The following is a 72,089-nucleotide window of genomic DNA, read 5'->3' on the forward strand; positions in this document are numbered from 1 at the left end:
AAGAGTAAAAATCTACCATTCCCCACCTACACATAAAACCATAAACATTCTTTTTGACTTTTTCTTTTTTCCCCTAACGCCCACACCTTTAGGTGCACCCACCCCAACACCCCACATGAACAGTTCCCCCACCCCACTCCCAGCACTAAAGAAGGAATCACCCTCCCAAAAAAGCTGCCGTTTGATATGGCAGCTAATATCTCACCACACCACGAAGACAGCCCCAGACAGCACCCCACCAATCTCAAAAAGAATTCTATATAGTACATAGCCAAGGGCTAGAGCATAAGCCTTCCTAAGTCAGGAAAGGATTACAAGAAAAAGAAGAGAAGAGGAAAAATAAGGAAGAAAAACCAAGACAGCATAATTACCCCAACGCTATCTTTTCTCCATTAAACATCATATATCTCTACCTTCTTTGCTTTTTATAGAGTGCTAAACACCTTCAGTCCTATCAGTCATACCAGGTGCTCTGGCCATCTGCCACTTATTCAATGCTTGTTTCCCCTCTACATCCGTCCCACAAAATTGTGAGTGCCCATCTTTGACAACTTTCAGCCGAGCCAGTTCCTGCGAAAAAACTTCTGCCCCTTCTGCTTTAATAGGACCGATAAGTTGCCTCATTTTCCACCATTTCTCCATTGTAGTACGACTTAAATCAAATCTAACAAATAAGGAAAAGAGAACCAGGCCAAGCCTTCAAGGATATCACCTGCCTTAACAAAAAATTCTCCCAAAAAATCAGAATGGGTTGGGGATACCAGAGGGAGTTAAGAGCAACCTATGTGTCCTCTGAATTTGACAATCCCAATCTGACAGGTCTGGGAAGGCAGTTTGAAGAAGATGGACCACATAAGCGCAAGATTCTGATACCTCCTTGCCTTCTTAGATAGTTCTGACGTTGCCAGTTTTCCAAGTCTTCGATTTTAGCTTGACAGGCCAAAAGCTGCAAATCATGAGGCTGAACTGACTTAGCCATAGTTGTGATATTATCTTCTGTCTCTGCTACCCTCATTTGTAACTCGACCACGTACATTGTTATTCCTGCCACCGTGCAAGTCAACTCCTTCAGTGACTGTTGAATACTGAGGTAATCAGATCTGATCTGGGCATGATAGTCTTGTGCTTCTTGTCTTTGCTCTTGCAATGCCTGCAATATTACAGCAAGTGCCGGATCCCTGACAGAAGTTTGGTCTTCCGCCCTGTCTGTTGTATTCAGCATGTTTGCCCTTGTCGTGCCCCTAACTCCAGTGCTGATTCACCATTTGGCAAAGACGCAGTCCTTGGACAGTTCTGAACAGAATGATCCATCATAGTTGATACCTCATACATACCAGCTATTAAGTGTATGTCCTGATCACTAGAGCTCACCATACACTGCCCATTCTTCAGACCAGAGCCTGAGCCGGAGCCGGAGCCAGACAGACGAGAGATCAACGACTTAACCTCTCCCTTTGCTTGAACCCACTTACATAGAGGGCTACTTTCCGGGCAAGTTCTCCGGTGTACAGCAGAGCTGTTGTAACAAGTGCTTTGCTGCAAGTCTGTCCCTTTCTTGCGAGGTTTAACTGCCTTGGGTTGTTCATTCTTATTACCAATAAAGGGGTTAGGAGTACATTGCTGCCACGTCTGTTCCCCCCTAATGATAGTAGTACCTGGTGTGAGTGGATTCCCTGTTTTTGGTTTAGCGTCCTGAACCATATATATAGGAGGAGACCCCTGGGCCCTAGCCAGGTCATCGGATATGTCACCCTCCACCTCTGGGCTAAGAATATTAGGATCCTTGGAAATAAAAATGGGTCTTTAGTCGTCAACATCTGGTAAATTGTCACTCCCTGTAGATGCATCAGCCCTTTCCTATATTGGCTCATCCATAATAGCCGGGGTCTCCCCCAACACCTGGGTCTCCATCTGAGCCAAGGCAGACACATTCCTCAGGCCAGCAACATCAGCCACCAATTCTATTAGCACTGCAGACGAGAACAAAGTATCTCTTGTTTGCACTGAAAGCGTCTCTGGAGAAGAACTATAATTATGGGATCCCTCCTGCGCAACATTCTTGCCATTCTTACAGGCACTACCCACGATTATCTCAATTGTGATTGCATCGGCCATTTGAACAACGACCTCCCCTAGGGAGATAAGTTTAGCAGCTTTCCCTGCTTGTAGCAAGCGAAGTGCGGGTGTGCCAACCCGTGAAATACCACCTTTTTCCGCAGGTTTTTGTAATCGCCGCTGCCGCAGTCTCTTCACCCAGTGAAGTTCCTTGGATACCTACAGCCCTACTAGCCCAGGTTAGCTTCACTGTGGTCTTAGGTGGCATCATCCTTCTCACTGGTGCGTTTTCCAAGGCAAGGTTAGCACTGTCAGCAAGACTCGACCAATAGATCCCCAAGCCACAGGAACCACAGGACCCCACTGACCAGCACACCAGCCGCGAAGACAGCCACAGCCGTCGGAAGTTCCTCGTTGGTCCAAGCATCCGCATCGGCGTCTGAGTCGGAAATGAGTCTGACCCACCAGAGCCGCCGAGTACATCTACGACCGCACTGTCCATTTCAACAAGCCTCCATCCGAGTGCAGGTAATCATCCCACTTGGTTGTCGATTTTTCCTTTTTACGATATGTGTGACAAACACAGCAGTGGGCAGGTTGCCCGGGAGCCTCTCGTGGTGCGTCCGAGACAAGGCGGCACTAGTCCACCATCTTCCCCCATTAATTTCCCTTTCTATATACACTTTGTAATGAATTTGATCACAAATTCACAGAAGAAAGATTCAAGCCAATTTGAGACTGGGACACTGTTTTGTTAAACTTACAACCACCTTTAAAATATTTTTTATTGCTGTGTTTCCAGTAGCACAAAGAGCCTACTGGTGCAGCGAGTTAGTGGCAGTAACCAGCTGTCAGGCCTCTATAGATAAGCCTGTATGTAACCAAAGAAAGCATTTCCATAGTAAGTTCTCAATTGTAGTAAAACAATCAATCTGTGCAGGGGGGAAACATTCTGATCAATAGGGTAACTTACAGTGATGGTAACGTAAATGTCTAGACCTCTTTCAAAGATTTAATATTTTGATGGGAGATAGGCTTTTTTATATGGCAAAAGTTATGAATTTGACTTTGGCTATTGGGTGAACTACTGTAAATATGCACTGTGTGCACCCAAATAGCAATATTATTTGACAGTTTCCAGTGGCTGGGGACAGTAGAACAATTTCATTGCAAGAGGGTCACTCTTTCTCCTAAATATTAATATTTAGCCTTTCGTGATATTAATAGGTAGTTTAAACTCATTTTTATATTTTTAAAAATAACCTCTTTTTGCCCTCATTGATGATCTTTAAGAAAACTACTTAGCTGCACTGCCTGCCTGAAAATGTTTTCGGAGATATGTGAAATTAAAATATAAAAAAAAATATGGAGCTTTTTTGACCCATGAAGATCTCTTCCAGAGAGAATGCTGTGCAGTAAGAGCACGTGTGTGTCAAAAGACATGTTGGCTTTTTGAAAAGCAATTGTGTGAGTGTTCTCAACAACCACTTTTTAACATTAGCACCCAGGAATAAACAACAATCTCCATGTTCAGAGATAAATGACAGATGCTGAGAGTATACTTTATAGAGAAATCTCATCTGTTTACATTAACCACTTCACAGATATTATTACACCAAGGATGGGGGCAAAGGAGTCACACAATTCAAAGTGAAATGAAACAGAACTAAAGTAGAGTTAGCATGGATCCTTGACTCAGTCCTTTAGAAACTGTTACTGTTGCTGAGAATGCATGATTTTTGACCAGTTGGATTCTTACTCATGGTAAGGTGTAATTCAATCAGTTGTATTGTATTGTCACAATATTGACTCCAGAAATATTGTTATCAATGAACATCAGTGGTTCCTCCACTAAGGCAGAGGAGCGACGCCCCTCTTGGAAAAAGGAAAAATAAAATAATAAAAACGGAATGTTATTATTATTTTATTTTTCTGTACTGTCCCAGTTTGGTTTTTAGTACTGGGTGGGGCGGGGCTGGACTCCGTCGAGGGAGGATGGTTGATGCACCATAAGTGAGTATGACTGTTTGGCCAGCCATCTTGGCTGGCCAAATCATCATAGGCACTTTAGCATTTCTCCACCCTGCTGAGTTGTACAGCCGATTGTTGAACTGCCCCATTATCACAGTGCCGTCTGAGTGGTGAATCAGGCCACTCAGTTCGATCAAGACCCTGCTGTTATACTGGTGACAGCAGCGTTGTGATTGGCTAGGGGAGTCTGTCAGCCTGTGTGCTTCCTGATTCCATTTGTCATGGACAGAAGAAGGATGGAGGAGAGGCGACAGCCGACAGGTGAGTACATTTTTTTCTACCCCTCACAACACCCTTACGCTTCAGTAGCAGTCTCTACTGTACATGAATATCGGAGCACAACTATCGCCAAACAAAATATTGTGGTGTACGAATATATTGGTGTGGAATAAAATAACTATTCTGAACTCCACATTAATTTACCTTGAAGTGATATTTATGTGTCTTTACTGAAAAAAACAAAGGTTAAAGTAATGTTATGGTATTGTGTAATAACAAGTTTTGTGTTCATTCTTAAAAACAAGCTTAGATATTCACTATAAAAACAAAGGCTAAAGTGACATTATTGTTATATGAATTTGTCAGTGACAACATTAAAGTTGTGAACTAAAACAAAACACAGTAATTCACCACTTGAAGTTAGCACCTGTAAATATAACTTGTGTCCCCGCCATGCACTGCTTATGACCTCACATCTATTGATGGCTGGACACTTATAAGCATGCCTCTAAGCTTTTGAAAGATGCAAAAGAAATTGAATATTTCTTATGTGAAGAACTTTGGATGAATGTCATTGTCCACTGAGTTCGACCAAAGTCTGTGTGTGCATCGGTCTAATATCGCTCTGGGTTGGCTACAACAGTCCGGTTTCAGGGAAAGAGCTGCTGTTGGAGCTAGTTTCAGAGTCCAGGTGATTATGAAACCTTTAGCCTCTATTATCACTTCTTGTGCTCGTCTGTGTATTGCCCGTTCTTGGAGTCATACCATTCCTCCCAGCATTAATGAATTTTGGTCTCTGTTGAGGGAGATCTTCGAAATGGAATTTGCATTAGATAAAGCTAGAGGCCCCTGATCCCTGCTAAAACTTTGCAGGGTTTGGTCCTGTCTTCAATGGGATTAAGGATTGAATGTATCCCCTTTTCTTCCTTTTCCTCTTTTTTTTTACAGTGCTCCTCTGTGCTCTGCAAATGCCTACTGATTTATCATTATTCGAAAATGCTGTTATTATTATTTTTGCTTCTTCTTTTTGAGGCAATTAAAAAAAAATTGAAGATCTTTGGATGACTGTCATTGTCATTCTCCACTGCGTGCGACCAAAGTCTGTGCATGGTAGTAATTTTCAGCTTGCGTAGGGGTGGATACAGACCTTGGCTGTACGCTAATGGACTTATTACGAGTCTGGTGATCCACGGACCACCAGACTCGTGGGGGTGCGGTGGTGGCAGTCTTCTCCCTCATTCCACAATGCATCCTTGGTCCACTGACGCCAGCGCTTCAAAAATGATGCTTCAGCTGCTTGCACTATGACCTGTCAGCACCACACCAAGCAGTGCACTGCAGCCCTGGTCTCACCGACGCCACTAGATGCTGTCACAGACCCACTGCCTGGACCGCAACTTAAGGGTACAGTATGCCGCACCTTTCCACTTCGCACCTCGGCCCCAAAGCCTGCCGATACCAGCTCTCTTGACTTCAACCGCACAGAGCTCAATCTGCACCATGTATGACCTCAAGGGCCCAACAACTCCTGCACCGACCTCCAGAACATACGCCTGCCAACGCCGCCACTGACGCCTCTTTGGAGCTGATCGTAAGGTCCATGACACCCTGCATTTCCAAGGTACTGTTGGCGCATCTTCTTGACACCGTAGCTGGCCCACGACCTTGCAGTGAATCTGAGTTGTTGGATATTGGCTATTTTTCTAAAACTGGTTAGGACAAGGCCTGCTAAAGCTATTGATTTTTGTGGGTTGCTTATGGGTTGCTTTTTTAATATTTTAATGTGGGGTTGTTACTGGTCACAAAAAGGATATTTTGACAGGCTTACCTGCTGGTTTATAAAGCTGCACCAGTCAGGCTACACCAGTAGGCCTGAAACCACAGCTGACATTTAACTTTCGATGTTACTGGTCTATTTTTCAGCACCCTATATTATTGGCTTTTTGGAAATTTAAGAAAACCAATTAGGGGTGCGCCAATGGTACCATGGTTTAAGGGTCAGAGCACATACACTGGGGCCTGGAAAGCAGTGCCCCCGTCAGGGACATTGCCTCAGGAGAGTTGTATGTGGAGAAACACCCACCCAAATATTGTCTTATTTGAGACAAGCCTGGAAGTGACAGTAGGATGCTGCTGCCTGTCATAACATGTGAGATTAAGTCACTGTTTACCAATTGCAAATAGGAAGGTGTGTGTGTGATCGGTAGGGAGAACCCAGTGCTGAAGACACTCATCTGATTTAAAATTGGACCTGATGCAATGTGTCATTGCTTTTCTTTATGCTGTCTGGAATGATGAACTGACCCATGCAGAGTGTCTTAGTGTCATACCCCAGTCAGGCCTTGAGTGTGTTGTATAGGGACTTAGTCACAGTGCTTCAGTGGGTATAGGTGGGCTTTAAATTCTATTCACTAGCCTGCAGCATTTTATTTTTCTTCATACGAATTTGCCTACATAAATGAGAGGCATCAGATATTGGATATGAATCACAGTGACTTTATCTATTTATTTCGGATTCTCATAATTTCACAATGCTGGTCAGGGCTTCAAAGGCCCAAGCAATACAACACCCACTTTCTTAAGGTTCTATGTAGACCGTCAACTATCTGTCTTTTGTAATGTGATAGTAGGCCATGGCGGTCATGTCTGTGCTGGAGCATAAATATGTACAGGTATATTTTACTCACTATTCATTAGTAAATGAATGATTAGTTTGCATATAGTTTCATGCTACATAATTACTAAGCACTGTAAAAAAATAATGGTCTTATAAACTAAGTATGTTGCTTAACACGCTTACTTCAGTCACAGTTGTGTGTGTTATCTTAGAACTGAAATGCACATATCAACTCATTTTATTTTCAGTGGCATAACATGTTGTAGCGCAGTCTGTTATGAGCTTTGTCCTGTTATGGCCAGCAGTGGCAGTCACAGCATCATATGAAAGACACTAGTCCATATTTACTAATACTTTGTGTCAGGGTAGCATCACCAAAGTGATGCAAACTTGGTTCAAAGTGGTGGGGTGGGATTTACTTTCCAATGCAAGTCCTTAGTTGCCTTGGAACGTGGCCTACAGCAACACAAAGTAATGTTATGTACTACTTTGTGCCACTTTGCACGGAGGGGGGGCATGTCATGGGTGGTACTTGGGCTTTCCAATGCAACCACCCATAGGTTTTGATGCAAAAATGTGTAGATTTGGATTTGTGCTAAAACATTGTACCTTGTCAGGGCAGGCATAAATGTGAGCAACGTTAAAAATATCCACATTCTTTCCACTTTATACGTGGACTGCTCTGTAGAACACACATACAAAGTGGGAAAATATTAAAGTTTAGTTTTTATAGTTAAAGGGCCCCCTTCAAGTGCAAAGCTTTGCTTGACAGATTGCACACACCCTTTCACTATGGTACACATGTGTGTGTGCGTTGGCAAATGGCATCCTGTAGTGCACCAGTGCTGGGAGTGAGTAAAACAGCAACATATCTTAGCAGATATTGAGCTGTTTTCCTCACACCCTTTGACACAATGGAGTGTAACAACTTTGGCTGTTGCACTACATTGTGCCAACATTTGGTAAATCTGCCCCATCATGATTGTCGGATTCTGGACGTTCTATTATTCTATTATTCAAGTATAACCCCATAGTGGACAAAAGCTAAACCCCCAATCATTTTGCAGTGTAAGGAATGCCAATGGAGTTAGGTCGTGATGCTGCCCAAAGTGGTTTACTGTGAGTTGTTGCCCAGAAAATAGATGCGCTAACCATACAGAGTAACAGGCTCCTTTTTATGTCTCAGCATGTCCACAAGCAGAGCAAGTCAAAGCACAGGAGCATCGAGGTCTTTTACACACACTTATCCACATTTGTATACATACGTGCAATCACAGGCACACACATGTTTGTGTACAAACACACAGACGTACACATGCATCTTTTCACTGAGGAAAACTTGCACTGCTGAGGGTGTGCTTATATATATTTTGTGAGGTAGGAAAACTTTAATTGAAGCTGACGTTCTATTGCATCAACCGAATTAAAAACTCATGCAGTGGCATATTTATCCATTGGTATCCAGAGAGTCCATCAGAGCATAGGTTCTAAGCATGTGAACCTCATTGTAAGCATCCAGTAGGTGTCCCTGTCGTTTTTTAATATCTGCAAGATGGACTGCCCTCTCCCAGACAGCAATGTCGGACATTTCTGCGTGCTTTTAGGTTGTGAATGAGGCAGGAGACAGTGCCTAAACAGTTTATGTAAGATTCACTCTTTTGCTGTAACATATCCATTGTGCCTTTATTTACATTAAACCAGTTGAAAATCATCAGCTCCAAAATACGTTTGACCTGTTTTCCTTTCCTTGGATGACCTCAAAATTCTGCCCAGGTCCAATTCTGGTTACTGTTTCAATACTTATAAATTAGCTGTGAGGGTTATTATGCCACAACACAGCACTGCATGTAATTCTCGATCTCAGATTAGTATTCTAAGTAAGATAGCTCAGTGTTATAATGCTTTTCGTTACAAAGAGCCTCGTATCCCGTGGATCAAAAGTTACAATTACAGTCAAATAGCCTAGTGAGTTAAACACCGACTGCAAACAGTAACTTCTATTAACTTCGGTATGAGGCTGCATACTTCGGGGTTTTACTCTATTTTTCATTCTTCAAAGACATAGACAATTGGTTCAGTTGGGTACTCATAAACACTTTCAAGTCCTAGAACTATCATTGTATACACTGCTATATAAACAACTACTATTCGTGTAAATACAAACAGTTGTCTTTCTACTAGTAAGACCAGGTCTGGTTCAATGCCTGGCCTGCCCACCTTTTAGCGTGTGTCACTCTGTCGAGCTGTATCTGTGCAGATAAAGCTTCTCCATATTTAACTACTGTTGCTTACACCTACCGATGGAGGTCAGCAGTATATATATATTTTATAACATTTCATCTGTTTGGAGTAGAGTGAGTGGTTGGTTTTCCTGCCATATACCACGGCACCTTGTACCCTTCCATTTTTATCTAGTTAAGGGCCCATTATGCACTTCGCCTTAGTTGATGGTTGTTAAAAGGGGATTCACTTGGACTCAGTGTCTCTCATCTTCTTCCCTCCTCAGCCTCATCTACTCTTCCTGTCATTATCTCCCTTAAAGTCATGCTCTTATGAAGAGCCTAACTCATTCTTACTTCATTTCCAGGAGGCGAGTAGACCAAATTCCTGGGGCTATTAAGCTGGCTCGGCGTTTACTTGCTCAGTAGTACATCCTGATCAAACCATATTTCACATCACCCTACATCTATAGTATACATAACACACTATTCATAGCACCATTATGTGCACAAAATGGCTTCAAGCTATGCAGTTGACTAAGCATTTACTATCTCAACAACATATCAAGATCAAGCCACTCTTAGAAATCAGAAAAACAGCACACATTATACATAACTTCTGTTACCATCATATGAAAATACGTCCCCAAGCCATACGGCTAAGCGTTCGCTATCACCACTCTATATTACCATTACAACAAATTTAATCTACCACACCCACATACATACAATATAGTGTCAAAGCCACATAATAAGCAATGTTAGCTCATAAACTAACAACTACTTGAAGCAGAGCAAAGGTCCTTTGTGAACCATAGTACAATGGCACAAAGAGCAATCTCTTTCAGGACACGAATTCATCCACATTAGCTTCGTATATTCGAATTGTTGATATCCCTATTACATATGATATTAAAAATTAAAAGAAAGTAGGGTATCTTGATCCTTGCTGTGTAGATCCCCACTGTGTACAAGAGATATGTTATCGAGGGAGTTAAAAAAATATATTTTCCTGAAGTTTTGGGTGCTTTTTATCATTCACATTGCGCTAGATATTCTGCAGCTTTTCTCCTACTTCACAGCTTTCTCTAAGACTGCATTCTGCCTCTCTTCTTTCATGGTCTGTTTCTGGGCCTGGGTTACTACAAGGCCTGCTCTCACTGTCCTCCTAAAGCCTGGTCTGCTGATGCTAGAGCTGTGTTGGGGACTAGCTTTACCTCTCTAAATAACTGACATCTAATGGTTTTAACTCCATTACCACTTTCAGATGCTTCAGCCCACGTTATCCATTTTAGATGGGTATACATCATTTTGGGAAATCTCAGACCCACATTTCCTTAAATAATTGGCTAAGCTCTGGCCCTGGCTCTACTGTGCATAGTTGAAAAAAACAGCAATATACAAGTAAGCCAAAAATGGCGTCAACAGTGCAGAGAGGATCACTTGTCCCCAATAGTTTTTTTTTTTACTGGAAACTCTATATACATACATTTTAGGCTGGATGTTTTTAAGTCTGTTTGAAAGCATTAGTAATTTGTTTGTACTTTTGCACTGTTCATGATTTTAAAGCTCTATTTTTTCCATGAATAAAGTGAATTTTATGATATAACCTGAAATTAAGGCACAACTAAACATGCAAATATTATGTAACATTATGTGGATTGAAAATCCGTTATGTGAATGCAGAGTGCTGCCCTAAGCCCCCTCTCACTAGATTTTTTTAAATTGTATATTCAAACCCAGTGCTTAAGCAAAATCAAACACATAGTAGGAGCTAGACTTGCTCATGTGCATTCAAAATGAGGCCGTTTCTAGGGGGTTGGTCCTTGTTAACCCCTTCAGAATCTAGATTTTAGGCCCCGTTTAGGACCTATGAGTGCTGTTCTTGCTAGTGGCTCGGTGTGGCTGCCATTGCATAAACATTTATTTTCAATGTGCAAAGGATATAATTGCATAATTGCCCCACATTTCCCGTAGTGGTGCATGGATCAGAAGAGACGTCACTGAGCATTCGGACCTATGCTCTAAACAAAGCAACTTACACAATAACGGGAAGTGGCCATTCATTCAATCACTCATACAAAACAAATTGTGAACCTCAACGTCTCTGTACATTTCAAAAGTCTTTTGAGGTGGCTTGTTCTGCATTGACACCTCGTAAAGGGTTTTGCAGTGGCCCACTGTGTAACTTGACAAGCACAGACAGTCATACTAACATAATTCTATGACACTTTATGCACAGTAAATCAGGAGCATAATGAAGCTGACATTCTGGCAATGTAGCTGCCTCCATTGTTTGCAGCCTAAATGGTGTCTGAAATGTGGAATCGAGTGATGTTAATAACCTTCATAAAACTAAATTATTGCTGGCAGAGTGGGAGGTTGGAGGAGCTGTGGCTGTCTGTCACACCCACTAAGTGTCTGTTAGGGAATGTAAAACATCTACAACACCCCCTATGGCTTCGGGAATCCAGGGGATATTCCCTTCCTAAGCTTAGCAGCACAGAGCCTTGGAAACCCTGCGGTCCTCCTATGCGAACAACAGTGTGAAGTAAGGTGAAGGGTAATCCAGGATTTTCTGGGCCAGAAGGTTCTGTTCTGGCTGAGGGCTGTTGCTTCGATTTGCTATAAAACTCTTAGCTAGACTCCATCTGTTGTCCTGCAGCACTAGGGATAACACTCCATGACGTTCTTCCCCTTGCCAGCTGGGTGCTTTATAATAGCCATCACTTGTCGGAGTTGAATCTTTGCTGCAGCTGGACAATACTAGAGTAGGGTATGAGTCTATGTGTTTTCTCATTAACTCTTTCTATCGGATACCGTCATTGTGAGCTCACCTCATAGGGCGAATGGGATTCCGTAGTGTAGCAAGGTCAGGTGATACCCGGTGCGGAAAATTTCTTGTCACCCCCGGCTTGACAAAATGGCAAAAATATGTGTTTAAAACACAAATTGTTGCCATTTTGTCACCCCCCTCAGTGATGACACCTGGGGTAGCCCGTTCTCACCGCAACCCACTTCCTATGCCACTAACGGGATTTACCAGCAAATGACCAAACACACAGACAATAAAAAGTTTGAAGAGTACATCCTATTTCCGAATACATTTGAAATGTTTATCAAGCACAGATAGATCCATATCTCCTGTAAATCCATAATCGCTTCATGAGTGCATCGAACGCACTTAGATTATGAGTGTGTATGCATTGCAATTAAAATAGTATTACAGAGCAAAACAAAAGTACAACATAAAATACTGCATGCAGTCAGAGTGAAAGGATGGTTGAAGATCATTTTAGAAATCTTCTTACAAATTCACTATATGTGTTCTCACCGCACCATACATAAAAGTAGGCTACTTGGCTGACTAAATATTTAAGGCTTCCAATATCAAAATACACAGTTTGTGGAAAAAGCACATAAAAGTATGAAAACAGGAATACATCTCTGTCAAAATGACAAATAATCCTGAGCTGAAGTTCTCCTAAAATAAGTCTCCTCACTTCAAGGTTATTCTCATGTGACCTGTGGAAGATGCCTATTAATGCGAAATATAAGGAATGCAGTTTTCTCTGCTGTAGGGCTGAACTGCTTACTGCAAGACTCGAAGACAGTCTTGAGTGTTACGAAGTAATCATTAAGTTACACGCTTGCCATTTCTTGTACATTCACTCAGAACTAATGCACATCACTTTTTCCAATTATAATCATTCCACCATTTAACAAGCACAAAGGACCTTGGATTCCAATTTGCCATCGATGTTTCACTCTCACTTGCTTACTTCCTGGTATGTTGGTTGTTCATGGGCCCAATAATAGGGGATATTCACCCTTGTGACTGAAAACCTGTAGTGATGAAAATAGAAATAGCTCATCTCAATGTGAAACCATTTCTGCTGGTGTAGTAACTTCTAAATAAAAAATGTCATGCTGTTTCTCTGAGGGATGTTTATGTTCAAATGATTTCCTGTTAATGTTGCTAAACTCAAACTTAAGACGAAAAGCAGATTGTTCGCAATTATTTTCATCTGTTGTAATATCATTTTCCATTTCACTGTGGTTTGTTTTTTTAATTCCAGTATTTTATATTTCAATAAAGTTACAAACAATGTATGGTTCAAAGTGTACACACATGAAAAAAATCCCGATATCACAAATTTGCATACCCCTCTTTTCCAGCTCTTTCTTTACAGCTAAATGCACCGCAGTATTACACTAATATGTTCTTCAGTCATGCATTTTAATGTGACTGTCCAGATGCCATTGCAAATAGTCAGCAAGCCCAAGCTATGTTTTTACTTACAATGTTGAAAAAGTAATATTTGACCAATTATTAGTTTTTTGGGTTCATGAATTTGGCCTTCCTTCATAGGGTATGTACCGTTAGAACTTAAGTTATTCAAAGATAGGCACATTTAATTTTTTTTTTAATCTAAAGCAAGACACAGGGGTTCATTTATAGTCCTGATGCCTCAGTGGCTATTGCTGCTCCTCCTTGAGCCCAACCCAATTTGTACACCATGGGCTTTATTTAGAAGGAATTAACGCAGTGCGGTGCAACACTAGCTACAATTGCAGAAGGTATATTTACGAACATCCACACACCACATGCCAGGCCCTACACGGTGCCTGGCACAGGGTGCTTAGGTGTTTGGGGGGCACCATATGTGCCTCCTGGGCCCCATAGCAGAGGCCCCGGAGGGACGGGGGCCCTACTTGGGCCTCCCAAAGTCCCTTTCCAACTGCATTCTCATGGAGGTTTGACCGCCATGAAAATGCAGAGGGAAATTGACATTGTAATCTTAATGGCGGTGCCTGAGAAGGCACCTCCCCTATTGTAGGGATTACAGTCCCACGGCTGCCCTAACATGAACCAGTCGGAAAAGCAGTCTGTCTCTCTGCCTGATGCCTCCGACCACCTGATCATACTCAGGCAGTCTGTGGTGGACCCACCAACATTGGAATGAGGGCATAAGTGTGAGTTTAAACAGATTTTTAACATTATTCAAATCAATCATTAGATCAGTAAATATTTAAATTTTAGTAATCATTATTGCAGATTGAAATAATCTAGAAGTTAGCTTTTCAAAAGGAGGTAAAAAAGCCACATTTTCAAGAATCACAAATAGAATAGAGAATATGCAGCAAGATTGTTCCATAAAGGTAAAATCCCTAATCTTAATTAATGAAGGTTGGGCATAAATGGAATTTATTTGAAGTAATGTAAGGAAAGGTGTGAGTTTCAGAAACCCAAATGAAGTGTTCTGATGGGAGAATAGGAATGCTCAGGCATAAAGCCGTAGCACTCAAGTGTTGGAGTTTAGCAGGGACTGAAAGGGTTTTCTCAACTCAAAGTCAGCAAATATGTCTAAGGTCAGCCCCCTAAATTCTGCAGCAAGCTCTCCGAACCTAGTATGAGGGACAAACGTTAATATAATTCATCAAAACATTAATGATAACACTGTTCCCATTCCAAACTCTTTAAAAACAACCAGTCTTCAGAAAACTCTAGGAGCAGGTAAACATCCCAGTATCCCCCATCTTCATAATGTACTATACAACCATGTCCATGGTTTATTATTTTGAACGGATGTTGTGTTCTGACAGTTCTTTCCACTTGTTACGTTTCCTCCATCCATTTTCCTCTTGGACAGCATCTCAATATTAGTTGTCTAGAACATAACTAATCCCTATTCACCACCTAACAGAAGGCTTCTGGACAATTTACAGCATCTGCAGTAGGAAGAAAGAGAAAAAACATCTTGTGCAAAGCAACCACTTAAAAGGTTAAACATGCCTGCTAGCCCTAATGCATAAAGTCCACATTTCAAATGGCACCTGCAGTGAGGCTAACTTAATTTTATTAAAACAGGTAATTTGAAGGTTTGCTTACAATGCCTAAATATGATTACTTACTATAAATGTTGTGTTTTCTCTGTGTGGTTTTTTTCGGCATTGAAGTTAGCACTGTACTGCTTAATGCGTTTTTTAATAAGATGAGGAAATGCACTCTCTCAATTAGCCCCTTTGATGGCTAAAACAAATTAATTTCAAGGTGCACCTTATTCGTTTGCTGAGTCATCTATCTTACCCTTTAAGTTTTGCATCTCCTTTAATTCCTGGTGAACCTTACTCTCTTTCTCTTCCATTTATATTTATTTTTCCCTTTTTCTATCTTACTTTTTTCCGTTTGCCTAAATAACATCTAAATCCCTTATATAAAGCAAATAGGCACATTAAGTAATTGCCAATAATCAATATAGGTTTTAATGTAGCACCTTAAAAATCACTTCAAATGCTTCCAAATCAGCAACTGATAGCAGAAGCTCCTGCACCCAAGGTTTATTAAAACCCTAGTTGAGTCTAAGTTTTCTAGCTCAAGTTTTAATCCAGAAATATCCTTTGCAAATTCTTCTATAGTCTTTCTTTTGTCCGGTATTTGCGAACCGCAATGTTGTGACTTCAATATTTTACAGACTCAACCTTTTCCTGCCAACAAAATGTTTAAGGCTAATCGGTCTTGGAAAACCATCAACCTAATAGCTACTAATTCTGTATTTAATGCTAACAAAACACTAGATGTACCAGTGGCTAATATACCCACTACTGTAGAATGATTTACGATGTTCTCATAATTTAGGACTACTCCACCCGGGGGGAATAACTGCACCTACAATATCTACCATTAATTGTGTTCCATCATTATCCCTGCATCTCTGTCTCTGAGATGGACTCATTGTCAAAGCTTCAATGCTATTCCTGTGACACATTTTAGTAAACAATAAAGCAAAATAAGAAACACCTTCGCATCAGCAGGAAATTGGAAAAATGCATCTTGGCCACATATAAAATACATTCCAGAGATGATTCGTTCTTCCTTGCTTAATATTTGAACAGGGTTCCTAAGATCTTCAAAAGTATGTTCACAGTTTCTCATACCCATGTGAATAATTCTGATATGATGGATTTTTTTCTATAGTAAATGCATGATTTCCCTTTCTGCCATCAGTCTAATTTAAATCTGGGTACACGATTTACCCTGTATACGTATCTCCCTTCTTTTTCACATGTTTTTTAAAACATATTTTTGTTTGGTTGCCTTATGGAACACACAAGTTCTCATTTCCTCTAGAGCTCGCATACATATCTTTTTCAATAGGCTCATTGAGAATGTCAATTATTTTTCATATACCTTAACCGTGTCTGTCTTGTAGGGGACCTAAAGAAAAAGCAAACAAACTGTTTCCATCTCCTTAGTCTATGGGTGATAATTTATTCTTTTGTGAATAGGGGGACTTCAGAAAAGATAAACGGTCTTATTATGACTTAGCAGGTCCTACAGAAGACAGCGCAATGCGATGTCCGCTGTAGGACCTACGGTAGTCTAACAGTGGTGGTCTGTGAGGTTCATAGAAGAGCCTCCATTGCAGACTGCCACTGTCAGAGCGCTGACTGCACCCTCTTGCACTGTGTGGCATATATGACACATGGTACAGGAAATGGGAGTGCAAATACAGGGGGTCCCTACATGCCTCCCCCAGCATGCACCCCAGGCCCAAATATGGCAGTGGGCCCTTTTCAGGCCCTCCTTCCTTGCCATTCTGCCATGAAAAGGTTGGTGAAATGGCAAACTCTGAATATGCTTCACAGTGTCGGCTTCAGCACCGCCAGCATATTCCTGCCGATGAAAGATTGCTGCCTAGAGGGATCCTTGATCCCAGTGGTGCCGGCGGTCTCGTGGTGGTCCGACTGCTGGGAATACTGCAGGTGGTCCTGCAGTAATGAGGCCCAAAGTAATAATTAGAAAAATAATATTCTAAACAGTTCTGTCTCTAAAATTAACAAAGCAATATATAACATGTAACTGTGCATGAAAGTTGATTATGATGCTTGCTTACAGCCTTAGTGTGCACAAACAGAGCAATACTTGGCATCTAAACCATGTGTGTATTTTGTAACTAATCTATGATTTTCTTTTAAGGTGAACCCCCTCTCTGATGCATCTATAAATGAAGCCTTTAATGTTCTCTCATCTATTGTGTGTACAAGTGAGAAAACACATTTATCTACAGGCAGACCTTAAGTGGACTATAGCAGTAGGCAGTAGGCAGACTTGAAGAATTCTGTGTTTGTTTCTATTTCAGCAAAATTAGCCAAACTTGTGATGGTTATTTTGCAGTTATTTCATTCAGCTTATCTACAGCTGTCTTCATGAAGCATCCCTAGTCCTACTCTGTTTTTTTCTAAGAATGTCCACTGCACTCATCTACTGCAGCCTTGGCCCTTGGGAATTGTCCATAATTCTTTTTTGTTTTTGTTTTACTTTTCTGAAGCAATAATTGTTGTGTTCATGTATCAATTGTCACAGTCTATTCAATAGCTCAGTTGAGACACTGTTCATAGTTCAAAGAATCAATTTTTGTTGAATTGAAACAATCAGATATCAAATGAGTGGAGCTTAATTTTGGGTTTGTTTCCAGTGATTGAATCATGTGCTGTCATAATGGGGCATATCATGGAGGTTTAAGTAGTTTAGTTCTCAGTCCATTTGATTCATACACTCATGTGCTGAATACCTGTGGCTGGGTATTCTTGCAGTCTTACGTCTGCTAGGTGTATTTTGATCTTCTTCTGTATGACTTATACCACTAGATTATGTTTCTTCAATGATGGTTTGTGATATGCATTCAATGGACACACTAGATTTCAATTAGTTCCTGTTCTTTGACCATTCCTCCCTCATTTGAAGTCTCCCACTCCTCACAATTGTTCCTTCATTACAGTCATTCCATTGTGCTTGTGGTGGTACTACAGTATCCTCCCTTTCAGGTCTCAGATCTTCATCTCAGGGGATACCTCCTAGCTACTTATTACAAACATGCAAACCACCATTACATAATTAGGAAGACAGCTATAGTGATCAGAGTAACCTAATATTGGGAATAAAGAAGCACCTATTTATGCAGTTTTGTCGAGCTTGACTCTTAAAAGGGCATCCCTCATTCTGTGGGTTTCCTAATTCTTTGATTCCAGATTTAAAATTGAATCAATTCATCATAGCAGTACCGATTGTTAGAGGAGACAATTGCAGGTACGCAGTTACTCAACACGTCAAATCTTGAGATGTCCCCAGTGAGGGTCAGCAGTTACTTTTGCAATAACTGCACATCCAGCAGATGCATTTGAGACTTTTTACTCCTGGTTGGAGTTCTAGCCTATTGATACTGCATCAGAGCAGTTTCATGAATATACTTTGGTAGATCTTCCTGCGCATTATAGGGATTACAAAGATTTGGATATCCCTTTAACTACCAAAATTGGTTTGGTGGACAATTGCGAAAAACACACAGACATGTATGTTTGGGGCCTCTGCACAATAACATGGCCTGTCTTGGCTAGTTACATTCCTGTTCCTTGCCCTGAAATTCCACCCAATGTAGAGGGAGTATTGGTATTAAAGTACAAATTTGCATTATACAAGATACGTGTGCAGTTTGGGCAATGTACTGCTCCAGACCTGATGTCACAGCAGGACCTTCCTCCGCTGTACCAATACAAACCTTTAGTCCACAGACGATTAATGCTTTAACGGAAAAAGCGCATGTGAAGCTCAATTAAATGGCTTTCTGGATTGATTGCAAGACCAACAAATTAGAAGCAATGTATCCATTCACTGCCCCCAAGACAAACACAGAGCATTGATCATGATCCTGTTTTAGATGTTGGAGGACTGGTTACTCCATCACAACATTGATGGATATCCCATCACCAAAATATACATGCTATTATATCCTATGGGATTTATATTTCGGCAGACGGGATATCCGTCACCATTATGACGGAGTAACCTGTCCGCCAAGATCTAAATCAGGCCCTGTGTCTCTTCTTCTTGGGATTGTGCCTCCGGTAGAGGAGTGTAACTCCCAGAGAAGCACCTCTGCATGCATTTATACCAGTACACATGGTACCTTGATTGGCGTTCCACCCCGATGTACATAGACAAGTAAAACATTAACACCTAGCTGCCCCCGCTCTAGAGTTAGGATTGAAATTAATGGAAACCTTTCTACAGTTTCTTCTACCATTCTAAACAACGTAAAGGGAGAGGCTTCTGTTCTGGCTGTACATCAGAGAATGGAAGCTGTTCCGCTTCAAGACCGTTAACGCGAGCTACCAAAAATGATTGCAGAAGTTTACACCTCTCTTAAGCCACAATTAAAACCTAAAAATAACAGAGAAGATGCCAGTAAAGAGAAATCTGCAATGGGAGGAATAAAAGAAGAACAAAGGTAAAAGGCCGACTGGATCACCTGCTTCTCAGGAATCCAGAAGGTGTGATTATAACTTAAAAGATGACGAAAAAAGTTAAAAACCTAAATAATATCAGTGTTCTGATAGCAGTGAAGGCAGAGAACCAAAAAGGGGAAGCCAATCTGAGTATCGAAGAAAAGAGTAAGTAGGAAAAGTGAAGGAGGATGCAAGATTGATATCAGCTTGAAGAGGGAAGAGGAAGCATTGGACTTTAAAACCCCAATGACAAAGGAGGAAATTGGCTGAACTTTCTAAAAAACATGCAGATCCAGCTAGGAGTCCTTCTTAGAAACAGGACTTATACAAGAGAGTTCCTAGGCAGCTCCACAGAAGTCACCACAGTACATCAGACTCTTCAGAGATGTCTGGATGTGAATCCAACTGATGACTTTATACAGATCGAGACTTTTGATCCACACGTTTGAATCCTCCTGATAGGGTTCACAAACTTAAAATACAAATCGAAGGTGACATGCCATGTGTTACCAAAGGAGTCTTCTACACACAACTATCTGATGATTATTACATCATTTTTGCATTGGCGGTCCTCCCTGATTTACTTTACATGTACAAAATGAACACAGTGCTGCCCCAGCTCTGGATTTGAAACGGATTGAAATTAATGGAAACTTCCCTACAGTTTCCTCTAGCATTCTTAACAATATAAAGTGAGAGGCTTCTATTCTGGCTATATGTCAGAGACTGGAATACGTTTAGGTTCTGAGCCATTAACGGGAACTACCAAAAATAATTGTAGACCTTTATATCTCTGTAGGTAGAGATACCTTAGGTACTTGACCCGTTAAACCACAATTAAAATCTAAAAATGACACAGAAGATTCCGGTAAGAAGAAATCTGCAATTGGAGGAAAGAAAAAAAAAGACAAAGGTAAAGGTAAAGGTAAAAGTAAAGGTAAAAGGGGGATTGGTTCACCTGCATTTGGTAATTTAGCAAGGATGGTTATAACTTAAGAAACCACAAAACATTTAGAAATCTGAATGATATCAGTATTCTGATAGCCGCTCTTCACATTCTTTTCAGGACAGTGAAGGTAAAGAGCCAAAAAGAGAGAGCTGATCTGAGCACCGAAAAAAAGTTGGGTACAGTAGGAAAACTGAAGGAGGATGCAAGACTGATGTCAGCATAAAAAGGAAAGGGGTACGGATTAAACTTTAAAACATAAAAAAGAAGAAATTGCTCAGATGATCTAAAAACATGCAGATTTAGTTATGAGTCCTTCTTAGAAACAGGAATTGGGCAAGAGTGCTCCTAGACAGCTCTGCAGGGGCCACCACAGTACATCAGACACTTCAGAGATTTCTAGATGTGAATCCAACTGGTGACTTTATACATATTGAGACTGCCAATCCACATTTAAATCCTATACAAATACCTATAAAAACAAATTGAGGCCACATGATATCAAAGCAGTAATCTGGACCCACCTAGCTGATGATTATGACATCATCCTAGCAGAAGAAGACTGGCCTCCAGCCCTATTTAGGGAAGCACAAGAGGGAGAGGAAGTCCTAAGGGTAGCCTTCTCTCTCATAGTACCTGAGGATATCAGGGAAATTTATGCCAATGAATGGGCCATGATACAGGCTCCAGCCTTATATACAAGCCAAGTGAGGTGAGACCAACACTCTACACCACATGTTATTCCTCTATACACTGAACGACAAGCACAATTCTCTTTAAAACCACTAGTAAAATGTAATATAAAATCGTTTGTTCGATAACTTTATTTCGGCCACCAAGGGCCATAAAAGTTCAAAAATATACAGAATTTAGGACAATAAATACAAATCTCAATTAAAAAAACATTATATACACAGATAAAACAGATGCAAACAATGCTGTATATGATAAAACACAATTAAACAGATTCCATTATCAAACTCAATATAATTATAAAACAGTCATCTCATACTAAGTACTAAGAGCAAGAGTTAGTTTCCTACGTATATGCCACATTGCATTTAGGAAGCGTGATACTGCGAAGACTATTGGGGGATGGGTATCGTACTTTAGAACCCTGAATGCCTGTGCACACTGGCGGAAACCCAGATTCCTACAGATTGCAATGAGCCAGTGCTTGCGTGGGCCCTGGTATGCCGGACAAAAGAAAAAAACATGAATTTTATTCTCCAGCGCAGAACGACAGCCCGGACACTCCTCACTCGATGCTCTATCCCATTTACTGGTAAACACTCCGAGTGGTTGAGAGCCAAATCTAAACTGAATATACAGTTCACGTGCCATTGCAGGGAATATTAGGTCTAAGAATTCCTCCCTTTTGTTGTCTTCTTTTACCTGTAGGAACTCAATTGTGAGTCTACCCTCCGTAGAACTCTCATACAAGGAGGCTCAGTTATATTCCTTGTGGCGGCGTTTCAAATCTGCTTTGGATGTCTCCGGGCAAGCTATTTCCGGGGTTTCCCAGAGATCCAGTAAGCCTAGCCTACTGGTCATTAACTTAATGTGAGAAAGCCACCCAATGTTTTTACTTTTTATTGAGCCCCAAATTTCCAAAAATTTGTTTTTGTAACAAAAGAGTTCCGGCACCGACCACAGTCTTTTCCAATATAAGAGAGGGCGCAATGGCATAACTTCCTCGATGGGGTGTAAGCCTAGATCTAAATGCAATGGGACCAGGGGAGTACTTACAGGGAGGCCCAGTATGTTCCTGTCAAACGCGTGCTCCACCCTGGCTAGATATTGCGAGTTCACATGCCCCCAAAGCTCGGCCCCGTATAGGGCTGCCGCTTTGGCCTGTACAGTATAGATCTGGATTACTGGGGCTGCTGGTTTGAATTCAGAGGCTCTATGCACCCGCTGAATCCCCCCCACCACCTTAGTTAACCTGAGTGCAGCTTTGGCCAACTGGGGACCCCATTCCAGATGTTCCCCCAGGATGATACCAAGATATTCAAATGTCTTCACCCTTTTCCAATGGGGTTCCACCTAGGAGGGGATTCGGTCGTGTCTGCCTCGGCGGATTAAGGATCATAAACTTGGTTTTACCCAAGTTGATCTCCAATTCCCTCTGCACAAAAAAATCGGCAAATCCATCGAGGATGCCACTCTCTACAGTCACAGTTTTCCAACAAATGACCTGCAGTCTAAACAACTGATCCACCGTTGATGTGCCCTGCCTAAAACCCGCTTGGAAGGGGGACAGGATCTTCTTTTCTTCCATCCAGGTCTGTATTCTTCCTAGAATTATTCGACACATCAGTTTCAGCGTCACGTCTATAAGGCTTATCGGCCTACAGTTTGACGACTTGAGGGGGCAACCTTTCTTAAAAATGGGAACTATTTCAGCACTCCGCCAAGTATCCGGAGGGTCCATACCTTCAAGTACGCTATTAAAAAGGACGCCTAAGTACGGAACCCATACTTTCGGCTCCGAACGATATAGATCTCCTGGTATCTTATCTAAACCATGGGCCTCATTAGGGGCGAGTTTCGAAATCGCTTGCTCTACCTCCTTGGATGTAATCTCCCAGGCCCCCTCCAGTCGATACTCGTGGGGGAGGCTTGGGGGAGAAATCTCTGAGCAGACCCCGGTCTGAGAGGAGTACAAAGCCCCAAAGTGTGCTTCCCAGGCTGAGGCAGCTATATTCGGTTCATTGGCCACAGCACTGTCCCTGCTCCCACAGCTGACAATTGTCCAGAAGGTTTTAAAATCTTTGGAATTGAGTGCAGTTCTAAGATCTTCCCAGTTTTCTGCCTCCCAATATTTTCTCGCCCTCTGAATAGCCTGCTTGTAGGTGCTCCGACAGAGCTTTATCCTAGATTTATCCTTTGACTTGACCGCAAGGAGCAAGTCTTTCTTGGCTTCCCTGCAATGTGCGTTGTACCAGGGATTCGCTAGGTCTAAGTTGGTCCTCGGTTTCCCCGCCGTACTAAAGACATCAGAGAGGATCTTGGTGGGGCCTTGATGGATTATCCGAGCCTCATCCCCCTCCCTGGGCTGTTATCTCTGTCTGGGACCTCACCCATATCACTTAGATTAGGTAAAATCATTTGATAGACCTCTGCAAATTTGCCTGGGGAATCTATAATCTTTGGCCACTTTACTCTTTGCCTATTATTCGCTAAAAGAAGCGGGGGACCAGCAGGATTCTGAGAAGGGGCTAGTCTTGGAATACCCATACTTTCTGATTTTAACGTCATAACCAGAGGGTTATGGTCACTGTCTTTTCTTTCGTCTATCTTAAAGTCCAGGACCATAGCCGATAATCTGTGTTCGACTAGTATGTAGTCCAAAATAGAATTACGACCTTCTCGATTGAATGTCATGTGCTCTGGTCTATCAGATTTCGTCATCCCATTACAAGCCCCTAGAGAAGCCAAAAGTGTAAATGAGTTGATTTGCAATACTAGAGGGGCCCAAGCTCTTACTACCTGAATCTGTGATGCCGGTATATGCCAGATTCGGTCTTCATCCTCTATATCAAGTTGACTTGTAAGGGGCTCAAACTGACAATTAAAGTCACCACCCACAATTTAGATGATAGCCGAGTCTAGAGTTGAAGAAAACTGCTGGAGCTGATCTATAGTGGCAGACTCCTTCCCACTCACAGTTGGACGGGAATACACATTTATCAAGGCAATTTGTCTATTTTCTGGAAAGGTAGGCAAAACACACTGGACATCTAGAGACCCCGTGGGGATGTCAACAGCCTGTGCCCCTAAGTGAGTGCCCACCCATATGCTGAGCCCCCCCCGAGGGTCTCCCCATTCCCTTCTTAGTTGCTGGTATGCTAAAGGTGGAATACCCCGCCTTATTTCTCACCCAATTCCCAGGTTTCCTGATAGAGGCAAATATCGCTACCTTCTACAAAAGCTCCCCACTCTGTGCTTAGCAATTTATTTTTAATTCCCACCACATTCCATGACAACATTTTCACTGTTTCCTTTAGCTTGCCCTCCCAGGGTTCTGTTGTCAGTGGCTCTGGACCTAATCCTGAGATAAGCGAGGCATCCATACTGTTTGCTATACATTTAAGCTGGTCCCACCACCCTCCGACACAGCTGCCCTTTCCACTACCACCTGTAGCACTATGCCTCTAGGGCCCACTTGGCTCCTTATACCGGGAATGCTGCTCTCTGCACAGACCCCCTCCTTAGAGTTCATATTTCCCTTAGCAGTACACTCTGGGTCCCTCCCCACAGGTCCACCCTCATCTGTACTAGATGCTTCGCTAGGACACCCTGAAAGTTCAAGGCGGCTGTAGTCCATACACATCCTTGTTCCCCCTAGGGCACTGGGGTGGAATCCGCCGTCAATCTATCTGGTCTAGGACACTGAATCTGTTACTCAGTGCCAGCATATCCCAGCTGGGAGTATTATTGTTATTACCCAGCGAGGGCGCCGGACCACCCTGGGTTCTGGATCCAAATGTGACATAGTCCTCCCATTGTTGCTGCCCTCTTTCCCCAGTGGGAGTTGGATAGAAATAGGTCAGGGGTAATGATTGAATTTGCGTTCCCGAGTCACTAGGACCCCAATTAGAAATATAGTCCACCACCTTCCTATTTCAAAAATTAACAACAACACAATCACCCCTGATATTTTTTACCCTTGGCCCCACCCATTCAAAACGATGGGCAAAGAGAATTTCGCTTGATACATGAGGAGGTAATGGCCTGTTATGGTTAAGGCCACTGCGTGCATTTATCTTTAAGGTCCCTATACTCCTCCCTTTTACCCCGATCCAACACTGGAACTCCTGTCAGAATAATGACATACGGGGCAGACTCAGGGGGGAGATCCAAACATTTCAGTGTGGTATTAGAATGGACAGGGCCTTCACCTCCCATGTTTGGGACTTGTTGATAAGCAGCCCCTTCACCCCTCCCGCGCATAGAAGTTGTACCCCCTCACATCATTCCTGCTGTTCCCCCTTTGCTGCGTCGATGCAACAGTACCTTCTTTGCTCTGAACATCTGAATTGTTTGGCACTAAAACAGGGGGGATACAGGTGGCATTGACATTAGCACTTACACTACCAGTGTCCATCTGTACAGTATGAACAATAACATCCAAACTTGAGCCTGCCCCACGCCCTCCTCCGGTTACTGGTTGGGTACATTCTAAACATGACAACCTATTCTCAATATCATTGAGTCTGTCATATAGGGGGCGACAAGTCTCTACGAAGATGGTTTCCATTTTTACCCAGAATTCCTCTCCATACTCGTTTGTTGAAGTTGCATTTGTGATTGGCGATGTCATAGGTATTAGTCCCAAGCGCTGGTTAGTGTGTCTATCCATAACTGGGCCCTCCTCGGTAGTAGACGCTTGTCCCTCGACAATGTTGTTACATTTCTGAATTTTGGCTTTCCTCTTATTTGGCGGAACGTCCCCTCGTTTTCTTTTAGCCACTACCACCGCTGGTTTTAGACCTCTCATGGAGCTGGTAGCAGATCGCGTTTTTAATTTGCCGACCGGCGATCCAGGAGGGTCAGGAGGGTCATCTCTATCTGCCAACCCCAGATCAGGTGTAGCTAGCAAGGAATCCACTGGGGCCGGAGATTGTACAACGACCGGCCCTACTATGGTATCGGTGGAAGTAAATTCCACTTGGGCCTGGTGTAGTCCCTCGCTAGTAGCCCCCCTGCTAGTGATCTAATCAAAACTGGGTGGTTAGGGGATGGTGCCTGCACCAAGTGGCCCAAAGAAGACCTTTTGTCCCAATTAGGGTCGAGTGATAGCCTTTTCTCCACAATATATATTTGGTGGGTCAGCATTGATGAGGCTCTGATCAAAAATTGGTCCAGCGTTCCTATAAATGAGCCACCAGGGATTGACTTTCTCCCCTTTCCTACATGCACTGTCACCATTGGTTAGACGGTGCATTAGTTGGTACACTTGTTCTCCAGAAAACCAATGAAATTTGAGCTTAAGAATATTTTTCCACTGACCTTAATTGAGCTTTAGGGTTGTGGAAAAGTAAATTTTGCCATGTTATATGTGCCTACGTGTTCCCCATTTTATGCTATATGTGCATGATCGATATGCATGTATCCCCCTATGATCGATTAAAGACGCAATCATAGTTGTGTCCAACTCTAGTACGCCAGTTTCCAGTTCTTGTGAAAGCAACGAGTATTAGGCCTATGTTGCCACATTTCACAGTGTGCACGTTAATCCATCGAATTGTCCCCGTTTCTAGGCCTCAAAAGGGCCCGGACATCAGATTCAGCTCCAGTCTCCTGAACCCACTCCGAGGAGCGATACAGCCCCCACCTGCATCCCTGACCCTTCACTTACTTCCTGCCTCGCAGTGCCCGGCCCGGCCTGGCTCTGCCTCCCAGTCTGCCAAGAGTATGTTATGCTTCTAGTTATCAGTCCAGCCCTCCTTCTCTGCATTCCTAAGCTACTGAACTGCATCAACAGTTCCAGCCATGGTCTAGCCTTCCTGTCTCCATGTAAGAGAAATACTGTATTAATATTCATAGAATATTCCTAGCATACGCAATACATGTAGAATAATGCATGCACCAGTCTTAGTGTCAAGTAGCCTTTGCCCTGATAACTTTTGGATTCTATCAACATGTACTCCAAACACCAGATACCAGATACAATATAGGCACATGTCATTCTGACACCGCAGACTTTAGTCTCCTCTTCTAGCGCAGAAGTCATAGCCCCCAGTTCCTCCTGGTAACACGTCATTGCCTGTTTGCGCGCACCACTAGGTTAAAGGTCCCAGCTGCTCAGGTAGCCCCCTCCATGTTTCCGCCCCATTTATGACATTTCTGTGACGTCTACATCACATGTATATGTATACGCCCTGTACACGCCTTCTTGTTACACCCATTTTGTCCTTATCTTTCGCGACTGCTACGAGTTACGCCTACTGCTACGCCTATTGTATTGAATGTAATGTAATTGTTTTAGTATATATATACTGTGTACTGTTACTGAAAGCCCCCATGCCATTCCCATTCCCTGGCAGCTGCCATCCATTCTATTTCCGTGCAGGCTATCCCGTTCCTGTCCCTTCCCTTATGCCTGATTAAAGCCTGTCAGACTCTGATACCTCGAATCCTGTCTCTTATTTATTGAGCTATCTGTTTTATTCATTATAATCAAAAATAGTACCGGTAATTAATTATTTATTTACCACATAATGGCGCCCGAATAGGGACTTGCCCTTTCCCCACGCGCCGGCGAAGCCACGCAGGCCCCCTGACCCTCTGCAGCCGTGACGGAACTCTACTGCGCACCGGCAGATATTTCTGCTTCAAGTATCCCTCAGGCCCACGGAGGAGACGGGGGTTGCGGTCCAGCATCCAGACGAGGCGGTGAGGAACGCGGCGAGTCCCGACCAGAGCCCAAGCCGAGAGTACAAGGTCCGAGGTATCCGGAGGCCCACCTGTAACTGAAGTCCGAAGTTCGTAGTCCGACGTCGTAGCAGTCCAGTCCAGTCCGAGGCCTTCCGTTCTTGCTGCCCGGTGAGTACCGTTGCTGGGGTAGTATCTAGACAGGGTCAATTAATTTGTCTCTGGTCCAGTGGGTTTGGGTACACAGATCCAGTCCGAAGTGTTCACCTAGGTGGATACGGGTCCTGACGTGTCTCTTTATGGGACCGGTATGTTTCGTACTGTTTTAGCAGTGCATCCAGTAATTCTAGTAAGTTTCGTTCTCGAGAAATTCATGTGTTCTGTTTTCAGTATATCAGGTAATATTCTGTCCGAACTGTTATTCTAATGTTATTTAATGTGTTTTCAATGTCGTGGTATGAGTGATTTGTTTTTCTATTCATTACTGTGTTTATCGTGTATTGTATTGTGTTCGGATTCAAGTTTAGAATGCCTCTGTTTTCCAAGTTATGTCAGTTAAAAACCAGAAAAGGGTTACTCGAGGAAGCAGTTCCTGTCCCGCCTAGGGACAGTCCCGGACATTTTATGTATCATAAGCATGGCTTAGGTGCCATATTATATCTAGATTTATGGGTGGACTATACTAAGGAGTTAGAAGAGAAATATAGATGGCCCATATCAGGTACAAGGGATGCCGAGTGCATCATGCGAGTAGAAGAAGCATTATGGAAAAAGAAAGCCAGACAGTCCCAGAAAGATGCCATCGAGTTATGGCGCAAAGAATCTCATAAAAGAACCGAAAAAGAAATCAGAAAAACAGAATTAAGTAGAGAATCCTCAGAAAGAGCCCAAGAAAGGGAATTAATCGAAGTAGGTGAACGAGTTAGAGCAGAACAGTCAGACAGACAGAGAAATGCCCTTATTAAGGGTATGTATCCTCTTCTTGCCGAGGGCTTGTCAAAAGCAACCCCGGAAGCACCATGTAATTTTCCGCCGCCATTGTTCCCGATTAAGCTACGTCACAAACCGACCGCAGCTGACATTTTTCTCTCGTCCTATTTGGACGATACAGTTCCAGAATATACAAATCCCATTCCGCCTGCTCCCGTTAATAATGTAATTCCTGCTCCTCCAGTTGCTGGTTCCGTGGGTCCAGTTAATGTTACAGCATCTGTTACAGCACCCCCGGCCCAGCCCATAGTACATGTACCCGTTTCGTCAGTCACTCTACCAGCACGTACAGTATCCACCGACGATTCTAGTTTAGGAGCCGCGGGGGGAGATTCTCCTGGTACCCCGCCTCAACACAGACGTATGACGCTACATGAACTAGCGTTACAGCGTACGCCAAAAGTGAATACATACGTAGATATCAAGCGAGCACTTACCGAATGTCGTTATGATCCAGTTCCAGGCGATGGTAACATGGTCATATATTCATTACGTTTAAGACGGGTTGTCGACTATTTGGACACCCTGCCCGATATGGGAGAACATCTAGACAGAATATATCGTTTTATCTGTAGAGGAGTGAATCCAGAAAGTGTTCACGAAGCCATGGTTCAAAGGAAAGTCGAGACTCAGCTCATGATTTTAAAGTTTTTGATTAACTGTTTAATTAGAGAGCAAGATTGTCCGGAAAAAGATCAAGAAGAAATGAAAGTCCTGACCAGGTGGAGTGACAATATAGCCGAGGGAAAACACAAGACACACAATTGTATAGAGAGTATGTACAAGAAAATTCGTAGGGAAATAATAAAGTTACACGAGAAACGAGAAGCAACACAAGCAACCGAGAAAGAGAATGACTCTTCTACTGAAGAGGTAGACGACGAGAATCCCTCCAGAATAGCGTATGTAGGTAGAACTAGACTTTCCGACCGACATTCACGCCCAGATTGCAAGAAAGCTTTTCCTCCTCCAGCACCAGAACAGTGCTCTCTTGAGCAAGTATTCCAAGCTACCGATCACATTCTGAAATCACGAATAGGTTATAGCGAGCTCAGTACAATGCATGAACAAGAACTAGCCCGATCAGCAGTCCGGTGGACTACTGATTCTACCACTTTTCCAGACGAAATAGTGGCACAAATGTTTCTGAAACTGCCCCCAGCCGAGCAACGTCTGGTAGGTATGTATATGATCCAACACCTCATTACGCTGTATGAGGAACAACATTCTGATCCAGGTCCTCTACATGATGTATTGAACGAGTTACTCCAGTACAGATGGAAAGGTCTAGGTACCGATTTAATTAGTGTCATTCTAGAACAGCGCCACAAATACCGAACGTTTCTGAATCCACATTTTGTTCACGTCTCACCCCCAGAAAGTAAATCATTCTACATAGACAGACAGAATCCGTTACGAGAAGTACATCCAGTTAGGACAGCGGGTGGTGATCTAGAACGAGTATTTGTTTACACCCCTGTCACAAAGATGGAACTCTTAGAGATGAAAAAGCTAATTCCCTGTCACGATAAAGATCCAGCAGGGTTCCACCGTGAATTAAAAGACATGCTCCGTATGGGAGAATACACGTATCCCGATATCATTAAAATGTTAAAGGTCCTGTTGCTTGCGGGCGTATATGAAAAACTCAAGGAAAAAGAATGGGAGGTGGGAGAGAAAAAGATAGATTGGACAGCTCTAGAAGCTGAAGATAATACACGAGTACCAGGTACCGGTCTTGGGAATAAAGCTAAAGAATTGCCTGAGTTATTGATACAAGTTTTGCCAAGATTACTAGCCACGAAAAAGGAAGATTGGGATGCCATCTCAGCCTGTAAACAGAAACAAGACGAAGATACTAGTGATTTTTATTCTAGATTCGAGAAATGTTTTATTATTAATAGTGGTCTGAAAACAAGTAGTGAATCATACCCTCATCTTTTTGTTACCAAACTAGTCGAGAATTCAAGTCCACAAGTTAAAAATCGAGTCCTGAAAGTCGAAAGCACCTGGCAAGCTAATACTCCGTCACAGATGCTTCAAATGCTCCAGTATCACCAGAACAGAATCAGGGAGGAGCAGGAACACGAAAGGAGACGTATGAAAGACACGAAAATGAAAGTATTAGTTGCACAATCTGTTCCACAAGACAGTCAGAAGAGGGGTCCGAATCAAGCCAGTCATTCTACAGTTCCCGTTAAAGGGACCTGCAATTACTGTAAACAGCCAGGTCATTTTATAAACGAATGTGCAGTTCTGAAACACAACATAGCTACTGGTAAGACTAAAGAAAGACCACGTCCGCCTAGACAAGAACAAGTTTTACAGACTTCCCAGCCACCGCAGAATGCACAACAGTCAGTTACAGCACCGCAGCCTATCGCTGCAACACAGCATGTTACACAGCAAATGTACCAGTATGCACAGACAGAGTATCCAGATTATCAGCCATATTCATGAAACAGCCTAGAGAGGGAGGTAGGCTTGCCTCTCATCGAGATACCTGTAGATCAAGAGGGTCCCTATGTACACAGTCAAGTATTAGGGAAAGACAGAAAGTTTCTGATTGATACAGGGGCAAGTAGGACTACCATCAGTCATGACGAGGTTCCAGGGGCTCCACTCTCAGGCTCTAGAAATGTTTCCCTTGGATTTTCAGGAAAGCCTATTGTTAATGAAATATCGAAACCAGTTACTCTAGAAGTCGGTCCATTGTCCCGAACTACTGATTTGTTACTCACGAAATCTTGTCCAGAAAATTTGTTAGGCATTAAGACATTGAAAGAATTAGGAGCAGTCATTTGCTGCTCCCCAGAAGGGGTCCGCCTGTTCTTGCGAGATTTTAAAGGTCATTATGTATTACGTGATTTTGATCCAAGATTATTGAATGTACCACAGCATTTATGGGCGCAAGGTCCAACTGATGTAGGTTGTATGCATATCACACCCCATCGTGTGACTCTAAAGCAAGGTGTTGTTTTACCACGAATCAGACAGTACAAATTGCCACCTGAGGCTGTAGCAGCCTTATCCAAAATTATTGACGAACTTATTGCCCAAGGAGTGGTTGTAGAAACTGACTCCAATGTATGTAATTCTCCTATCATTCCAGTCCTGAAACGTACTGATCCAAATGCACCTCCAGTTTATCGATTAGTGATTGACCTTCGAGAACTTAATAAATGTATCATACCCCAGTACCCAGTAGTCCCAGATATTTCTTCCCTCTTGACAGCCATTGATTCTGAAGCCACGTTCTTCACAGTTATCGATCTCAAGAACGCATTTTTCAGTGTCCCCATTCATCCAGACAGCCAGTTCCTTTTCGGTTTCTGTTAAAATGGAAGAAGCTATAAATTCACACGAGCACCTCAAGGTTTTACAGAAAGCCCTAGTATTTACAGTCAAGCACTTAAGAGACAACTAGACAATATTCACATGCCAACTGACACTGCCCTTCTCCAGTATGTCGATGATCTACTGATCACAGCCCGTTCTGAACGTGACTGCGAACGTGCGTCACTTACGGTTCTGTATTTTCTAGCCGAGATGGGGCACAAGGTGTCCCCTTCCAAATTACAATTCTGTGTCCAGCAAGTGGTCTACTTGGGACACTTACTGTCCAAGAGGAGTAGGCAGTTGACACCTGACCGTATCCAGTTAATAGCACGTCTTCCACAGCCCAAGACACAGAAGGAGGTACGAGCTTTTATCGGCCTCACTTCTTACTGCAGACAATGGATTCCTCAGTACGCATTTCTAGCCAAGCCACTGATACAGTTAACGACACAGGAGGCAGCCGCATCGACTGTCCTCCCTTGGACCCAGGAACATACACTTGTTTTTAATGAGTTAAAGAAAGCTTTATGTAATGCACCTGTTCTAGCAACACCGAACTACAGTAAGCCTTTTACACTTTTTGTCACTGAACGTGATGGTACTGCATTATCTGTTCTCACACAAGATCAAGCAGGACAATACAAGCCCTGTGCTTATTTTTCGAGCACATTAGATCCAGTGGCCCAGGCTCTGCCTGCGTGCCTCAAGTCAGTTGCAGCCACAGCTCTAGCTATCAGACAAAGTGATTCCATAGTGTTGGGACATTCCCTGACAGTACAAGTTCCACACTCCGTGGAAGTTCTTTTAAACCGAACACAGACTCAGCACTTGACAATTGCACGTTTAACAGGTTATGAACTGACACTATTTCAGCCACACATAGAAATCAGACGCTGCAACATTCTAAATCCAGCTACACTGTTACCGTCAGTTACTTCAAATCCTGCCACACATGACTGTGTGGAAATTGTTAATACCATGACAAAACCAAGACAAGACCTGACAGATATTGCATTGCCTGACCCCGACCTGACACTTTATGTGGATGGTTCATGTATGAGAACAAGTACAGGAGAACTAGTAGCCGCGTATGCAGTGACTACTGACACTGAAGTTATAGAAACACATCGTATTGACACCCTGTCTGCTCAAGCAGCAGAGCTAGTCGCTCTGACCCAAGCCTGCATACGTGCTAAGAACCTGAAAGTAAATATATACACAGATTCACGTTATGCATTCGGAGTCGTACACGACTTTGGAGTGCTCTGGCAGGAGAGAGGTTTCATGACTTCTCATGGAACCAAGATTCAGCATGGTCTCCTCATTCAAGCTCTGTTAGATGCAATACATTTACCGACAGCTATCGCTATCATGAAGTGCAAGGCACATACGAAAGTCACTGACATCATTTCCCAGGGTAACGATCTAGCAGATCGAACAGCCAAGCTTACAGCTCAGACTCCAGACATTCCAGTTAACACGACACAGACACTCATTCCAGAACAGACTACTTGTATGACAGTTAAGGACCCTACACAAGATGTAATAGATATACAGTTACATGCTACGTTCGATGAAACCAAGAAATGGTCTGAACAAGGAGGGGTCCAGACAGATCAAGGATGGTTGACGAAGGGAAAAGCCACATGGTTTCTCCCCGACTCTATGGTTCAAGTCATTATTAATACCGCACATAGTCCAGCACATCTAGGAGAAAAAGCTATGTTAGACAGTATTCAGAACCTTTGGTTCAACAAGCATTTACGAGCAGCAGCTAAGCAGAAAGTACGTACCTGTATGATATGTTGTCAGTTCAATCCAGGTAAAAGTGTCCCGGTGGAACAAGGTGGATTCCAACCTCCTGACCACCCTTTTGAAGTCCTCCAAATGGATTATATTCAGATGGAGCGATGTCGAGGTTTCAAGTATGTCCTCGTAGTTGTATGCGCTTTGTCCAGGTGGACAGAAGCATATCCAGTTCCAGATTATACAGCTGCGACCACTGCCAGGCAGTTGGTTCGTGAGTACTTTCCCCGCTTTGGATTACCTAGGGTCGTGTATTCAGATAACGGCCAGCCATTCTCATCCGAGCTCATGAAACAAGTTTCCCTTCTGTTAGGGTACCAGTGGAAGTTCCATTGTGTACGCCATCCTGAAGCAGCCAGTCTCGTAGAGAGACATAACCAGACTTTGAAAATCCGCATTGCAAAAGTGTGTACAGAAAAAGGTGTAGATTGGTTGGTAGCCCTGCCAGTTGCTCTTTTTTACATGAGAATGGTTGCACATTCCAGATCAGGTCTGTCCCCGTATGAGGTCGTATTCGGCCGCCCTCCAAACATGTGGGGTACACCTAGACCCCGTAGCATTACAGACGTTTCCAGTAATATGCTGACAGATTACCTAGCTTCCTTGATGTCTGCCCTACACTCTTGTCGTTCACAGGTTGCTGCTGCATTTCCAGACAACACTGAGGTGAAACCGCATGAAGTCGTTCCGGGAGAATTCGTCCTGGTGCGCAATTTTGATCGTTCAAGTCCATTGGAGCCCCGTTGGAAGGAGCCCCAGCTGGTGTTATTGACAACAAGGACCGCCGTCAAGCTTGAGGGTCGCAAAGGCTGGGTGCATACCAGTCACATCAAGAAATTCCATGGATTGCGACAAAAGACATTTATCAAAGACTGCCCTATTCTTAAGGACTGCCCAAACACAGACTCTGGATTCAAACTTCCCCTGTTAGAGAAAACTCCGCAGCAGGAGTATAAAGCCAAACTCCGGTCTAATAAAATAAGTCAGCCAGTTTAATTGTCTAAGTCCCTCTCGGGTGAAACGGTTAGACAGGTTCCTGACATGTATGAGACAGACCCACACAGTGAGAGAGTTAGTCAAAACTCTAAAAGATGTATTATCGTTCTATTCTTTTTATTATTTTTGAGTCTTATGGTTACATGCATAAGTTATGCTTTACATTTATGTTTTCCTATTTCACATGTACATATGTTTTCTAATGCTACAGTAGAGCACACATTTAGTGATCTGCCTCCTCACGAGCTATCCTATCGTCTTGCTATGCGTAATAACACATTTATCAGAATGTTACACTATTCACACCAGACCAGCAATGCCACTAATTGTTGGGTGTGTGGTCAACTCCCCCCTTTCCAGACACCGAAGGGAGTTCTGCCACTCTTTCCCTATCCGTTTTCACATAATGGTTTGTGTGGAGCATGGTCCACGTTAACGTCATCCTCCACTGATATGTCCCTTCTGAATCAAACATGTTTCCCAGACAAGCAAGGTCTTTCCCATAGAACAGGGTTAGATCTAGAAAATGAAGTATATGATTTAGGTAATTATTCCTCGAATTTCATGGTCCTGAATGTTCAGTCCGATACAACTCCAGAATTGCCTGCTATTTCAGTACTACCAGTCAAAGGCGAATTATGTGTCAGAAAGAATGGTTCCGCACATGTAGGACATAGTGATTGTACTACTATTGTCGAGTATAGTGACAGTGGGAAATCTATTTTCAAAGCCTCACGTCATTCTTATTTTGTTTGTGGTCAGACCGCATATGTTCGTCTGCCCCTCGATTGGGATGGAACATGTTACATTGCCTTCCTACTGCCACCAGTTTTTCTAGCCCCATCTGATTATCACAGAAACACACATCTAGTACACGTTAGACATAGAAGAGAGACTGAGTCCCCAATTGTCGATCAAACTGAAACTGCTCTAGAACAATATCAAGACTTCAACAAAGGTTTCTTTTTCTTTATAGGCCCTGTCCAGAATAGTAAGTTAATACGTAGGTTAACCAGAACTCTTGAAGCAGTAGTGAATGAGACTACTTCCGCTCTAGGTAACTTAACCGAAGAGCAATCTGCTATGCGTTTTGTTGTGCTCCAAAATCGTCTCGTTCTTGACGTCATACTGGCCGATAGAGGAGGAGCTTGTAGAGTCATCGGATCTAGTTGCTGCATTTTCATTCCTAATAACGCGCCGTCTGTTTATTCAGCTATAACCAGACTTCATAAAATTGCCCATCAGTTACACCAGAATCCAGGCACCTGGACATGGTCCGGTTGGCTATGGAGTATCATATCTGCATGGGGATGGAAAGTATTGTCATTCCTAGGTATAGCAGTAATGATCGTATTCAGTTGCTGCCTCTGTTTACAGTGGCCCTGCGATTTGCGGCATGTGTGCTACCTCTTGTATTCCTAGTCCTAAGTCCCGCTCCAAGACAATTCGAGACGAACAAATGATGCTATATGAACAGATAGATGGTATCATGAATATTGATGTTTCCTGAGGGAAACGTAGGGCACAAGGAGGGAATGTGGAAAAGTAAATTTTGCCATGTTATATGTGCCTACGTGTTCCCCATTTTATGCTATATGTGCATGATCGATATGCATGTATCCCCCTATGATCGATTAAAGACGCAATCATAGTTGTGTCCAACTCTAGTACGCCAGTTTCCAGTTCTTGTGAAAGCAACGAGTATTAGGCCTATGTTGCCACATTTCACAGTGTGCACGTTAATCCATCGAATTGTCCCCGTTTCTAGGCCTCAAAAGGGCCCGGACATCAGATTCAGCTCCAGTCTCCTGAACCCACTCCGAGGAGCGATACAGCCCCCACCTGCATCCCTGACCCTTCACTTACTTCCTGCCTCGCAGTGCCCGGCCCGGCCTGGCTCCGCCTCCCAGTCTGCCAAGAGTATGTTATGCTTCTAGTTATCAGTCCAGCCCTCCTTCTCTGCATTCCTAAGCTACTGAACTGCATCAACAGTTCCAGCCATGGTCTAGCCTTTCTGTCTCCATGTAAGAGAAATACTGTATTAATATTCATAGAATATTCCTAGCATACGCAATACATGTAGAATAATGCATGCACCAGTCTTAGTGTCAAGTAGCCTTTGCCCTGATAACTTTTGGATTCTATCAAGATGTACTCCAAACACCAGATACCAGATACAATATAGGCACATGTCATTCTGACACCGCAGACTTTAGTCTCCTCTTCTAGCGCAGAAGTCATAGCCCCCAGTTCCTCCTGGTAACACGTCATTGCCTGTTTGCGCGCACCACTAGGTTAAAGGTCCCAGCTGCTCAGGTAGCCCCCTCCATGTTTCCGCCCCATTTATGACATTTCTGTGACGTCTACATCACATGTCTATGTATACGCCCTGTACACGCCTTCTTGTTACACCCATTTTGTCCTTATCTTTCGCGACTGCTACGAGTTACGCCTACTGCTACGCCTATTGTATTGAATGTAATGTAATTGTTTTAGTATATATATACTGTGTACTGTTACTGAAAGCCCCCATGCCATTCCCATTCCCTGGCAGCTGCCATCCATTCTATTTCCGTGCAGGCTATCCCGTTCCTGTCCCTTCCCTTATGCCTGATTAAAGCCTGTCAGACTCTGATACCTCGAATCCTGTCTCTTATTTATTGAGCTATCTGTTTTATTCATTATAATCAAAAATAGTACCGGTAATTAATTATTTATTTACCACAGGGTGAAGGCGAAAGAGGGAGGCCCCCGTCCCGTCCCGTCCTCGTACGTCCTCGAACGGCCTCAAGCGGTCCCACCCTTGTCCCGGGCTTCTCCCGGGATGCTCCCGCGTGCTCCCGCGTAGCGGAAGAGGAAGTTGTTTAAGTAATAGCAGTGCAATGGGCGTCCCTCTAGCTCAGGCACAGGTGTGGGCGGTCAAAGGCAGTCAAAGGCTCCTGAGAATTCGAGTGCTTTATGCTGTTCCGTCTGCGAACTTGGCAGACTCCCCCAGTGTCCTCCCCATATACTCCTGACCTCAGTAAACTGCACAGATCCCTTGAAATGGGTGAGGTTTTGATTGCTGCGGGCATGCGATGGGTGCCCCTCTAGCTCAGACACAGGTGTGGGCGGTCAAAGGCGGTCAAAGGCTCCTGGGACTTCGAGTCCTTTATGCTGTTCCATCCGCGAACTTGTCAGACTCCCCCAATTTCCTCCGCATATACTCCTGCCCTCAGTAAGTGTCATGTTGCGGCATTTTGCCATTCCCGGGAGGCCGCTATACACATACAGGGATCGGGATCCTCACTTCCGGGCGGAAGTCGAGTCCCGGTCTAGTCTTCCCAGACCTGCCTTCCTTCTTCAAAGCGCTTGCGGGGGGAAAACGCTTAAACGCTGCGTTTCCCGCCGGCTCTGCGCTTCGGATTCTTCTTCGTCTTCGGGATACGCCTGAAGCCATCGGAGCCAACACCAGGAAGACTACGGACGCCATCATCATGTTGGACCGCTTTTGGATCCTGCAGGTGAACGCTGGGAAACCACTCTGGTTTCCACGCTGAGCCCGCATTGAGCGCTTGCAGCCGCAAACAATAGCCATGCTTGGGGCGCTCTACCTTGGTTCATAACTGCCACGCTTGGAGCGCTTTGTTTTGGGTTATACTTGCCGCGCTTGGAGCGCATTATTTTGGTTTCTACTTGGAGCGCATTATTTTGGTTTCTGCTTGGAGCGCATTATTTTGGTTTCTACTTGCCGCGCTGGGAGCGCTTTATTTTGGTTTCTACTTGACACGCTTGGAGCGCTTTATTTTGGTTTCTACTTGCAGCGCTTGGAGCGCTATACCTTGGGTCATACTTGCCGCGCTTGGAGCGCTATATCTTATTTTCTCTTCACGCACAGGAGCGCTATTCTTGGTTGTACTTGTAGCACAGGAGCACTACCTGGAGAACTGCGACATAGCGCTGGGACGCTATTCATGACTAGGCAGTGTTCGCGCAGGAGAGCTTGCCTTGATTTTCTTTTCTTCATCGGAGCATCCATGTTCACCTTGGTTCACAGATCTACATGAGCCCTGGTGAGTACGTGGACAAGAAATCCATACTGTATGTGTTTAGGGGTATACCCAGGAAGCGGGTTGTGTGGTCTTTCCCTAAATTGGGTCTTTCTTGTTTTCTCAGTTGATACCAAGACCCTACCCAAGCTCCTCTACCAACAGAACCTCTCCGTTCCTTTTCTGGCTCCCTTTCCTGGTCCCATCTCATCCCTGCTGGTGCACTCTCCACACGGGTCAGGTGGGTACAGGGGCGGTGGCTCTTGTCGTCTCTGCGGAATTGCTTCACAAGCGAAGGTAAGTCTTGTGGTGCCTATCCGACAGTAAGCTGCACAGATCCCTTGAAACTGGACCAACTGGAGTATCAAGCATAATACTGCCTTGGCTCTCAATCCTATAGAACAGTGTTAGACTATTGAAATATGAATTTGCACATATGCAGTACAATATTAGGCTTGGGCAGAGTTCGCAGTTGGGGTATACGTGACCCCACAAAGTTGTTATAAAAACTCTGCTGTGCTATGCGGTGATCCGCAGACAGGTAGTTTTTCCTAGGGCACCCGTTCACATTGCTTTTTATGTCGAATGCAATGTAGAGTAGGTCCTCACATTCAAAATTGAGCGTCAAAGGCACCACACAGTTCGCATCGGTGCAACCATCTTGTATTCCTACTTCACTTATGGCACTTATTTTTGAATCCCTTCTTAAGCTATTTAATCCTACACCCTCCTAATTAATCTACCCCTCATTTTTATTTATTGTATTAGTGTGGTTTTGTGTCTGTGGTTTTTATGTATTTTTTATTCTTTTGTGTTTTTTGTGACTTTTTTATTCTTGTTATCAACTTCTTTATTCTTTCCCTCCTTCCTTACCCCACACAGCACCATGGCAGGACAGGGCAACCATGTGAGCGGTGGTGCCAGATCCCCCCAAACAGCCAACAACAGCATCCACCTACCAATATTTTGTAAGCTGGAGCTGGCAGCACTGTTTTTTTGTCTAGCACCACCTCGCCTACATGCTGCAGGCGGCAGGCCTGTCAGTGGACACTCCCTTTAGGAGCATCGGCTATGTTGGTGACAGGGTGTGCAGTTGTGTGTGGTACACTAGCTAAGTCCAGCGCACCATCCAGCAGCTGACGCACCACCCAGCAGCTGACGCACCTCTGGGTGGATATCATAGATTGGTAGCAGGACCTGTTCGACCTACTAGGTGTGGAGATTGCAGGGCTCAGTGAGTATTAATTATTTGTTGTGTTTATGTTCTACAATGCTAAAAAATAAATTATGAAGAACATGCTGCTCACACTCAGTGGTAAGTTGTGTTTAGTTTACAATAAGAATATTATTATTTTATCAAGTTTGAGCTTGGCAAGTGCTCGGTGCTACCTAATTGTACTTGTTAGCACTCACTTTGGCTGATTATTTAAGAAGTCATTGCAGACTCATCTGTCCTCCTGTCACCATAGTGAATTAGTGATATGATTGAGCTAGCGTTTTCTGTGATTTTCTTTATTTAGTTCATACAGTCTCAAGAAATTCCACAGTGATGTGTAGTATTAGTATGCATCTATGTATTGCAAAACAGGGAGACTGAGTTGGTCCATCAAGGGGCTTGAGAAGTAAGAAACAAAAATCATTCATTGCGATGCGTTAGTTCTACATGTAGTTTTTGTTAGGGAAATTTGGAATAGGGATGTTAGCAGTAGTACGGCCAACTCAACAATAGTTAATACTACTAATATACGCAATCTGAATTAGATAAGTAAAATGTTACTGCACTTGCCAGGCAGAATAATTTTGTTGAGAATACCTGTATACTAATCTATTTTTTATCTTCCTAATTTTTTACATTAGCACCCAAGGGCAAGAAGTGGGGCAGCTCATAGGGGGATCCGGAAAGAGCTGGGGAGAAAGCGCCGACCACCCGTGTCACTGCAGAGGGCTTTGCTCAGCCCAGTAAGTCCTATTATTTATTGTTGTTATTATTTGACTAACTTTTACCTCTGCCCACTATTATACTACTTTTAATTTTGCCTTGTTTATTTTTTTTATACTGTCTCCTTTTTTCCATCTTCCCTATCTAATCCCATTATCCCTGCATCATTATTCTTTTCTTTATTTCATTTTTTGTTTGGAGTAGCTGACTTTTCCGGTCTGTACTAGTCAGTAGTTTTCTTCTGCCTTGCTGATCATCTTTCCCTCTCCCCGCTTGCGTGGGCCCTGGTATGCCGGACAAAAGAAAAAAACATGAATTTTATTCTCCAGCGCAGAACGACAGCCCGGACACTCCTCACTCGATGCTCTATCCCATTTACTGGTAAACACTCCGAGTGGTTGAGAGCCAAATCTAAACTGAATATACAGTTCACGTGCCATTGCAGGGAATATTAGGTCTAAGAATTCCTCCCTTTTGTTGTCTTCTTTTACCTGTAGGAACTCAATTGTGAGTCTACCCTCCGTAGAACTCTCATACAAGGAGGCTCGGTTATATTCCTTGTGGCGGCGTTTCAAATCTGCTTTGGATGTCTCCGGGCAAGCTATTTCCGGGGTTTCCCAGAGATCCAGTAAGCCTAGCCTAATGGTCATTAACTTAATGTGAGAAAGCCACCCAATGTTTTTACTTTTTATTGAGCCCCAAATTTCCAAAAATGTGTTTTTGTAACAAAAGAGTTCCGGCACCGACCACAGTCTTTTCCAATATAAGAGAGGGCGCAATGGCATAACTTCCTCGATGGGGTGTAAGCCTAGATCTAAATGCAATGGGACCAGGGGAGTACTTACAGGGAGGCCCAGTATGTTCCTGTCAAACGCGTGCTCCACCCTGGCTAGATATTGCAAGTTCACATGCCCCCAAAGCTCGGCCCCGTATAGGGCTGCCGCTTTGGCCTGTACAGTATAGATCTGGATTACTGGGGCTGCTGGTTTGAATTCAGAGGCTCTATGCACCCGCTGAATCCCCCCCACCACCTTAGTTAACCTGAGTGCAGCTTTGGCCAACTGGGGACCCCATTCCAGAGGTTCCCCCAGGATGATACCAAGATATTCAAATGTCTTCACCCTTTCCAATGGGGTTCCACCTAGGAGGGGATTCGGTCGTGTCTGCCTCGGCGGATTAAGGATCACATACTTGGTTTTACCCAAGTTGATCTCCAATTCCCTCTGCACACAAAAATCGGCAAATCCATCGAGGATACGTTGGATGCCCATGGATGTCTTGGACAACAACAAAGTGTCGTCCGCGAACATCAGAGCGGGCCCCCTTCCGGTAACTAGTTTCGGGGCATCAATATTTCTACCTCGAAGGAGATGATCAACAAGACCATTAATGTATAGGCAAAAAAGTGTAGGAGCCAGAACACAGCCCTGGCGCACCCCTTGGCTCACCGGGAAGCGGCCTGACAAGTCCCCCTGTTTCCCACATCTTACCCGGGCATAATTGTCCGAGTGCAGTCTCATCAAGACATCGAGTAAGTACTGGGGTAGGCCCAGATCTTGTAGTACCTTTCACAGTTTACTTCTAGGTACTAGGTCAAATGCCAACCGCAGGTCAACAAAGATCATGTAGAGGCTGCCACTCTCTACAGTCACAGTTTTCCAACAAATGACCTGCAGTCTAAACAACTGATCCACCGTTGATGTGCCCTGCCTAAAACCCGCTTGGAAGGGGGACAGGATCTTCTTTTCTTCCATCCAGGTCTGTATTCTTCCTAGAATTATTCGACACATCAGTTTCAGCGTCACGTCTATAAGGCTTATCGGCCTACAGTTTGACGGCTTGAGGGGGCAACCTTTCTTAAAAATGGGAACTATTTCAGCACTCCGCCAAGTATCCGGAGGGTCCATACCTTCAAGTACGCTATTAAAAAGGACGCCTAAGTACGGAACCCATACTTTCGGCTCCGAACGAAATAGATCTCCTGGTATCTTATCTAAACCATGGGCCTCATTAGGGGCGAGTTTCAAAATCGCTTGCTCTACCTCCTTGGATGTAATCTCCCAGGCCCCCTCCAGTCGATACTCGTGGGGGAGGCTTGGGGGAGAAATCTCTGAGCAGACCCCGGTCTGAGAGGAGTACAAAGCCCCAAAGTGTGCTTCCCAGGCTGAGGCAGCTATATTCGGTTCATTGGCCACAGCACTGTCCCTGCTCCCACAGCTGACAATTGTCCAGAAGGTTTTAAAATCTTTGGAATTGAGTGCAGTTCTAAGATCTTCCCAGTTTTCTGCCTCCCAATATTTTCTCGCCCTCTGAATAGCCTGCTTGTAGGTGCTCCGACAGAGCTTTATCCTAGATTTATCCTTTGACTTGACCGCAAGGAGCAAGTCTTTCTTGGCTTCCCTGCAATGTGCGTTGTACCAGGGATTCGCTAGGTCTAAGTTGGTCCTCGGTTTCCCCGCCGTACTAAAGACATCAGAGAGGATCTTGGTGGGGCCTTGATGGATTATCCGAGCCTCATCCCCCTCCCTGGGCTGTTATCTCTGTCTGGGACCTCACCCATATCACTTAGATTAGGTAAAATCATTTGATAGACCTCTGCAAATTTGCCTGGGGAATCTATAATCTTTGGCCACTTTACTCTTTGCCTATTATTCGCTAAAAGAAGCGGGGGACCAGCAGGATTCTGAGAAGGGGCTAGTCTTGGAATACCCATACTTTCTGATGTTAACGTCATAACCAGAGGGTTATGGTCACTGTCTTTTCTTTCGTCTATCTTAAAGTCCAGGACCATAGCCGATAATCTGTGTTCGACTAGTATGTAGTCCAAAATAGAATTACGACCTTCTCGATTGAATGTCATGTGCTCTGGTCTATCAGATTTCGTCATCCCATTACAAGCCCCTAGAGAAGCCAAAAGTGTAAATGAGTTGATTTGCAATACTAGAGGGGTCCAAGCTCTTACTACCTGAATCTGTGATGCCGGTATATGCCAGATTCGGTCTTCATCCTCTATATCAAGTTGACTTGTAAGGGGCTCAAACTGACAATTAAAGTCACCACCCACAATTTAGATGATAGCCGAGTCTAGAGTTGAAGAAAACTGCTGGAGTTGATCTATAGTGGCAGACTCCTTCCCACTCACAGTTGGACGGGAATACACATTTATCAAGGCAATTTGTCTATTTTCTGGAAAGGTAGGCAAAACACACTGGACATCTAGAGACCCCGTGGGGATGTCAACAGCCTGTGCCCCTAAGTGAGTGCCCACCCATATGCTAAGCCCCCCCCGAGGGTCTCCCCATTCCCTTCTTAGTTGCTGGTATGCTAAAGGTGGAATACCCCGCCTTATTTCTCACCCAATTCCCAGGTTTCCTGATAGAGGCAAATATCGCTACCTTCTACAAAAGCTCCCCACTCTGTGCTTAGCAATTTATTTTTAATTCCCACCACATTCCATGACAACATTTTCACTGTTTCCTTTAGCTTGCCCTCCCAGGATTCTGTTGTCAGTGGCTCTGGACCTAATCCTGAAATAAGCGAGGCATCCATACTGTTTGCTATACATTTAAGCTGGTCCCACCACCCTCCGACACAGCTGCCCTTTCCACTACCACCTATAGCACTATGCCTCTAGGGCCCACTTGGCTCCTTATACCGGGAATGCTGCTCTCTGCACAGACCCCCTCCTTAGAGTTCATATTTCCCTTAGCAGTACACTCTGGGTCCCTCCCCACAGGTCCACCCTCATCTGTACTAGATGCTTCGCTGGGACACCCTGAAAGCTCAAGGCGGCTGTAGTCCATACACATCCTTGTTCCCCCTAGGGCACTTGGGTGGAATCCGCCGTCAATCTATCTGGTCTAGGACACTGAATCTGTTACTCAGTGCCAGCATATCCCAGCTGGGAGTATTATTGTTATTACCCAGCGAGGGCGCCGGACCACCCTGGGTTCTAGATCCAAATGTGACATAGTCCTCCCATTGTTGCTGCCCTCTTTCCCCAGTGGGAGTTGGATAGAAATAGGTCAGGGGTAATGATTGAATTTGCGTTCCCGAGTCACTAGGACCCCAATTAGAAATATAGTCCACCACCTTCCTATTTCTAAAATTAACAACAACACAATCACCCCTGATATTTTTCACCCTTGGCCCCACCCATTCAAAACGATGGGCAAAGAGAATTTCGCTTGATACATGAGGAGGTAATGGCCTGTTATGGTTAAGGCCACTGCGTGCCTTTATTTTTAAGGTCCCTATACTCCTCCCTTTTACCCCGATCCAACACTGGAACTCCTGTCAGAATAATGACATACGGGGCAGACTCAGGGGGGAGATCCAAACATTTCAGTGTGGTATTAGAATGGACAGGGCCTTCACCTCCCATGTTTGGGACTTGTTGATAAGCAGCCCCTTCACCCCTCCCGCGCATAGAAGTTGTACCCCCTCACATCATTCCTGCTGTTCTCCCTTTGCTGCGTCGATGCAACAGTACCTTCTGTGCTCTGAACATCTGAATTGTTTGGCACTAAAACAGGGGGATACAGGTGGCATTGACATTAGCACTTACACTACCAGTGTCCATCTGTACAGTATGAACAATAACATCCAAACTTGAGCCTGCCCCACGCCCTCCTCCGGTTACTGGTTGGGTACATTCTAAACATGACAACCTATTCTCAATATCATTGAGTCTGTCATATAGGGGGCGACAAGTCTCTACGAAGATGGTTTCCATTTTTACCCAGAATTCCTCTCCATACTCGTTTGTTGAAGTTGGATTTGTGATTGGCGATGTCATAGGTATTAGTCCCAAGCGCTGGTTAGTGTGTCTATCCATAACTGGGCCCTCCTCGGTAGTAGACGCTTGTCCCTCGACAATGTTGTTACATTTCTGAATTTTGGCTTTCCTCTTATTTGGCGGAACGTCCCCTTGTTTTCTTTTAGCCACTACCACCGCTGGTTTTAGACCCCTCATGGAGCTGGTAGCAGATCGCGTTTTTAATTTGCCCACCGGCGATCCAGGAGGGTCAGGAGGGTCATCTCTATCTGCCAACCCCAGATCAGGTGTAGCTAGCAAGGAATCCACTGGGGCCGGAGATTGTACAACGACCGGCCCTACTATGGTATCGGTGGAAGTAAATTCCACTTGGGCCTGGTGTAGTCCCTCGCTAGTAGCCCCCCTGCTAGTGATCTAATCAAAACTGGGTGGTTAGGGGATGGTGCCTGCACCAAGTGGCCCAAAGAAGACCTTTTGTCCCAATTAGGGTCGAGTGATAGCCTTTTCTCCACAATATATATTTGGTGGGTCAGCATTGATGAGGCTCTGATCAAAAATTGGTCCAGCGTTCCTATAAATGAGCCACCAGGGATTGACTTTCTCCCCTTTCCTACATGCACTGTCACCATTGGTTAGACGGTGCATTAGTTGGTACACTTGTTCTCCAGAAAACCAATGAAATTTGAGCTTAAGAATAATTTTTCCACTGACCTTAATTGAGCTTTAGGGTGAAGGCGAAAGAGGGAGGCCCCCGTCCCGTCCGGTCCTCGTACGTCCTCGAACGGCCTCAAGCGGTCCCACCCTTGTCCCGGGCTTCTCCCGGGATGCTCCCGCGTGCTCCCGCGTAGCGGAAGAGGAAGTTGTTTAAGTAATAGCAGTGCAATGGGCGTCCCTCTAGCTCAGGCACAGGTGTGGGCGGTCAAAGGCAGTCAAAGGCTCCTGAGACTTCGAGTGCTTTATGCTGTTCCATCTGCGAACTTGGCAGACTCCCCCAGTGTCCTCCCCATATACTCCTGACCTCAGTAAACTGCACAGATCCCTTGAAATGGGTGAGGTTTTGATTGCTGCGGGCATGCGATGGGCGCCCCTCTAGCTCAGACACAGGTGTGGGCGGTCAAAGGCGGTCAAAGGCTCCTGGGACTTCGAGTCCTTTATGCTGTTCCATCCGCGAACTTGTCAGACTCCCCCAATTTCCTCCGCATATACTCCTGCCCTCAGTAAGTGTCATGTTGCAGCATTTTGCCATTCCCGGGAGGCCGCTATACACATACAGGGATCGGGATCCTCACTTCCGGGCGGAAGTCGAGTCCCGGTCTAGTCTTCCCAGACCTGCCTTCCTTCTTCAAAGCGCTTGCGGGGGGAAAACGCTTAAACGCTGCGTTTCCCGCCGGCTCTGCGCTTCGGATTCTTCTTCGTCTTCGGGATACGCCTGAAGCCATCGGAGCCAACACCAGGAAGACTACGGACGCCATCATCATGTTGGACCGCTTTTGGATCCTGCAGGTGAACGCTGGGAAACCACTCTGGTTTCCACGCTGAGCCCGCATTGAGCGCTTGCAGCCGCAAACAATAGCCATGCTTGGGGCGCTCTACCTTGGTTCATAACTGCCACGCTTGGAGCGCTTTGTTTTGGGTTATACTTGCCGCGCTTGGAGCGCATTATTTTGGTTTCTACTTGGAGCGCATTATTTTGGTTTCTGCTTGGAGCGCATTATTTTGGTTTCTACTTGCCGCGCTGGGAGCGCTTTATTTTGGTTTCTACTTGACGCGCTTGGAGCGCTTTATTTTGGTTTCTACTTGCAGCGCTTGGAGCGCTATACCTTGGGTCATACTTGCCGCGCTTGGAGCGCTATATCTTATTTTCTCTTCACGTGCAGGAGCGCTATTCTTGGTTATACTTGTAGCACAGGAGCACTACCTGGAGAACTGCGACATAGCGCTGGGACGCTATTCATGACTAGGCAGTGTTCGCGCAGGAGAGCTTGCCTTGATTTTCTTTTCTTCATCGGAGCATCCATGTTCACCTTGGTTCACAGATCTACATGAGCCCTGGTGAGTACGTGGACAAGAAATCCATACTGTATGTGTTTAGGGGTATACCCAGGAAGCGGGTTGTGTGGTCTTTCCCTAAATTGGGTCTTTCTTGTTTTCTCAGTTGATACCAAGACCCTACCCAAGCTCCTCTACCAACAGAACCTCTCCGTTCCTTTTCTGGCTCCCTTTCCTGGTCCCATCTCATCCCTGCTGGTGCACTCTCCACACGGGTCAGGTGGGTACAGGGGCGGTGGCTCTTGTCGTCTCTGCGGAATTGCTTCACAAGCGAAGGTAAGTCTTGTGGTGCCTATCCGACAGTAAGCTGCACAGATCCCTTGAAACTGGACCAACTGGAGTATCAAGCATAATACTGCCTTGGCTCTCAATCCTATAGAACAGTGTTAGACTATTGAAATATGAATTTGCACATATGCAGTACAATATTAGGCTTGGGCAGAGTTCGCAGTTGGGGTATACGTGACCCCACAAAGTTGTTATAAAAACTCTGCTGTGCTATGCGGTGATCCGCAGACAGGTAGTTTTTCCTAGGGCACCCGTTCACATTGCTTTTTATGTCGAATGCAATGTAGAGTAGGTCCTCACATTCAAAATTGAGCGTCAAAGGCACCACACAGTTCGCATCGGTGCAACCATCTTGTATTCCTACTTCACTTATGGCACTTATTTTTGAATCCCTTCTTAAGCTTTTTAATCCTACACCCTCCTAATTAATCTACCCCTCATTTTTATTTATTGTATTAGTGTGGTTTTGTGTCTGTGGTTTTTATGTATTTTTTATTCTTTTGTGTTTTTTGTGACTTTTTTATTCTTGTTATCAACTTCTTTATTCTTTCCCTCCTTCCTTACCCCACACAGCACCATGGCAGGACAGGGCAACCATGTGAGCGGTGGTGCCAGATCCCCCCAAACAGCCAACAACAGCATCCACCTACCAATATTTTGTAAGCTGGAGCTGGCAGCACTGTTTTTTTGTCTAGCACCACCTCCCCTACATGCTGCAGGCGGCAGGCCTGTCAGTGGACACTCCCTTTAGGAGCATCGGCTATGTTGGTGACAGGGTGTGCAGTTGTGTGTGGTACACTAGCTAAGTCCAGCGCACCATCCAGCAGCTGACGCACCACCCAGCAGCTGACGCACCTCTGGGTGGATATCATAGATTGGTAGCAGGACCTGTTCGACCTACTAGGTGTGGAGATTGCAGGGCTCAGTGAGTATTAATTATTTGTTGTGTTTATGTTCTACAATGCTAAAAAATAAATTATGAAGAACATGCTGCTCACACTCAGTGGTAAGTTGTGTTTAGTTTACAATAAGAATATTATTATTTTATCAAGTTTGAGCTTGGCAAGTGCTCGGTGCTACCTAATTGTACTTGTTAGCACTCACTTTGGCTGATTATTTAAGAAGTCATTGCAGACTCATCTGTCCTCCTGTCACCATAGTGAATTAGTGATATGATTGAGCTAGCGTTTTCTGTGATTTTCTTTATTTAGTTCATACAGTCTCAAGAAATTCCACAGTGATGTGTAGTATTAGTATGCATCTATGTATTGCAAAACAGGGAGACTGAGTTGGTCCATCAAGGGGCTTGAGAAGTAAGAAACAAAAATCATTCATTGCGATGCGTTAGTTCTACATGTAGTTTTTGTTAGGGAAATTTGGAATAGGGATGTTAGCAGTAGTACGGCCAACTCAACAATAGTTAATACTACTAATATACGCAATCTGAATTAGATAAGTAAAATGTTACTGCACTTGCCAGGCAGAATAATTTTGTTGAGAATACCTGTATACTAATCTATTTTTTATCTTCCTAATTTTTTACATTAGCACCCAAGGGCAAGAAGTGGGGCAGCTCATAGGGGGATCCGGAAAGAGCTGGGGAGAAAGCGCCGACCACCCGTGTCACTGCAGAGGGCTTTGCTCAGCCCAGTAAGTCCTATTATTTATTGTTGTTATTATTTGACTAACTTTTACCTCTGCCCACTATTATACTACTTTTAATTTTGCCTTGTTTATTTTTTTTATACTGTCTCCTTTTTTCCATCTTCCCTATCTAATCCCATTATCCCTGCATCATTATTCTTTTCTTTATTTCATTTTTTGTTTGGAGTAGCTGACTTTTCCGGTCTGTACTAGTCAGTAGTTTTCTTCTGCCTTGCTGATCATCTTTCCCTCTCCCCCTTGTGGTGCTATAAGACTAAGAACAGATTTCAGGTACTCTACCGTCTACTGTGAAGATTGAGGCCTAAGCAAGTTAGTATTATAAACAATATTCACTATGTATATTTGTTGATAAGGCTTTCTATTTTTTTACTCATAGTCTAACAGTTTACGAGAGAGTGTCCATGGTCCGGGACCACCCCGGCCCTCAGCGTTGTGCTGTGTAGTTCATTTTACAGTTTTCCCGCAGTTGCCATGGCAGTGCAGCATGGTTGGAAAGTATGAGGCCACATTGCATTTGCCAGCAACATGATATGTCTTTCATTTCCCATTATTATTCCACCTTTTCATTGTGCTTCAATGACTCAAATTCATCATCATACGCCATAGCTCTGCCCCTCCATTGCAAAAGATTTTTGGTTGTCTAGACTACCTGTTATTTGTAACATTGTGAACCAACAAAATGCCCAGAGTGTTATTTTGATAGAAGATACTCCAGTGCTAACCACGCTGTAGTGATATATTGTGGTTTTTTGATGTAAACAATTAAGGATAGATATATCTGGCATCTAAAAGATGTATAATTCTTTTTTTAGCCACACAGAGGGCCACCAGTTCAAGTGCTGCTGCAGCAGAAGGAGATTCGATTGGAGGGGGAGAAGCTGCAGCAGGGATGGGTGGGGGTAAGTCACATTGCTTGCTTATTGATAATTACTATTATACTCACTAGCTACAAAGGCCTCGTGACCATTACCCCCGCTTTACCAACTACAGTAGTGATTGAGTTATGGTTTCTTCTGTCTGCTACTCAGCAAAAGCTCATGTAATTTACAAAAAAGATGGGGGCTTGATGGAAACTGGGAAGAATGGAGGGTTAAAAGAAAGGATAGGTGAAATAGTATGAGTTAAAGGTAAGGATGAATGGGTAAATGAATGGAAGGGTGGAAGGATGATTGAAAGAAAGGTTGCATACTGAATGGATGGATAATGGATTGGAAAGTTTGGTGAAAGACTGGATGATAGAAAGTAAAGCTTAACTCATGGTTCATATGGGTGAATATAGTAGGAAGAATGATTAAATAATTGCTTGGATGAATAAACAAGGGAGTTCTTCTGGAGAGGGGCATCCTGGTCATCTACTTTGCTTACTTTGTTTTATGGTCATCAAAGTTATGGTTCAAATTTGGGGGTATTTAAATTTGTGTTGAGATCCCTTGACTCACTCTATTTGTTAAGCGAGGCAGATGTGTATCCCACCCTACATCATTCAGCATCCCCCTACTTGCTCATGGCATTTTGCCACCCATGACTGAAGTGCAGTATGGTTCAATTTGTGACTCCAGTGTTGGCTGTGCAATGTGCATCTGCTTCAGTTAATGCCACATTTAAAAAGTTTTCAATGCATTGCAAACCGAAAACACAAGGTGTGTTTCCCTTTGCCCACTCAGTCACCTCTTAGTACTTCACTCTTTTATCTTTCCTAAGTTCTTCCATACCAGCCTTTCAAAGAATGTAAAAATCCATTATTGGCATGCACCACATTTTTATGGCCATGTGAAGTGATTTTAGAATATATTAATTTTTTTCCCATAACAAATGTATTTTACACCTGTTCAGATTCTTTCACATTAGATGTTTGTTTATTACAGTGACTGAATAAGCTAAAGCTTAGGCACATGCTGGATTGATGTCAGTAACACCCCTCTACTCCAAAGCAAAAGCTCTACCTACCCAGCTAATCCCTGTACCTTACCCTGCAGTAGAGTAAGTCAATTTTCCTTTCCTTCTTGAACAAAGAGTGAATTTGTTGGAAATATTTTGTGGTGGTGGGTGAAGTCAGTGAGCAAAGTTGAACTAAGTGCCTGATTTGATATAAAAATTGGTGCAAGAGATGCTCTCTGACGAACATGCCAAAAATACACTCTATATAGCCCATTCCTTTCCCTGTAGTGCAGTACATAATTTCCCCCACCACCTCCTTACGGCAGGCTGGATAATTATTTACACTTTTTGTATGTGATGTGTGGGTTATGTAGTATCCTATTTATTATTTATGTGCCTCTTTGGAGTCAGGGTGGAAAGTGAAGAGCAGGGCCATTGGAATTGAAGATAGATAGTTGTCAACTACAGCTTCCTCAGCTGCAGATGGTAGCAAAGTACCCGAAGTGTTGGCTAGCATGCCTCTATTTATTTAGCACAACAAATTGTACTCCATCATGCACAATGTCTTATTCATTAACAAGAGGACATTTATTTTTATTTTTCCACTCAAAGTGTCTGTTCAGTTACTAGAAAAACATTAAAATGAAAAAAATAAAATCACAGTTTTTTTAATGGTCTGTTATTCTGCCTTAATTCATTTCCGCTAGACAGTCAGTGCTTTTTTATGTGAGGAACATGTGGATAAAAAGAAATTGGTCCGGTGACTCTCCTAATCATAATCTTGTTAAGTTCCAATGGCCCTAGCAGACCAGAAATGTACTGCCACTGTGCCACCCACTATTTAATTATGAACAAATGTTTGCACAGTCATTGTTTATAAATTGTCTTTTTTGTTTTTCTCGATACAGCTATTCCTGCTGGTCCACCAACAGTAACCACTAGGCAGGTGATAATGGCCCGTCTGTGGCGACAGATACTGGAGACCATCCAGTCAGAATACTGGCGGCGCTGAAGGATGAAGAGGCAAAAGTAGCTGTTTCTGGCCCAGGCCCTAGTTCAGCAAGCCAGACCCAGCCTCCAGGCTATTACATCACCGATACCACCGCCAGCTCTCAGCTGCCCTGACTGCCAATTTTGCCACCCCCTCCTGCTCGAACAGACAATTTCAGGCTTGTGTCCTGTTGTCACTTAATCACATTCAAAGTCAGCTAGGGAGCATAGAGCAGAGCCTGGACTAACTCCAAACCTGTATGGACAATGCCCTCTTCTATCCCTTTTTAGATTTTTTTCTTTTGGTGGGAGTGACTTTTTGTGGGTAGAGTGGAGAGGGTGGTAAGGAAGTTTGGAATGGGTATTTGTTTCTTGGATGTTTGGTTGGACATTGGTTGGGGATAGGTTAGTTAGTCTGGTTAGAAGGGTGGGGCTGTTGTGGGTAGAGAGGCTGTTTTTTTGTGGTAAAATATTAAAGGGGAAGATTATTTTCCAACACTTTATACCTGAAGCAGTTTATTTGTGTTTTACTTTTAGTTTGCCCTGCTGCCTTTTTGCTCAGCCTATTCTTAATCTGTTTAATAAAATGTATACCAGTTACTCACAGTTTGTATGTCTCTGTCTTATCACCCTCTGTAACTATCTTGAGCATTAGGTGGATGCTGCCATTACCTAAATTACCTACAACAGCCTAGATGAACTATTAAGTATTTGCAGGAGAAGTTAGATGCATACTTACTACTAACTTAACCAGTTCACTTCACTCCATAGTTTTCCTCCATGAATATAGATGAAGCAATAACATGGAAGGAATCACAACTTGACAAGTGAGGCCCTACTCCTACCCATGCAAGCTCCATTTGTAGGATTAATCAGAAAGATTATCCATCACAGGCAACTAAATAGAAATAAAAACACTGAGTTAGTGGGTGATAAATTATATCATAGCTTTACAAAGAATTGAACCCAGACTACTACATGACACAACAAGGAATACCTGATAGTGATAAATTAATAAAACATAGCATTAGTAACTTTATCTGAGCAATGGGGAGCTAGAATTCAATTACAACCAAAGTTATGAAATCCTTGAGTCATGAAAAGTGGACTCAAAGTCTGTAGTGGACAAGGTTAAGCATTCACACAACACAAGGCCTAAATTATGACGCTAACAAATGTTCTTCTATATCTAAAATATTTATCACTTTAATGTGTGGGTGGTGAGCAGCACATTATTGTCATCAATCTGTCGTGGTAGGAAACAAAGGAATGAGTATGACACATCACAGATAAATGCATTGCAAAATGCATTGCAAGCAGTACTTCTGCCCCAGAGACCCAAGTTATCAGATATCTAATTGTTCTGTCTTCTATGTTTGCAAAAATCAAATTTTGGGGAGTCAACCCACTGAGTTTTAACATACGATTGTTAAATGAAAAATTATACTGTATTGCAAAATATGCTGGTGCATCTGCATGCTCCTTGTCTATCACTCTTGGATGCCTGTCTGCACTGGTCCAGAAGGTAAGCAAGAGTGCTGAGCTCAGCTTTCATCCTTCGTTCGTGCAGGAGACAAGAAGCTCTGCAGATTGTAAAACAGAAACTGTCTCATAGAGTCAAGGAGAAAGACAGAAGGAAAAGAATGTAAGCTTCATGAGAAGTGTACCAAGAACACTCAGAGGCAGAGCAAAATACAGGAGGACTCAGAGTTTCACGTTTGCCACCAGTGCAGCACACACACTGATGAGGCAGTCCCACCCTGAGTGCTACCATCCTCTTCCTGAATCCGATTAACTTCACCCAAGTCCCAACTCTAGCAAGATAGATGAGTAGGACACTGTGGTTGAACATCAAGTAGAGAAACAGAATTGCAGTATTTTGTACAGTATTTTGTTTGTTAACTAAAGTGACTGTTCTGGTCTCTGAAAAAACAGAAAAGAGGATTGGACCCTGTAAGTAAATCTGGCTAAGTGTGAAAGGGCCAATCACCTCAAAGAAAAATTATTACCCAGATTTCAGGCCCCAAACATTGCAAATCATCTTAATCAACCTTACATTACACCCTCCATCACAGTCAGCCATCACATTAATCATCAAACATCACTCACAATCACTCAATAATATAGCACTTATTGGTGCAATAGTTACCTTTACCAATCAAAGCACGGTGGTAGGCATACAACTGTATCTCCTCTTTGATGCAGGAGACAGATTCGAATTTGGAAGTCTTCTAAATCTAATGACCTTCTGGGGTTGCCCCTCTAGGTGATGAAAAAACAGAAGAATCATAGGAGTGGAACGAACTGGTTAATTTTCACTAAGTAAGTTTGTAAAGGCCAATCAACTTTATGTAAAATGAGCACCCATCATTAAGGCCCCAAACATTGCAAATCATCTAAAAACAAATTACAGTTGAATACCCTCCCTTACTATCTGCAACCACATGAAAAATCAATCATCACTCCCAATCACTCACTGACTGTTGCAATAGCTGTAGTTACCTCTTCCAATCCATGCATGGGTCAGTACTAGGTACACAATTGCATCTTTGAAGCAGGCAATACATTAGAATTTGGAATTGGCACTCATATAAATCAGCATCTTCTGGGGCAGCCCTGCTAAAAGGATAGGCATGCAAGGGCGGCAAGCATTCTCTCAAATGTTGTGACAGAATTGTGGAGGCTTCTTCACTGCACACTGCCCCAACTGTAATTTGGCAGTATATCTGTGACTAAAAAATGGTGGAGCAGCATAAATCTGGCACAATCATTGTGTTCCACTAGCACCTTTGTTTAGTACAAAGAATGAAGTTCAATGAGAAATAATTGAAATGTTCTGGTGTGACATACTCAGTTTGGGAAGTAGGGTTTGTCCTCAAACTCAAGAGGTTCACCCAGAAGATGGTAAGATAACACACTTGATTCTGACCAAACCTCATCCTCCTGTTCTGTTTCCGGAACTGTGTAATTGTGTGGTATGAAATGTTAATTCATTTTAATCATGGTCAAACTTTCCATATAAACCTCTTTTGCATCAACCAGATACTCCAGGAACATCCTATGGATGGTTATTGATGCTGCCACGTGTTTGAACTCTGTTGACATTGCTTCTGCACTAGACTTTAGTCCTGCTGATTGATACTGTTGCCAGTGTTTTGGTTGATGGTATTGTTGGCTGCTGTGAGACAAGAATGCCCTCTCTGGAAGTTGAAGGCGGCACCCCAGAGGCACTGGGGTGGGACTCTAAGTTCTAGTCGTTCTACTTCCAGGTGTCGGGCTTCCTCAACAATCCACCTCTTGTATTTTGAAACATCCCCTTCAGAAGTTGGAATGAAAGTGAGAACAATTTATACGTACCCTGGATCAAGTAGTGTGGCACATATGTACTGCTTGGATGTGATGATGTCATCTTGTAGCCTTGCATTAGAAGCCAATTGAAAGAGTAAGCTCACAACCAAGGCACTCTGGGGCATATTACCAACAACTAGCGATAATTATCGCTATGTTGGTTTAGTGGCGATACTTTTATCGCCAAGCTGCGGTGATTTTTATCGCTTAGGAACCTTGCTATTATCAAGGTTTATCTCCTAAGCGATAAAAATCGGCCGAAATGCATGAATATCGTTGAAAAGTCAGCAATATTCATGCATTACCGAGCTAATGCTCTTAGCCATGTTATCCACCTAGCATTGGATAACATGGCTAGGAACTGCTCAGGGGCAGGAGTTAGCTTTTGGAGATATTTGCGCTTAGCGCGAATATCTCCAAAAGTTGGTAATAGGAGATAGCGATGTTAGCGACTGTTTCCAGTCACTAACATCTTGGCACGCCCACTTTCACTGTCATTAGTGATAAATATCACTGACATGCAAAGCGGGGCACAAGATGGTCGCTATCTCCTACTAGCTGTCGCTAACTGGTGTTAGCGACAGCTAGGTAATAGGGAGATAATTGTATCTCCGCTTTCCTGGCTTTTAAAGCCAAAAAAGCGGAGATAAACCCCCTTGATAATATGCCCCTCCGTGTTTTCATTCTGAATGTGAGGGTGAACGTTTCAGACACGGTCTTTAACTGGTCCTGTAGCAGATGCAACAGCGTGATATGCCCATTGCACTGCTAATTTCCCATGTGAAAACGTGAACAGGGAGCAGTATCTGTCTAAGGCATTTGACTAGGCCCCATTTCTTTGCATCCATAATCATAGCTTTCCCACCTGCATCCGTCCTTTTTTAATGACATAGTCATTTATATGTTTGTATTGCTCAAACAGATGTTGAACATGTAATAGGTTGAGTTCCAATGTGTTGGCACCTCAAGTATCATGGCTTTAAATGGTACTCTATTACCATGCTGAATAATCTGCAACTGGTTCTGACCTTTAAAAGAAAGGTTGACAATAGTGCAGATTCTTCTGCAGGTGGTCAGTATGCTGCTGGCTATGTCTTCTTTTTTTAGACAGTCTTACACCAACAGGTTGATGCAATGGGCTAAACATAGGACCCTGAAATAGTCACTGTCTGTCAAGGCCTTGACTATGTTACTGACATTGTACATGGCAACATATCCAATTCTGAGAACTCTGGGTTGCAGTCATTCAGACACCTTGCTGTTGAATTCATCCAAGATGTTTGCAGCTTCATGTGATTTCTTCATGGCGAACAATGGCCACTGTTGCATTTCACAGAACGCTCCTAAAACTTTCTGCAGGGCCAAGACCTGTAGATATCATTTGCTTTACCACCAGAAAAGGTGATCCAGTGTGCAGTGAGGCACATGTAAACAGTTGCCTGACAACTGATCCACATGCCTGTCATCAGGTGAATATTGTGAATTAAACTTTGCTGCAAAGCTTGTCCAACCAATTGCAGCACATTGTGATTCAGCGCTGGAACAAGCAATTCTGGCAAAATAGGTCGGATTTGGAACCTTCCTTTTCAGACAGATGGCTGGCACTGGAGAACCTGACCTTATGGGCCAAGCGACGCAGGGCACACCTAATATCTCCGGGTTCACCTGCCTTGTCAGACAGAGACATGAGACACTCTGTTAGGCGTAGAAAAGCAGATTTATTAGCTGCAGCCAAGCACAGTTGTCTAAGAAGTACCAGACGGGTATATTCTCTAGAGACTGCCACTTCATTCCATGGCGTACAGCCAATTTACAGAACAAGTTTACAATGACAACTCCCAAAACACACAATACTGACAAATAGGAATAGTTCGAAAACAAGCTATCGGATGTCTAAAGCACACCTTCCTTTCAGACGCCGTGTGCTCACCTCCCCTCAAGGTTATCAACACTAGTGCCCGTAATTTAATTTGCAGGTGGTAAAACATGTGTAGAATGCTTCAAAGGATAGGCTATGTAACAAGAGAACGCACAAAGAGAATAGTGAAGGCCAGTTAAACAAGATAAAGTCAAGAAGAATGGTGGGACTCAAACAGTGGAGTAAGACATGGATTAATCTGTCTAGACATGGCTTTACGAACTCGGCCAGACCCTGACATCGGTTTCGTAAACATGGGCAAGAGTTATTTTTTAATCAAGAAAGACACGTAGCAGCTGAAAAGGCAAAAACACCACGTTTACCGCGTTAGCCGTGCTGCCTGAGTAAGGCAACACAAAATGGCGGCTAAGCACAAAATGGCGGCTGAATACGAAGCTAAGTCGAAAACTACGTAACCTCAGACCCTCCTTTTGCCATACTCAGGCAAAGCACAATGAGACCCATGTTAGTCTGAGTCGATATCAATGGTCATGAGGTCATTGAGTTGCTGCTGCATCATCATCCTAATACTCTCTGTTTTCTGTGCTACCGGCTTAGAAACACAGACAGTGGCACAAAGTCCACAAATAACTGGGCCACATTGTAAACAGAGACAGCAAGAAGAGATGATTGCTAGAATCATTCCAAGGAAAGTTAGCACTTTCCATCCCCAAGTGGACAGTAGTCCTCCAAACCATCCCATCACAGACCAGTCTCCAGTGTCCTGATGAATGGACTCAGAGATGACATGTAGCTTAGAGATGGCTTGGTATACTGTAGGGGCATTGTCAGGAACATAAACGCAGCAACTAGACCCAATCAGTTTACAGACTCCTCCTCTATCTGCAAGAACAATGTCTAGAACCATCCAGTTCTGTAAAGTCATAAGACGATCCACCTGAAGTTCAGCTGTCAAATTGTTCAATGCTCCAGAAGTTACATTTATTGTAGCATCGACCAAACGAACTAGGTGTCTGATGTTTCTGCTATTGACCATTGGACCCCAAAAGGGAAGAAACCCTTTCAGAAAATCTCCTTCCTCTTGTCCAGCGGTGTCTTCAGAATCTACAACTCCTCTACCAAATCTCTTTCTATGGTGATCAGCAGGAGCAGTATATGTAGGGGGAAGGAGAAAAGCTATATAACATGTTCCCAAGAAATATGTGGGAAGCCATGTATAAGCTCTGTCATGACAGATGAAATATGCACCTTGAGATGGCACTAACGGTGAAGAAATTAGGGGTGTATAAACATACGTATGGGAACAATTACTCTTCTCTTGCTTAATTTTGGTATTCTGGCCATTTATTTGTAAACACAAATGACCTCTTTGGGGAAGAACCCAAATCGGTGCAAATTTCTTCTGTTTAACCTTATCAGAAAGGCTAGTAGCATACCGAGTAACATTCCATCCATCATATCCTTTTTTCTCATCTTTGGGAATTTTACTAATATCAGCAATCTTTGCCATAGTCACCATTCCCTTTATCAAAGGGCTATGACTGAAATCCACTCCACCATTATAGGACCCACCAGGAGGATATCGAAGTTGATTCTGGTATGCATTAGAAAACATAGCCAGATAAGCCCAAGCAGAACCTTCATACGAAAATGGAAGGACTAAATACGGCATCCCTCTCTCTTTATTATGCGGTATGAGACCACAAACCCAACAATCAGTAGTATTTACTATTAATTGATGCTGGTGTAACAATTGAATGAACGAATTGTTAAGATATTCCATTCTTCTCATTTGCTCGTGGTCTGGGAGTGAGTAAAATTTATGCGGAGAAATAGTGGTAGAGGAAATCAAAGAGACAGAAGTAGGAACAGGTGTTAGCTGTAGAATATGTATAATCCATCCTATGCATGCTAATAAACTGCACAAATATACTAAAACACATAATGCTATGCCACAACGACTGAATAATAATTTCCTATAATCATCTCTTTCATTATTTTAATATCATTCCCTTTCCCTGCATTATCCATTACTCTAAAGGCGTTGCTCACGATAATCTTCCTTAATCACTTGGCTGTGATTGTTAGCCGTCCTAAGACACTGCAAGTCCTGTTGACCTAGTCACTATTCAGGTCGCTGCTCAAGACTCCTACCGTGACCCTGCAACTTGATGGATAAAGAAAAAGGAACGTTTCTTTTTTAATACAAACAGAATCATAAAACACAAAATTAACTGTCCTTAGGCGACCTTCTTCTTAGATTGTATCTCTGGATCTGTTGTATTTAGTCTCAAAGGTGAAGGTACAGCTACCTGTAAGACGTCGTTGTCTTCTTTCTCTGAGCTAGTCCAATCCAGGCGTGCACTGCTGAACGGTACAAATCTGGGTACTTTTTCGCATTCGTTATCACCAACACCCTCTCGGACCCACTGGTCAAAAGGTAAAGGCAATGGTACTCTCTTGCAATGCACGCCGTGGATCCAGTTCTTTTTTCCCACGACTAAGCATGGGCGGATTTTGCGGATCCACGATTCACGGATTTGCTGATTTGCGGATCGTGGATCCGCAAAATCCGCGAATTTTGCGGATTGCCGACCGGCGGATTTGGGCGGGGCTTCCATGCGACCGATCAGACCAGCAGATGAAGATACAGAAGCTCCTGGTCACAGGAACAGTACGGGGATTGCGCTCGTGAAAGTCAAGGATGCAAAGGCCTCTATCCAGCATCACAGCTGATTTTCGACGGTAGATTTGGGAAGAAGGCACATCTGCCCATCCTCGACGATGCTCACGATTGTTTTTGGGCTGATGAATGAGTCACTGCATTTGAGCTTCAACTAGTTCCAGCGACCATGTGTGTGTTACTATGCAATCGCGCCGAAGGGCGCAGGGGTCCCTTGAGTGAGCTGTCCATCATAGTGGGTCAATGGCGGGAAGACGGTGCACACAGCGAGTGTGTGGGCGGGGACAAACGGGCGGGGCTTCCATGCGAGTGCACAATACATGCCTCTTGTCTGTATAAAAGGTCAGAGACCGATCAGACCAGTAGATGAAGATACAGAAGCTCCTGGTCACAGGAACAGCACTGGGATTGCGCTCGTGAAAGTCAAGGATGCATAGGCCTCTATCCAGCATCACAGCTGATTTCGACGGTAGAAGATTTGGGAAGAAGGCACACCTGCCCAGCCTTGACAATGCTCACAATTGTTTTTTGGCTGATGAATGAGTCACTGCATTTGAGCTTCAACTAGTTCCAGCGACCATGTGTGTGTTACTATGCGATCGTCCCGAGGGGCGCAGGGGTCCCTTGGTTGAGCTGTCCATCATTGTGGGTCAATGGCGGGAGGACGGTGCACAGCGCGAGTGTGTGGGCGGGGGTTCCAAAGGGTCTGGGCCCCATCAGAGCAGCAGATGAAGAGACAGCACACCAGCCTGGCCTGTTGTAATTATTTTACGATGGCGCCGGCAAGCTGCCAGCGCCATCCTAAAATAGTTACTAAATTAGCTTCAACAGGAAGCTCTAATAGATAAAATCGAGCACCTGCTTTGTTTTATCTATTAGAGCTTCCTGTTGAAGCTAACTTAGTAACCATTTTAGGATGGCGCTGGCAGCTTGCCGGCGCCATCGTAAATTAGTTACAACAGGCCAGGCAGGCTTGAACTTTTGCCCCCGAAATCCGCCGCTCGCTGATTTGCGGATTCGCGGTAAATTCGCGGGAGTTCGCGGATCGCGAATTTACCGAAAATCCGCAAAATCCGCGAGCGGAGCGGATTTTGCGCTCATCTTACCCACGACTTCGATAGCTGTACGAGTAGTCAGTAAAACTTGTCTCGGCGGCCCCCAACGAGGTTCCAAATTCTTCTTTCTCTGGAAGTTTTTGAGACAAACCCAGTCTCCAGGTTAAATGGAGTGTCCTGGATCCGAGGAGGCCTCCGGCAAAGCGTTTTGGACCTGTTGACGAATAACATGCAATTTAGTGGTGAGGTCATGCAAATAGTCAACCAACAATGGGTACGGAATATCTGAGTAGTTCTTGGGTCTGGGGACTCCCCAAACATTAGCTGGGCGTCCAAAAAACAATTTTGTGTGGGCTAAGCCCCAAACGGGAATGAACAGTCGTTCTTGTTGAAAGAAGTGCCAAAGGCAAGTCATCAGGCCAAGAAAGGCCTGTGCTGGCCTGAATCTTTGCTAACTTAAGTTTGAGAGTGCCATTATAGCACTCTACCAGACCCGCTGACTGAGGATGGTTTGCCGCATGGAATTTCTGTCTAATACCAAGGCCCACACACACCTTCTGCATAATTTGGCCTACAAATTCACTCCCATTGTCACTCCAGACAATGCGCGGCAAACCAAACCTTGGGAAAAATTCCTTCAGAAGGACCTTAGCAGTGGACAAGGCAGTGTTGTCCTTTAGGGGGTAGGCCTCTATCCATCGGGAAAAGGCACAAACCACCACTAGGACATACTTGAGATTGTTAGAACGTTCCATATGGATATAGTCTATTTGCAGTACCTCAAATGGATACGTAGGGGGAGCAAAGTGATCTGCTGGAGTTGGAGCTCCCTTTCCTGGATTGTGCATCAAACAAACAATGCAATGTTTCACCACATTTTTTGCACATTAAGGAATACCTTCATTTTACCATACTGTTTACATATACCCCTTGCATTAATATGGGCTGGTCCATGAGCCATAGTAACTACAGGTAGTACATACGCATCTGGTAACAACCATCGCTGGTGCTCTGATAATTCCGTCCAACGTCCCATCGTGTCCAACATTCCCGTACTCTCTTTCCACTTACTCAATTCTTCCTCAGTGGCCTCTTTCTGAATCGCTTTCACGCTTTCTACTGTGTCTTCACACATGCCACCTTCTGCGACCCATCTTAAAGGGCCTGTAAAATACATGCGACTTTCAACATTCTTCGCCGTCTCCCTCGTTAATTCATCCGCAAATGCATTTCCTTGACCCACGTCATCAGTAATCTTTTTATGGGCACTGCACTTCACAATCGCTATTTGAATAGGCAAAGCAAGTGATTCAAGAAGGTCAGTCACCAACTGACCATGCTGTATTTTAGTGCCGTTGGAGGTAAAGAATCCTCTTTCCCTCCACAAACGACCAAAACTATGGGCAACGCCAAACGCATATTGACTGTCTGTATAAACAGTCACTCTTCTCTCTTTCCCCAACACACATGCTCTCGTTAATGCAATCAATTCTGCAGCTTGCGCTGAATTCTGTGAAATACGTGCAGTTCTACCAATGTGTGCAAAGTTGTAACAGCATAAGCAGCTGTCGTCTCGCCATTAGGAAGCTTGAAACAAGACCCATCTACCTACAGGATCCCATCCGGATCCACAAGTGGTGTATCTTTCAAATCTATTCGACCTTTTGTTTCCTCTTCTGTACGACGAAAACAATCATGCTGATCTTGTACATTTTTCCCATCCAAAACAGGCAACAATGTTGCTGGATTCAGAACATTACATCTTTTGATATGTATATGACTAGCTAAAAGCGTCAACTCATATCCAGACAAACGGGCGCTCGTTAAGTGCTGAGTTTTTGTCCTGTTAAGAAGAGTATCTACTGCATGAAGCACCATAACATTAAGAGTGTGATCCAACACCAATCCAGCAGATTGACGAATAGAGATCGCCGCTGCTGCTACTGGGTAATGCCTTAGCTACCGGATCTAATGTAGCCGAAAAATAGGCACATGGCCTTTGTTTGTCTCCGAATTGTTGTGTCAAGACTGATAATGCACAACCTTCCCGTTCATGAACATAAAGTGTAAAAGGTTTACTGTAATTTGGAGTACCCAACACAGGAGCAGAACACAAAGAAGTACGTAAATCATAGAAACTCTTTTGACATTCATCAGTCCAAGGAAGAGGGAGCGGCGTATCTTTAAGACTGAGTGCCAACAGAGGTTTAGCAAGTAGAGAAAAATTTGGAATCCACTGTCTACAATAAGAGGTAATGCCTAAGAAAGCACGCACCTCTCTTTGTGTGGATGGTACAGGCATCCGGGCAATTGCATGAATACCTTCTGGGGTCAATCGCCTTCCCTCCTTCGACAAGAGATGACCTAAATAGGTAACCTCTTGGCGGCAATATTGCAACTTAGAAGGTGATACTTTATGGTGTAAATCAGACAAATGTTGCAAAAGCGACACAGTCGAAGTTCTACAGACATCTTCCGAATCAGTAGCTATTAACAAATCATCTACGTATTGGATAAGAGTAGCACCCGAGGGCAAAGAAAAGGTGTCGAGCTGGGATTTCAAAGCTTGACTATATATTGAAGGACTTTCACAATAGCCTTGAGGTGCACGCTTAAATTGGAAACTTCGGCCTCCGAGAGAGAAGCCAAAGAGATCCCTACTCTCTTCAGCAATAGGAATGCTAAAGAAAGCATTTTTGAGATCAATAACCGAAAACCAAGCTGCTGAAGCAGGAATCATAGTGAGCAAAGCAGTGATGTCCGGCACAACAGGAAACTGAGGGACAACAATTTTGTTGACCTCCCGAAGATCAATCACAAAACAGTACACAGGTGGCTGGGAAGGATCAGTACGTTTAAGAATAGGCAAAACAGGACTATTGCAAACATTTCCTCTGGTCTCTTCGACCACACCTTTCTGAACCAAATCATGAACAATAGCCAACAAAGCTCTCTCACCATCGTTAGATATTTTGTATTGAGGAACACGTGGCAACTTAACGTCAGGCTTAACAGTAATCACATAAGGTGGAATTTGCAGTAAACCAACATCATTCGGACCTGTAGCCCAAAGCGTAGCAGGAAGTGAACGCAGTTCAAGTGGCAGCTGTTCTTTAGATACATACATCGGAGAAGTCAATTTATCACGCAAAGTAAGATGTACACCAGAAGGTGAACAATACAACGTAGCATGGAAGCGTTTCAACAAGTCCAAACCCAATAAATTCTCTCCACAACCCGTTGTTAAAAGAAGTGGAGCTTCCAAATTGTACGGACCAATAGAAATGGGCAAAGGACAGGAAACCGGGTTAGTAACTGGGGCGCCAGAGAATCTCATGGAAACATTTGTTAAGCCAGACAAAGGTGCCCCAGGGAGTTTGGAACGCATTATAGAACTTCTCATTGCACCAGTATCCAAGAGAAATGGTTCTGTAACACCCAATGCTACAACATTAACATACGGTCCATCCTGATCCACTGGAACTGATACGACTCCCTTACTTTGTCTTTGGCTGTCCTAGCTGGTATGAAAATCAGCGTTCTCACTATCAAAACAATAGTCATCATTGTAATATTGTGCGGACTGAGAATTCCGCTGATCAAAATAATTCGTAGAGTCCTGAGGGGGAGAGGGACGTCGTTCCTGAGACGACGCACCACGTCCTCTACCCCTGGACACAGACCGAGAATCACCACGGCCCGTGGTGCTAATGATCCACCATAGCGCTGCAATAAAATCGGACAAGCATTCTTAAAATGACCTTCCTCTTTGCAATAGGCGCATTGATTAGGACCCAACGGAAATCGCGTAGCTGAAGATACCGGTTTCTGCTACAACTTCTGGAACTGTGGGGGCTGTTGAAATTGGGGTTGAGCAGAACGAGGGGATAAGCCTGTTGCAGAAGAACCTTCGTTTTTGATTCCTTAGTCTTTTTCTCTACTTTTTCCATATCTTCCTTATCCCTATTCTCGTAATACTGAGCAGTAGCTAATATCTGGGCAGTTGAAGAAACGGCCCATGAACTTATGCAATAACTCTGGAAGCAAATTAAAGACAAATTTATCTACGAACAATCGCTGTCCACCTTCAGTACTCATAACTTGACCACCATGGACGATGAAAGTCTCTTCAAAACGAGTAAAGAAATCAGAGACACTTTCATCAGTCTTTTGTTTGCACGCTGCTAACTTATCCAAATTAACGCCTACAGCAGGCATCATCGTTTTCATAAGATCTATTATTCTACCAGGTAATTCCGTAATTAAATCATCAGGTTTGGCACCACCTATTTGTCCCGCATCTGCAGCTGTAATAGCAGCCCAATTACCACCTAAAGCTTGATCATGATCTTGTTTACGAATCCTAGTCTAGATCGCTTGTGGGACTACATTTCCCATAAGTAAATCAATATCTGCCAAATTCATAATACATGCATCAACAGTCTGGGGCAACTCTTTATAATACCCAGGAGGATTCTTACGAGGGTCCGGTAAAGACTGTTTTAGTGCCAACACTTCTGATCTTTTCCAAGGATCATGTACCCATATACGCTGAAAATGAGCTGGAATGGCTGGATTAGCACCTGCTTGAGGAACTTCATCTCTCCATATTGGAGGAACTTCTCGCATCGGATATTGTGCCATTTTACGACGAACCGCAGGATCAAGCTCAAGAGAATTTTGAGAGAAAAAGGAAGATCGAAGAGTAACAAGCTTATGAATAGCGTGCTCTAAAGCAGGACCCACAATAAGTCCCTTATCAAATTGATCCTGTACCTCGAATAAATCCTGGGGAGGTGAATCCAGATCCACATCTCCCCATCCTTTTATAGGGGTATTGCACATAGCATTGAAAACATACCTCTGGGTAGGCGCATTCCATTGAAGGAAAGTATCTAGAATATCGCGCACACTATACTGTACACTACTCATGATCCAATTACGAGCAAGAGAATCTAACTTAGTCCGTTCTTCCAAATCTGGAATCTGACTACGAGATTGTCTTCGAGATGACGAAGGAGAAAAATAAAGAGGCCCAAGAAAAGGCGACAGAAGACCCGAAACAGTTTCAACTAAACGTTGTCGAGCTGTAGGGGAATCTGACACTAAAACAGGAGACAACGTATTCTGTAAAACAGGAGAAGAATCTGTAGCAAAAGAAACGGCAGGTAAAGGAGACTGAAGCACAGAAGATTGAGGTACAGAAGTCGCTGGCAAAGGGGGCGGAGGTGGAATCACAGGAATAGGCAGTTGTGCAGGAACCAGAACAGCTGGATTAGCAGCAGGTTGTAATGGGGGTGCATTAGCTCCTAACACATAAGGTGGAGGTAACGTCAATAAATGGGACATAAAAGAATCTTCGTCGGGATTCTTACTCTTTGATGTAGTAGGTAACACAGGATAACATCTATCTAGTGCCATACGATGCTGTCTTTCCGAAACCTCAATCACCTGATCAGCTTCGTCACTTTTAAACTGTTGGGCAGCCTGTAAAATCGTCATACTCTGCTCTTTCTTATCTTTTTTTATCTGCTTAATTTCTTTCTGTTTGGCTTCCTTACGCCAAAGGCGGAAAGAGTCAAACATTCCGGGCCGGGCTTTTCTCTTAAATAGAATTCCTTCCAAATTATCTAGTATATCAGACTCAAAAGAACCATTTTGTGGCCACTGTAGGACACCATCTTTCTTTGTGTATCGGATCCATGTTTCATTAAAAACAATAGGACCCAGACCATGTTTTGAATAGAGCTCGTAAGTGGGAGTTCCAACTGGAGGAATCGGACACGAATCCTCTAGCCGGGAATCCCTAGAACAACCAAAACAAAAAAATTTCCTAAACTTACTAAATCCAGGCATTTCGTAACAAACTGGACTTCCTTACAAACGTCAAGGGGGTTTAGACAATATAGTCACAGCACAAACGTACTTACCCCTTGGCTTCGGTTAGCGCGCTAATCGAATAACAAAAACAAAAACAAAGAGTGGGTGCTACCCACGAATACTTAACTAAATGCTTTCTCACGCCAACAGATGTCCGTCTAATGTCTCGCGATACCGATCATCACCAGAGGGCCAAGGCAGGATGACAGTCAGGGCAGCAGTCGTCAGCAGCCATCGGGAAGGAGTAGCCGCGCTTCAAAATACCTTCGGTCCACTTCGACATGCAGGGGTCGCTCACGTGGTTCGCGAAATCCTCCGGAATTTTCTTGCGAAGCTCCTCACGACCTTCGGGCAAAAACTACTACCACTGAAGTCGCCCACACATTGGGCCGCCAATTGGAGAACCTGACCTTATGGGCCAAGCAGCGCAGGGCACGTCTAATATCTCCGGGTTCACCTGCCTTGTCAGACAGAGACACGAGACACTCTGTTAGGAGTAGAAAAGCAGATTTATTAGCTACAGCCAAGCACAGTTGTCTAAGAAGTACCAGACGGGTATATTCTCTAGCGACTGCCACTTCATTCAGTGGCGTACAGTCTATTATACAGAACAAGTTTACAATGACAACTCCCAAAACACACAAAACTGACAAATAGGAATAGTTCGAAAACAAGCTATCGGCTGTCTAAAACACACCTTCCTTTCAGACCCCGTGTGCTCACCTCCCCTCAAGTTAAACAACACTAGTGCCCGTAATTTAATTTGCAGGTGGTAAAACATGTGTAGAATGCTTCAAAGGGCAGGCTATGTAACAAGAGAACACACAAAGAGAATAGTGAAGGCAGTTAAACAAGATAAAGTCGAGAAGAATGGTGGGACTCAAACAGTGGAGCAAGACATGGATTAATCAGTCTAGACATGGCTTTACGAACTCGGCCAGACCCTGACATCGGTTTCGTAAACATGGGCAAGAGTTATTCTTTAATTCTTTAATCGGGAAAGACACGTAGCAGCTGAAAAGGCAAAAACACCACGTTTACCGCGTTAGCCGTGCTGCCTGAGTAAGGCAACACAAAATGGCAGCTAAACACAAAATGGCGGCTGAATACGAAGCGAAGTCGAAAACTACGTAACCTCAGCACACACTCTAGGAAATCCACTCCTTCTACAAAACAAAAAAGGAGTCTTTTCAGCGCTAACATTTTTGTCAGCTTTCCATTGTCCAAGTGTGCTGTTGGACGGTTGCGGTGATAGAGCCACTACTCCTTCAATATGCCTGTATTAGTAGCCTGTATTTTTTCTTCTTTTCTAGGGCACTGATACAGTCGACTTTGGGAAGTAGGTAGTGGTAGCCTCAGCAGCCACGGCCCGTGGAGGGAGTTACGGTAGGGCAGGGAGGCGGGGAGGCGGAGGGGCGGGGTGGAGGGTGCTAAAAACCGGCATATGGATAATTGCAGGTAAGTAAACAATTTAATTAATAAAACGAATTTGGTAGTGCGCCTTGCATCGCAAAATGTGATGCAGTGCACGCTACGAAATTCGTTTTATTAATTAAATTGTTTACTTACATGCAATTATCCATATGCCGGTTTTTAGCACCCTCCACCCCGCGCCTCCCTGCCCCACCGTAACTCCCTCCACGGGCCGTGGCTGAGCCTCAGTGCACATTGTGGTGGGACACTTACTGTATGCCGTGTTGTCCTAATCTGACTCTGAATCTTGTGCCATTGTGAAGTCGCTGACACAGGTGATTCTGCTGGAGAACTGCTTGTGACAGGGTTGCTTTGCAAGACAATGTTATCCTCTTCCTCCTGATCATCCCCTCCCACCATGATTTGACTTGTAGCTGATTTTCCCCGGCTTGCTTTCATCACCATGACCACATTCAGCACATTTTTAAAGGTGCACCTCCCACTGGATTGTGTAATGGTATTTCTTATGGGTCGTTTGGCCTCCGGTACCATAATATGTACCAGGCTTACCCTGACTAACATGGGTGTTTCAAATGTTTGCATATGCCAATGTTTTCCCCATGTTTGCTAACTGTAAATAAGTCCCAAACTGGGGAGAAATACTCTTTTACTGAACCCCTGCCAAGGCGTGAAGAAGAATTGGAGGTCGTGGGAGTGTTGTCAATTGCCTTTCTGCAGTGCATACTTCTGCTGAGGTAGTGGTTAGTGCAGGTCTCAGCTGGGGCTATTCAAATATGGTAGCTGGTGGTGCTTTCTCTGCCGCATCCATCAGAGCAGGTTGAATAGCAATGTCGGACTCCTATGTGTCACCTTCCACAGTGACTAGCTCATCCACATCCTTCTCATCATCATTCCCTTCCATAATTCTAAGGCTTTCAGGAACTTTTAATTTACCTTGCCTCTCCTGGGGTTGCCCAGACTCTGATGGGGCCCTTGCCGCTTCCTGATTATCATCATCAGAAGTGGTGCTTGAAGAAGATGGTGGAGTAGGAACTTTCCTTTTCCTTGCTGGAGGTATGTGAGCCAGTGATCCTAAAAGAGGAGGTTCTTGCCCTGCTGGATGCTCGACCTCTAGCTCTACTCCAACATCAGTAAGATGTACTATTGCTGGCTGTGTTTGCTGTTGACTTTGCTCTGTTTCCTGAAATGATTAGGTACCACATCGCAGAAGGGACAGATCCTATTGTAATGCTCTCTTAGCTGCTTCAAGTGAATCTATACTCAACAAACTCCGTTATCCAAAACACAGTGGCCTGCATTATGCAGAATAAGCAGGCCAGAACAGCTGCCATTCCTCTCTTATGCTCACTCCATTGGCTTCCAATATGTATTAGGTGTTGGACCCTGCTCAGCCCAAGCACTGCAGGAGCGTAGCATGCACCAGTCCCCTTCTCTAGTCCACCAAAAACCCACAAACAGAGTATACTGTGAGTATTCCAGTGAACCCGAAAAGAGGGTGGTATAACATGAGACACCAAGTCTCCCACCCTGTGGAATGTCAGGACACGGCTCCCTCCTTCACGCCTCTGCACCTGGTGACAACAAGGGAACAAGGGAAATAACGTCTCTCAATACACAGTACCCAATACAGCCTCTACATCTATGACCATGTACCATCAAACACACCAATAAATATCTACCCCCTCCTTACCAATGGTAAGCGCAGGCTTGGCTTCGTGTAGGGACTGGTTTCTCCCAATTTGATAATGAATTGTACTCCAAGGAGATAAAACCCAGCCAGGGGGCACAAAAAACACGGTGTCTGGAATTCGCTGAAGGTGCAAAGCTAAGCACCATAAAAAAAGGGGAAAAAGAAGGCTGGGGCGGATATGCTGACACCAGCTACAAAAAACCCCTTTTATGTAAGGATTGGGCAAGGAATAGGAAAGAGACTAGCGCCTCTCTTTCCAACACGCCAGCGTATTGTGTAAACTATCCAGACAGCGGAATGACCTAAAACGTCACTTCCGCACGCCACAACGATGTTGATAGGCGCTACTCGGAAAGCCAGCCGGTGGAAAACGAAAACAGTGCGTTTAAACACCGCGGTGTCGGCTAGACAATTAGGTGAAAACGGGAGCCCCCGCTTACACCAAACAAACACACAAATGCTGGACAAGAATCAGGGAAGGGACATGAACCAGGAAGGGGACGTAAGAAAAAGGGAAAGGAAGGGGCACTAACTTACTGACTACACAGCGGGAAGAAAAAAACGAGGAATGACCAGGAACCCAAAAACGAACAAAAATCCCCCACGAGCCCGTGGGAGACAACAAGGAGCAAGGGCAAAAGAACTCCTCAGCGATCACTGGAACCGATAGAGCTGGATACCAAGGCCACAACGTTGGCGATATCGAGCAACGAAAAGAGAGGTAGGACACACATTTATACCATAGCCCAGGTCATGTGATGGTGGCCCATGGTCACAGAAACAGGACTGACCGCTGATTCCTAACAGTACCCCCCCCCTACGACCCTCCCCACAGGACGGGGCTTCAAGGGATGCTGTCTATGGAACAATCGAACCAATCGAGGGGCATGAACCCCACCGGCTGGCTCCCAAGTCCTGTCCTCCCGTTTATATCCCTTCCAATCAATCAGGTAAAGGAGACGACCCCTAACCCGTTTAGAGTCACAGATGGCATTCACCTCAAATTCCTCCTGGCCATCAATTGTCAAAGGAGGAGGTGGGGGCAACTCCTGTACAGAGGGTATGTAGGGTTTCAAAAGGGAGGCATGAAATACCGGATGTACCCCATAATCATGTGGCAACTCAAGCTTCATTGCAACCGGATTAATGACCTGGACTATCGGAAAAGGACCTACGTACCTGGGTTGTAATTTACGGGACCCTCGTAACCTCAGGTTCCGAGATGCCAACCACACCAAATCGCCCACCTTATAAGGGGGGGCGGGGGCCCGATGTTTATCCGCTTGTGCCTTCATTTCAGCCTTGGCCTCCACCAAACTCTCCCGAGCCAAGCCCCAGATGTCACTCAATTGCCTGCAGATCCCATCTATGGCTGGCATGCGTCCTGTGGGCTGAATAGCTACTGCCCTAGGGTGGTACCCAAGTGAACAATAGAACGGAGTCATGCCCAAAGCGGAGTGCAAACTGTTGTTATACGCAAACTCCGCAATGGGCAGAGCCGTCACCCAATCACATGACAAGGAGGTGATCAGACACCTCAGATACTGTTCCATTGTCTGATTTGTTCGCTCAGTCTGTCCATCAGACTGGGGATGGTATGCCGAGGACAGACGTATCTCCG

This window comes from Lissotriton helveticus, chromosome 3_1 (assembly GCF_964261635.1).
Source record: "Lissotriton helveticus chromosome 3_1, aLisHel1.1, whole genome shotgun sequence".
Lineage (NCBI taxonomy): Eukaryota > Metazoa > Chordata > Amphibia > Caudata > Salamandridae > Lissotriton > Lissotriton helveticus.